This window comes from Chanos chanos, chromosome 1 (genome assembly GCF_902362185.1).
Source record: "Chanos chanos chromosome 1, fChaCha1.1, whole genome shotgun sequence".
NCBI lineage: Eukaryota > Metazoa > Chordata > Actinopteri > Gonorynchiformes > Chanidae > Chanos > Chanos chanos.
The window spans coordinates 45729543-45800357 of NC_044495.1; the positions used below are offsets into that span (position 1 = coordinate 45729543).

At 42.5% G+C, this 70815-nt stretch overlaps 5 protein-coding genes across 6 annotated transcripts; 3 read left to right on the forward strand and 2 right to left on the reverse strand.

The window, feature by feature from the left end:
* Positions 1-4211: 4211 nt before the first annotated feature.
* On the forward strand, positions 4212-19954 carry inpp5jb (inositol polyphosphate-5-phosphatase Jb). The gene is made up of 12 exons (XM_030794378.1): positions 4212-4720; positions 8296-8403; positions 8645-8753; positions 10667-10783; positions 12922-13097; positions 13708-13819; positions 14278-14387; positions 16165-16366; positions 17198-17335; positions 18566-18649; positions 19191-19295; positions 19583-19954. The coding sequence occupies exons 1-12, from the start codon at positions 4212-4214 to the stop codon at positions 19952-19954; spliced, it is 2142 nt and encodes a 713-aa protein (XP_030650238.1).
* An 8516-nt stretch (positions 19955-28470) lies between these two features.
* On the forward strand, positions 28471-35290 carry mat2ab (methionine adenosyltransferase 2Ab). Its single transcript, XM_030790445.1, has 9 exons — positions 28471-28679; positions 29456-29533; positions 29830-29952; positions 30356-30468; positions 30740-30883; positions 31330-31548; positions 31702-31884; positions 32058-32191; positions 32957-35290. Exons 1-9 carry the CDS (start codon positions 28586-28588, stop codon positions 33057-33059), a joined length of 1191 nt encoding a protein of 396 aa, XP_030646305.1. The 5' UTR covers positions 28471-28585; the 3' UTR covers positions 33060-35290.
* A 4223-nt stretch (positions 35291-39513) lies between these two features.
* On the reverse strand, positions 39514-41629 carry c1h2orf68 (chromosome 1 C2orf68 homolog). The gene is made up of 4 exons (XM_030785584.1): positions 41520-41629; positions 40891-41006; positions 40593-40759; positions 39514-40365 (listed from the first exon to the last, which is right to left on the reverse strand). The coding sequence occupies exons 1-4, from the start codon at positions 41627-41629 to the stop codon at positions 40243-40245; spliced, it is 516 nt and encodes a 171-aa protein (XP_030641444.1). The 3' UTR covers positions 39514-40242.
* A 400-nt stretch (positions 41630-42029) lies between these two features.
* On the forward strand, positions 42030-50946 carry usp39 (ubiquitin specific peptidase 39). 2 transcript variants are annotated; one of them, XM_030778682.1, is made up of 13 exons: positions 42030-42144; positions 42799-42877; positions 43005-43099; positions 43211-43347; positions 43687-43839; positions 45271-45496; positions 46223-46297; positions 46482-46549; positions 46679-46867; positions 48805-48947; positions 49821-49956; positions 50238-50324; positions 50631-50946. In XM_030778682.1, the coding sequence occupies exons 1-13, from the start codon at positions 42096-42098 to the stop codon at positions 50679-50681; spliced, it is 1488 nt and encodes a 495-aa protein (XP_030634542.1). In that variant the 5' UTR covers positions 42030-42095; the 3' UTR covers positions 50682-50946. The 2 variants fall into 2 exon arrangements, with proteins under 2 accessions (XP_030634542.1, XP_030634551.1); XM_030778691.1 differs by having other exon boundaries at positions 42805-42877.
* Positions 50947-51452: 506 nt separating this feature from the next.
* On the reverse strand, positions 51453-58264 carry sftpbb (surfactant protein Bb). Its single transcript, XM_030786048.1, has 10 exons — positions 58193-58264; positions 57642-57700; positions 56462-56533; positions 55642-55767; positions 55260-55388; positions 55041-55121; positions 54648-54831; positions 53995-54137; positions 52194-52274; positions 51453-51911 (listed from the first exon to the last, which is right to left on the reverse strand). The coding sequence occupies exons 1-10, from the start codon at positions 58251-58253 to the stop codon at positions 51882-51884; spliced, it is 966 nt and encodes a 321-aa protein (XP_030641908.1). The 5' UTR covers positions 58254-58264; the 3' UTR covers positions 51453-51881.
* Positions 58265-70815: the final 12551 nt, after the last annotated feature.

Genomic DNA, 70815 nt, shown 5'->3' on the forward strand with positions numbered 1-70815 from the left:
TAAACACCACAGTTCTTTTGTTTTGGATGAGGTTCTATGTTCTGAAAGTCATGCCACCCATACAGGGGTATCCTCAGGCATGTCAACCAGTGTTTACGCCTTACATTATTATTACATAATAACACAAGCAACATCAGCGCTGTCATTTGAAGCTGATCCCATTTTTGTCACTTGTGTGACCAGATTGGATTAACAGACTAGTTTTAGGGTCCTGAGGCCATGGGATTGTTTGGTAATCTGGATTTAATGTTACCCTGACCATCAAGTTAATGTCATAGAGCAGTCATCACATTCCACAGATTAACCCAACTCTGATTTACATGATAAAAAAATAATGTAAGTGTGATACCCATGTACCCATCTGTCTCTTTCTCTGTCTCTGTCTTTGTCCCTGTCTTTGTCTCTGTCTCTATCTGTCTGTCTCATTCTCTCTCCCTGTCTCTCTCTCCCGCTCCCTTGCTTTGACTGTGTCTCTCTCTGTTGGACAGGTTGCTGCTGCTGTGTAGTGTGGTGTTTGTGGTGGATTTATCCATTGTTATGACAGGCAGTGTCATGGCAGGGACACTTAAACATTCAATGGACTATTTACAGAGTTTTAATCACTTCACTCATACAAACTCTCTCCCTCTCTCACACACACACACACACACACACACACATGTGCCTGTGTTCCTGCACCCACACATGGACCTAGTAAGCAATACATGTCTGAAAGTGTCATGGTCAGATCATGATGTTTTTCTGCACTATAGCCTCTGTTCCCTCTGTACTGAAACTGAGCCTGTGATGTGACAAAGACGTAGCCAAAAAGAACGACTGGTCCTCAAAGTGACTCTGTCCATACACAGCCTTTTTCAAACTGTTTATTAGGATCAGTCCGGTCATGTCCGTTTCCACTATAAACTCAGTCTGGTTGTGTCCGTTTCTACTGTAAACTTCGGGTTGCGTGAGAGATTTTGTCTTGGTCAAATCCTTCTTCTCCTTCCCAAATAAGATTTGTCCAGTGGTTTCATATGCTTAAAACATGTTCCTCGGTACTCACAGCAAATAAGCTAATCTCATTATGATTAAATAGTAGAAACTCAGATTAAATTAAGCAAATGAATTACAGTCCCATTGTATACAAATTAATCCCACTATGCTCCCGCAGATTCCAATCCTGGCTCACAGCACAGACCAGTCAGATACACAGGTCGGTAAATAGAGATTATGTTCCAAGATCATGTTGCCTTGGATTCCTGAGGGGATTCTTTCTTTTTTGTGTGTGGTCATTCTTAACTGAACCTCATGCTCTTGTGGTTCCATAAGATATCTAAGGTGTCACAGATGCGTCCAGCTGTGTGTCTGACAACGGCCATCAGCTGTTACTGTCACAGATGAGACAAAGGCTCCTGGGGAGAGACAGACAACATGAGCTGTGCCAATGCCTGACAGACAGACAGACAGACAGACAGACAGACAGGGAGAGGTACCCAGGAGAGGAGAGAGCAGAGTGGACTCATCAGGATGGAATGTTATAAATTAGTTCTGGTAATAAGAGAATGATGGGCAGAGGTAATACAATTCAATGAGACAAGGAGAGAACTGTCCATATATTGGAGTGGTCCGGGCACACTCTGTGTTTTCTTTTTTGTATTTTGGATGCATGTTTTGAATGTAACTTAGGTGGTTATGAGGTTACTGAGAGAAAGAGCAGAGAGGGATATTCAAAATTTCAAAATGGGTGGCATTTTTAGAAAATTGATTGATGAGTTGTGTGATCGTTCTGAGATGAGGTGTGACTAAACATAAAGGGGAGGTGTGAACAGAAAGGAGATGGAAGAAGAGAGAGAAAGGAGAAGTGGGCCATAAAGAAAAGTGTATGAGAGGAAGTAGTGAAAAGAGTGATAAAGTAAGTTCTATCTCTGTCTCACATCCAGCCAATGGCTGCAGGATGGTGGTTATCACTCCATCTCTATGTTACAGTGATGGCTTCCATAGTTACAAGGATGGCTGCCATAGTTAGCTAAACAAGACTGTGTCATCTCTAGAAACAGTACACAGGTGATTAAAGTGCTACTGTTTCAAACATTTCTGCTTTGCTTCCCTCCAATAGCAGTGATGCAGATTTCGGCTCTACTGAAGAATTGACTGATTTTCTACCCCTGTGCTCCAGTGATCTTATGCTAGTTTATTGGTTGAATCGTTAATTCCCTGTCTTATAACTACACATATGAGGCAGACATGGCTTGTGGTTCGTGAAATTACAGTGCTTAACAGCATGAAATGCTGTGGTGAACCAGTGGCGTTTCTGCCCAGAGAGATAACTCATTAATTGGGCTGAATGGATGTAGCTGATTCTAACATACTGGGAGGATCTGTAGGACTGTCTCTGCTTGTCTCTCCATTTGCCCTGTAAAGGTGTGCATCCATCATCTCAAACTTTTGTGATACTATGGTTCACAGATCTGGAAACACAAGCGACGTGAAGATTTCATACATTTTAATGTACATTATGATTTTTTTGTCTGTGTCTCTGTAGTTCACTGATTTACAGCTATTGACTGAGTGCTGTGCTGTGTTGGTGTGTTGCTCTTAGCCGTTGTTAGGATTCTGCCTCAGCTCCAGGCCAGTGTTAGTGTGTGAGTATGCTGGCTAAATTTAGTCACACAGACATGGCCTACACAGGCTTCCTATGGGTATGGGCCTGTTTGCATTCTGTCTTATCTGGTCTTATATCCCTCTCTCATCACTGTCTCACTGTTTGGGTGTGCTGCTGTCTCTGGGAGACTGAGTCTATGAGACCATGCATGTTGCGTGGTTTTGTTCTCTCTGTGTCACTGGTTGTGATAAGAATATATGTGTCCTGAAGAGAGCTGACAGAATACCGTGACAAATGAAGACTTCTCCACTCTCTATCAGTGCGTAGGCACTAGTCTCTATTTATATCAAGCATAGTTTCTCTCTCACCCTGCGGAATGGTGTATTCAGTTGAGTTAACTCTCTTGTCTGTGTTTTGTTTCTGTCAGTGTCCTGCCCTCCCCCCATCACCTATCAATCACTCACAGGAATAGCAACCCCCCCTCAGGTTAAGTGTAGCCCTCATCCCACTGTGACTGAGGTTGGTAATGGATCTGCTTTGAGTGGCACTTCTGCCTCCGTGTCTAATCAAGAGCGTCTTCTTCCCTCTCCCCTGGCGGGCACTCACTCTTTATGTTCTGATGAGTCACTCACATAATCACCGTGTAAGTGTGTTGGTGAAATTGTTCAGTAAGTGAAATGATTCCACTCTTTAGAGGCCGTGTTCCGTTCAGGTGTCACTTCGGCAGCGCTGTTAAGAGGAGCTCACCTTTCCACACTGGAATGATCCTAGAGATGAACTCTACATGTTCTCTTAGCAAACAAGATACTCCACGCAGGAATAAAGTATATCATAAACATTTTTGTGGACACTTGATAAAGAAATGGATAATCGTTTGTTATTATGATTGACTGTTTCAAAAACACATTTCCAAAAGACTTTGCATCAGTGCTGTTGATTGTAACAGTGGCAAAAGACAGAAGCCATGCTAAATGTTTCTGGTCCCATTTCACCAATCTATGCTTCTGGGGAGGGAGAGATAGAAGAACAAAAATAGTCAAACCCAAGTGAAAAAAGAGGCAGAGAAAAAAATCTTCCCCAGGGGTTTTACTGGAGGTCCCAGTTTTTTCCTTCTTCAGACTGGTTTTCCAACAATAAAAACTCATCACAGTAAGCTGGTTAACAGAGGGGCTAAGGTAGTGTTGTCTCATAGTCCATGGCATAGGAGCCAACAGAGAAGTGCCCAAGAGACTGATCAGAGATCAGCCATGCTGACTGCTCTCTGCTCAATGTCTTATTTTGTCACTCTCAGATGAAAAGCTCTACAGTGAACGTCTCAGATGATTTGACGCTTTCATATGTTTCAAACAATGGAAGGAAAGGAAAGGAAAGGAAAGGAAGGAAATACTGCAGATACCCATTAATGCCCATTAGGATATGTTTGGGTTGTGTACAGTTCCTCCACCTCCATCTCTCTCATAACACATTAGGTTGGAGGAAGAGTTTTAATCTAGTGTCACGACAGTATGAGGATTGTTAAGTTCTGTTTACTGATGTTCCTCAACTGTTATATCAGTGCTGCCAAATGATCTAAGATACGATACTTATGCTAACATGCTAATGTTATTTTTATTAACAGCCAGCTGTTACGATGGACTCCAGAGAAGATAAGGGTGAAAGCCAGACTAAGCCAGAGGCCCTTGCGCCCTCTGTCCCTGACTCCACCTCTAGCTCCGCCCCAATTCCCAGTGTGCCCAGCTCCAGCCCCACACCAACTGCACCAGCTCGGCCCAGACGGCCTCAGAGGACCCCCAGGGTGGAGGGCTCTATTGATGTAGCTGACTCTAAACCTCTAGAGTCTCCTAAACTGAGCCAAGAGAAGCCCACTCCTACAGCACCTGACGGGCCTAGAAAACCTGCTCGACCTCCTGGTCCCCTGCGCCAGTCCAATGCCCCCAAACCCCACGGACCACCCACCTCAGCCGGACAGAGGATCGCACACCCCCCTGGGGCTCGGAGTCATATCTCCATGAGAGCTGCGTCTCTACCACAGGCTCCGTCCTACCAGCCCCCACCGGCCGAACCTACTCCACACCCCCAGAGGGCGCTGTCTGTAGCTGGCACAGCTGACACCCAACCTCAGGTTGTGGAAGATTTCAGGTAAGATGAAGGATGACAGGTAAACTAAAAGACAGAGTACTGCATTGGCATTGCATTGGTTGTTGGCATCATAGATGACATCAGTTAAATCTCTCAATTTCTCATTGTTTGTGAAGGCAAAAAAATTACCTGTGTGTTTCACATGGGGTAATTAGATAAGTTTTTGTTTGCTCTGTGGGTGATGTCTTCCTGTTACGCAAGTTACAATAAAATGACTATAGGGAGTACAGCTCCAGTTACACTTGATGTATAGCAAGGATTGATTGAATTTACACTTGTTGTTCTCTCAGGCTTCTGTAGCACCATTTGTTAGCACTATTCCAACCTGTGTATGCCTTTACTTTCCTTCAGCTTTTCTTTCACTTGTAACTGGTCTAATACTGACATTAGCAGTGGCACCAGACAGCTCTTTAATGGCTATATGCTCGGTTTGTACTCTGCTTGTTTAGGAAGTCACTTTGGATAAAAACTTCTGCCAAATGAATAAATGTAAATACAAATTTGACTGAAGGTGATTTTCTTTGAAATTAATGGAGTAGGTCCAGACTCAGGTGAATGAGTGAAGGTGTGAGTCTGAACAAAGGTACAGTTCTATTATATAATTATTCTCTTCTTTAATACTGTCCTTCCTCATGTTGCTGACTCCAATTAATTTTTGAAACCTTATTTTGAAGTTTTAATTTTACATGCATTTACACGAGCTCTGGTGAGGTTCTTTAGTTCCAGCTCTTGTGTATGTGCATTTTTCCACTGTTTCTCCCAGAGGTGATACTTGTCATGCCAGTAACCAAAGAGACTGATAATCTCTGTTGAAATCCTTCTCCTCTTTCCAGCACAATTCATCTCTCTCTCTCTCTCTCTCTCTCTCTCTAACTCTCTCATTCTCTCACCCCCTCTCTCTCTGCCTCTCTCTCTCTCTCATTCTGTCACCCCATCTCTCTCACTCTCTCTCTCTCTCTCTCTCTCTCTCACTCTCTTTCTCTCTCACTCTCACTCTCTCTCTCTCTCATTCTCTTATTCTGTCATCCCATCTCTCTCTCTCTCTCTCACTTACTCACTCTCTCACTCTCTTTCTCTCTCACTCTCACTCTCACTCTCTCATTCTCTCACCCCCATTTCTCTTTCTCATTTTCTTATTCTGTCACCCCATCTCTCTCTCTCTCTCTCCTTCATTCTCTCACCCTCCATCTCTCTCTCTCTCTCTCTCTCTCTCTCTCTCTCTCCCTCTGTCCCTCATCCTCTCACCCCACCCCTCTGTCTTAATGATTGAAGATGTAAGAGCTCTTACTAAGCCAATGGGTGAGATACATGCTACAGGATAGTTCATTAGTTCAATTTATAATTTACAATTTAGCATTTAGCAGACGCTTTTAGCCAAAGCGACTTACAATCAGTGCATCAGTCGGATTCCTAATACCTCATAAGCATACATTGCTAAAAAGACTGAGCGTCAATTTACTCCTTCGTATTGTGCCCTGGAATTCTTAGACTAACATAGATACAAGACAAGGTTTTTTTTTTGTTTTTTTTTTAAGGAAGGGGGTTTAGGCTTAGGGGCATAGGTGGGTTCTGAAGAGGTGCGTTTTCAGTTTCTTGCGGAAGATGGTGAGGGATTCCGCAGTCCTAACTGTATGAGGGAGGTCGTTCCACCACCGAGGGGCAATGGCGGAGAAGAGGCGTGGTCGGGAGGAGCGGCTGCCGGGTTCCCGAAGTGAGGGGACCGTCAGCTGACCAGAGGTCATAGAGCGGAGGGTTCTAGTAGTGGTATACAGAGTTATTAGGGACTGATCATTCACCACAAGTCCTCAGTGTTAAGTTACATATTCAATACTGTGCATGTGCGAGAGTGAGGCTCTCTGGAAAAAAAATGGTTGTCAGCATTGACTGTTGTTTTGGAACAAATAACAGAACAAGTAAAAAGTAAAAAAGCACATTCGTCTTTGTTGCGAGTGAATTTACACTCAGCAGGCACTCGTGTTATTCACACACATACTGAGCAAAGGAGTCCACTGCACTGACCACACAAACACAAAGGAGCCCACTGCACTGAACACACAAACACAAACACAAAGGAGCCCACTGCACTGACCACACAAACACAAAGGAGCCCACTGCACTGAACACACAAACACAAAGGAGTCAACTGCACTGACCACACAAACACAAAGGAGCCCACTGCACTGAACACACAAACACAAACACAAAGGAGCCCACTGCACTGAACACACAAACACAAAGGAGCCCACTGCACTGACCACACAAACACAAAGGAGCCCACTGCACTGACCACACAAACACAAAGGAGCCCACTGCACTGACCACACAAACACAAAGGAGCCCACTGCACTTACCACACAAACACAAAGGAGCCCACTGCACTGACCACACAAACACAAAGGAGCCCACTGCACTGACCACACAAACACAAAGGAGCCCACTGCACTGAACACACAAACACAAAGGAGCCCACTGCACTTACCACACAAACACAAAGGAGCCCACTGCACTGACCACACAAACACAAAGGAGCCCACTGCACTGACCACACAAACACAAAGGAGCCCACTGCACTGACCACACAAACACAAAGGAGCCCACTGCACTGAACACACAAACACAAAGGAGCCCACTGCACTGACCACACAAACACAAAGGAGCCCACTGCACTGACCCGACAAACACAAAGGAGCCCACTGCACTGAACACACAAACACAAAGGAGCCCACTGCACTGACCACACAAACACAAAGGAGCCCACTGCACTGACCACACAAACACAAAGGAGCCCACTGCACTGAACACACAAACACAAAGGAGTCCACTGCACTGACCACACAAACACAAACACAAAGGAGTCCACTGCACTTACCACACAAACACAAAGGAGCCCACTGCACTTACCACACAAACACAAACACAAAGGAGTCCACTGCACTGACCACACAAACACAAACACAAAGGAGTCCACTGCACTGACCACACAAACACAAAGGAGCCCACTGCACTTACCACACAAACACAAACACAAAGGAGCCCACTGCACTGACCACACAAACACAAACACAAAGGAGTCCACTGCACTGACCACACAAACACAAACACAAAGGAGCCCACTGCACTTACCACACAAACACAAAGGAGTCCACTGCACTGACCACACAAACACAAAGGAGTCAACTGCACTGACCACACAAACACAAAGGAGCCCACTGCACTGACCACACAAACACAAACACAAACACAAAGGAGTCCACTGCACTGACCACACAAACACAAAGGAGTCAACTGCACTGAACACACAAACACAAAGGAGTCAACTGAACACAAAGGAGTCCACTGCACTGACCACACAAACACAAACACAAAGGGGTCCACTGCACTGACCACATAAACAAACAAACATAAAAAAACAGAAAGGAGTCCACTCCACTGACCACACAAACACAAACACAAAGGAGTCCACTGCACTGAACACACAAACACAAACACCAGGACACTCACACATCAGCCTGAATCTGAAGACTGAAGGTTGGAGCTCATTATGGTTGTTGAATCATGTCTGATTTTTCTCAAAGGGTGCACGTTATCACGTGGAACGTGGGCTCGTCAGTTCCGCCCGATGACATCACGCCTTTGCTTGGACTGAACACTGGTGACGGGAACACAGACATGTATATTATTGGGTAAGAACCTTTAGGTCAGTTGTTCATAGGACTGATAATTAATAAACAAGCATAAAAGAAATCGAGGAAAACAGTGTTACAGGTTCTCTAACGCGAGTTGCTGTCATTGGTTGTTGGCAATGGAGATGTGACAGGTAATAATATAGGTTTATATTCCTGTGGTCAGTCTGGTATTTGGTGTTGTCCGTAATCTGTCTACTCTCTCTCTCTCTCTCTGTTTTTCTCTCTCTCTCCCACTCAGGCTTCAGGAGGTGAACTCAATGATCAATAAGCGGCTGAAAGATGTCCTTTTCACTGACCAGTGGAGTGAGGTCTGCATGGACACGCTCAGTCCCTTCGGATATGTTCTGGTCAGTAACAGACATACACTCTCACACACACACACACACACACACACACACGCAGTCACACACACACATATATACACACACAGAGATATTTGTCTTGTTTGTCTTTATGTCCTAGTGAAGACTTCCCATGGTTAAAAATATAACCACAACCCTCATATTTCAGCACCTGTTGTTTTAAAATAACAGCGGTGTGTTGTTCTATATAAAACTGCTCTTCTCAAGTCACGTCAGGCTAGTGTCCCCATGGGGTCCTCACTTGTCAGATATTTTCACGGACACATTTGGTTCGCCCTGTGCCACAAGAGGCTTAATTGCGCACAAACATGCGCGCGCATGCACACACACACACACAGGCTCACAGGATGCAGACACACACACACATACACACACACATGCTTGCCCTGAGGTCTTCTATTGTCACTTCTCCATCATGGACATAGAATAGTTTTTGGCAGCTTTCAGGCATAATCAGTTTCCATTTCTGCCAGTACAGACACACACACACACACACACACAAAATTCCGACTTACTCACATTTATATACAGACCGTGTGTTGTTTATGGGTCAAATCGTTATGCAACTTACTGATGCACTGAGCCATTGGCTTTCTCTCTCTTGCCCTCTCGCTCTCTCTCTCTCTCTCTCTCTCACGCAGTCTCCTCCCCCTCTCTCGCTCTCTCCCTCTCTCTCCCTCATTGGATGTACAATGGGCTCTCTTCTTCAGGGCATTTCAATCAGGGAGAGCAGTGAGTGTGTGTAAGTGTGTGTATGTGTGTGAGTTTGTGTGTGTTTCAGTTTGTGTGTGAGGCTGTGTGTGTGGTTGAGGGTGTCTGTGTGTCTATAGTGTGTGTGTGCTGAAGTATTGTGAGTGTGAGTGTGTGTTTTGTTTGTGTGTGCATTATGGTCAGTGCGTACCATAGGAATGTGTGTCTGTGTGTGCGTGAATGCATGCACACGCACACATGTCTGCAGGCATCCCCGCATGTGTGTGCACTCACACACCCGCACACTCACTCGCACACACACACGCACACACACACACATGGACACACATGCACACACACGTAGAGAAAAAGAAAGAGAGAGGGCCAGTATCATCATGCAAAACAGCAACAGTGATAACTGCCCCAGGGCAAGAATGCAAATGAAATCTCCCTCAAATGTCGGAAAGCAAACTGCATTTATTCATTCCTCCTCACTGTAAATGTGTGTGTGTGTGTGTGTGTGTGTGTGTGTGTGTGTGTGTGTGTGTGTGTGTGTGTGTGCAGGCTTCTGTGTGTGTAAGTGAGACAGAGCGAGAGAGAGAGAGAGAGAGATAGATTTGCATGTAGAAACAGATAAGAGCATTGTCTTCATTATATGCATTATCTTCTGTAAACGGAGCAGCAGTGTCCTGTTGACTGTGTGAAGTAATAACTATGGAAATGCTGATTATCAAGATGATGGAAAGTTACTCAAGATTAAAAACAGTCTCCAGGCCTATGCTCAGTGATATTAATCACTGTCAGTAGATTTTGTTTCTTTACAACATTTCTTGTCTTTACTGAACCACTCCACTGAATTTTTCGATACTGTACTAGGCTTCAAACCCCAAACCCCTGACCAACATGCACTGGGGTAATGCACCCACACTTACTGAACATGGGACTCAAAGCCACCACACTGCTGTCTGTCTCAGTGACATTGCTTTGCTATCTGTCTGAGGGCCACTGTTTTTCTGTCTGTCTGCCTGTCTGAGGGTCATTATTTTTCTGTCTGTCTGCCTGTCTGAGGGCCACTGTTTTTCTTTCTGTCTGTCTGCCTGTCTCAGGGCCACTGTTTTTCTGTCTCTCTGCCTGTCTGAGGGTCATTGTTTTTCTGCCTGTGCAGGTGATCTAAAGGCTGTTATTTTGCTGTCTTTCTTGCCGTGCAGGTGACATCTCAGCGGATGCAGGGCCTATTGCTGCTGGTCTTTGCAAAGTACTACCACCTGCCCTTCCTCAGAGGGGTCCAGACGGAGACCACGCGAACAGGACTGGGCGGCATGTGGGTATGTGTATACAGGACTCCAGTTTACACTCATTCTCAACCCACAAGTCCCACAACTGATCCAGGGTCAGTTTCATTTTCACTGCCACACCTCAGTAATTTTCCTATGTAATCAACAGCAGAGAGAGTTTTAATAGTGAGCATGAAGGAGAAGTGTTCTAACAGTCAGAGAAAACCTGTCTGTTAACAGAACAAAGAGCAGGTTTTTCAGGCACACTGGTGTTACTGTCAGAGAAAACGGATCTCACAGGTTATCCTGCCAACTCATGCTCTCATATTCCCCTCAAGGTTGCACCAGGCCGAGCCTTGGGCATGAGATTACGGTGCATTTTAGTGCTTTAGTCAAGCCCACTGATTCTAAACAATCCATGATATCACCGTAGGAAGTTTTATTGTTCATTATGACATCATAACCAGCCAGTCAGGTGCGTGTGGAATGGAAAGGCTGATCTAGTGGGAAACACAAGCAAAAGAGACACAAATGGGGTGATGTTAGTGTGGTGTTGGTGCTATGTGGTGTTAATGTTGTGTTGGTGCTGTGTGGTGTTAGTGTGGTGTTGGTGCTGTGCAGCTCCTGAAGTATTGATGAGGCACTGAGTTTGTTGTCTATTGTTGGATTTTCTTGTGATTTTACAAGTAAATGAACCGGAGCAAAAGCGCGCTTGGAGAAAAGCTTTATTTGGTGGTGGTGGAATCCGGCAGCAAGTCCGCTTGCGCCGCAGCTTAACTCAGAGAACTGTTACCGTGATCAGCCTTTTATACCATGAAGCAAACAGACAGTAGGTGTACAACGTTGCTTGATGCAAATCAGAATGTAGGTGTTAATGCTAAATTCCCCTTTTGTCTGTGATGGCTGCCATTCGCCCATTACCGGTTGTATTTTGCCTGTAATTGCTCATGGCTTCAACAGTAACACGGCGCCAAAGGTGTGAAGCTTTCTTTGTAGCTACGGTAATAAGACCATCAGGTTAAACAGTTCTCCTATCATGAACCATGTCTGTTCAGATGTCACTATAATCTTACACTATGTAACACACTATGTACAAATTCCAATCACATCTGACCAAAATGAACCTAATACACCACTGACCTGAATCAAGACACAGGCCATTAGACCAACAACACCATCAGTTAACCTCCCACAGTCAGTTACACTCACATAATCAGTTAACCTCACACAGTCAGTTAACCTCACACAGTCAGTTAACCTCACACAGCCTGTTAACTTCATACAGTCAGTTAACCTCCCACAGTCAGTTAACCTCACACAGCCAGTTAACCTCACACAGCCAGTTAACCTCACACAGTCAGTTAACCTCACACAGTCAGTTACACTCACACAGTCAGTTAACCTCACACAGTCAGTTAACCTCACACAGTCAGTTTACCTCACACAGCCAGTTACACTCACACAGTCAGTTAACCTCACACAGTCAGTTAACCTCACACAGTCAGTTACACTCACACAGTCAGTTAACCTCACACAGTCAGTTAACCTCACACAGCCAGTTACACTCACACAGTCAGTCAGCCTCATACAGCCACCCAAACCCATATGGTCAGTTAAACCCCCATACTCTCAAACTCATACAATTAGTTAAACTCCTAGAGTCATTTAAAAGCATACAGTTAGTTAAACCCATGTATTCAGTTAAACCCAGTCAGTTAAATCCAGTGAGTTAAGTCCAGTCAGTTAAACCCATACACAATTAAACTCAAATTCTCTGTTCTGTGTCAGTGTCTAAGGAAGTGCACTTAGTTAGCTACCTGTATTTCAGACTCTGTCTTCATCCCTCTAATTCATAGGGGGGGCGCTGTTGTCACCTTATGCACGGATGTCAAATTCGAAAGAGAAAATGTCAGAATCTGTTGAAATATTCATGATGTACTGTGTTTAATTGGTCTTAGTTATTGATACATATTGTATGCCCATCATCATCATCATCATCAACACTATATGTGATACGCTGTTTCTGACTCTTGTTCTCTCACACACACGTAGTGCAGTGACACTCTCTGTGAGAACCCTAGTTCCTTTGTCCATCTTTGAATGTTCATTCACTCTTGGCCATATTTCTGATTCTGCCTAGAATGTTTCATTGATTGAAAAGTCTCTCTCTCTCTCTCTCTCTCCCTCAGGGAAATAAAGGTGGAGTGAGCGTGCGAATGACGGTGTTTGGACATTCTATCTGTTTTCTGAACTGCCACCTGCCAGCTCACATGGAGAACTCGGAGCAGCGGATGGAGGACTTTGAGAGCATCCTGCAGCAGCAGCAGTTTGAGGGTCAAGCTGCCATGAGCGTCCTGGACCATGAGTGAGACACGCATATGCATGTGCACACACACACACACACACACACACTCACACACACACACACACACACACACACACACACACACATTCATTTCAGCAAATGCAATGAAAACAGTTCTTGAGAGAACAGAATGGTGTTAGTGCCACACAGATGGGAGAGTCTGAAAACAAATTTCACATTTATTTGCTTATCAGGTTTTTTCTCTAGTGAATATTGAGTTATTCATGTCTATTTTCTTATTTTCTTCATCAGCCTTACCTTAGCCACAGTTGAAACTCTGACACCTGCTGGTTTTCCATGATAACTTTTTCACATTATTTTCCCCTGTGGTTATCCATTTGTCCAGCAGGAGGTGTCAGTGCTCTCCCACTTGTCTCCTGTCTGGCATATTACCAGAAATGAGCCCTGGTTATTCTCTCCAAGAGAAACCACACACACACACACACACACACACACAAACACACACACACAGGTATAATATGCCTTATAGCCTTTCCTAGATATTTGTTTGGCCAAAGATCACTGAAACGAAGAGAGGATGCTGTATCATATTCTATTCTCAGAAAATTCTACATCCTGACCAGAAGTGGGTTTGTGATGTTTTACACAGCATGGTGTTCTGGTTCGGGGATCTTAACTTCCGTATTGAAGATTTGGACATGCATGTGGTGAAGGGAGCCATAGACGGGAACAAGCTGTCGATGCTATGGGACAAAGACCAGGTGAGAGATAAGGTCCAACCAGTGTTTCCACCAAATGCTCTCCCAGCCTCTAAAGGGCTGAAAGAACATGAAGTCTGAATACATATTTTGAGATAATGTCTTCTATCTTTCTGCTGGTTTGTTGCGTCTTTTCACATTCACACGTGACCAAGAAGGAATGCAGGAAGGACAGGGAAAATATGACATACAAAGTCTGGTGTAATTTCCCTCATTAAATCCATACATGCCCATCTTAAATGTAATATAAACAATGTCCTCAATGTGAACAACCCTGACATGCCAGGTTCCTCACACCTGTGTTTAGGGATTCTTTCAGTGTTTTAGTCTTCTGAACTGTATCAGCTGTCTCTCTGTCTGTTTCTCTGTGTTTTAGCGGAACGACTGTTGCCCATCTTAACAGCTGTCTCTCTCTGTATCTGTTTTAGTTTAACGACTGTCTCTCTCTCTCTCTTTTTTAGCTGAACATGGCTAAAGACAGTGAGACTGTTCTGGAAGGCTTTCAGGAAGGACCACTCAAGTTCCCTCCCACTTACAAGTTTGACGTGGGAACCAACACTTATGACACCAGGTATGTATAGGACATCCAAAGTCCCAACAGATTCTCACAGAGCAAGAACAAGCCTACTCAGAATGGCTCACATGTCCTTTGGGGTTTTGAGTGGTGTCTTCACTACCAAAGGATACCAAAGGAACAGTTCACCTCAGAAAGACTTTCCTCTTATTATTATTTACAGTTGGCCCTCCGTATCCGCGGGTTCTGCATCTGTGGATTCAACCAACCGTGGATCGAAAATATTCAGAAAAAAAAATCCGTAAAGTTCCAAAAAGCAAAACTTGAATTTGCCATGCAGTGAGCACTGCGCTGAATTCACGCAAATGCAGTGATGTGTGAGCACACCCTGCTCTAGCCTCCCACCGTTTCACAGATCCTCAGTCTCCCTCAAGCACTCGTTGTTTGAGCATTGTTCGCCTGGCTTCCCGTTCATTCGCTGAAGGAATTTATATTCTCTCTATTTATAATTATAATTCCTTTATGTACTTGTATTTTAAATATTCTGTGTTTTATTCTATGTATTTCCCTTTCAGGTCATTTACCGAAAGCAATCTGTAAGCATTGAAAGAAAGAAAATGTTACGTTGTTGCTGATGTGTATAGTTAGGCCTACGATGGTTCCATCTGTGCTGAACATGTACAGACTTTTTTTACTTGTCATTATGCCCTAAACAATACAGTATAACAACTATTTACATGGCATTTACATTGTATTAGGTATTATAAATAATCTAGAGATGATTTAATTTATATGGGAGGATGTGCATGGGTTATATGCAAATACTCGAGTATCCGCGGATTTTGGTATCCTGGGGGGGTCCTGGAACCAATCCCCCGCGGATACCGAAGGCTGACTGTATGCATATTATATATTATTATATGTATATTATTCATATAATATTAAATAGTATAGTACTTACACATAGTTTTCCAGTCTCATTTAACTATAACCAGATTATTAATTGCCTCTGGCAGTGAGGCAATGTGAATTTTGTGATAAAACAAATATCTGAAAAAAAAAAAAGTAATGTTGTCAGTTCCATTTGCTCTAGTCACATGTACCATACCAAACATCGCTCTTGTGAGTGAGGTCACTGCTTTATCTCTAGGGTAGAGTGTTTCTTTTTAAAGTCTCTTTCCAAATGCCCAATACTTTTAGCCCTCAAATGTCAGCTGAGGTTGTTGACTGGCCACCATGTCAGGACTCTCACGCTGTGACCATGAATCCAGATATGAATTTGGAAATCAGTCCTTTCTTTTCTTTTTTTTTTTTGGACATTGTCTCTGCTGTAGCGTGACCTGGAATAATGACAAGGCGTTCTGGTCTGTTATGTTTCATGACATTGTTTTAAGTCATTGTTTTATGAACAGCACCGTGGTGCTCAGTTAAGTGGCCCTAATGTTTAAAATGTTTAGATTCCATATTCTTCTCCATTTTCTTTACACACCAGCTAGACTAAACTCTTAAATACAACCTGAAACTCTACAACGTGAAAGTATCTAGAATGAAGGGGTTCATCTGGACAAAGTGTGGAGTAAGTCTGCCAACCAGACAGTTCATTTCTGTAGAGCTGTACTGGAGACTGAAAAACCTTATGGAACTTTGGCATGGACACAGGTTTGGTTTACAGACCAGAAGTTTTGAAACACTTTACTGAATATGTCCAGATGTCCTGAAAAAACTTTCTACTTTTCATTTATTACAAAAAACAATTTATGATTTAAATGCGTTAAAGATGTCTCTACTGTGTGAGTAACTTTCCTGGCTGTTGATTTGTGTGTTTGTCTGTCAGCGGGAAAAAGCGGAAGCCGGCTTGGACCGACCGTATCCTGTGGCGTCTGAAGGCGACAGCATCGGCCAGCGACAGTTCATCCAACCGCACTTCCATGTCCGGCCTGACCAGCGGCACCAGAGTCACTCAGCATTTTTACCGCAGTCATATGGAGTACACCGTCAGTGATCACAAACCTGTCTCCTCCATCTTCACCCTTCAGGTCAGTGCTACTGAGGGAGGAGCGTGCACTGGTATAGAGTTAAAGATCACACACTGGTATAGAGTTAATGATCACACACTGGTATAGAGTTAATGATCACACACTGGTATAGAGTTAATGATCACACACTGGTATAGAGTTAAAGATCACACAGTGGTATAGAGTTAATGATCACACACTGGTATAGAGTTAATGATCACACACTGGTTTAGAGTTAAAGATCACACACTGGTATAGAGTTAAAGATCACACACTGGTATAGAGTTAAAGATCACACACTGGTATAGAGTTAATGATCACACACTGGTATAGAGTTAAAGATCACACACTGGTATAGAGTTAATGATCACACACTGGTATAGAGTTAAAAATTACACACTGGTATAGAGTTAAAGATCACACACTGGTTTAGAGTTAAAGATCACACACTGGTATAGAGTTAATGATCACACACTGGTATAGAGTTAATGATCACACACTGGTATAGAGTTAATGATCACACAGTGGTATAGAGTTAAAAATTACACACTGGTATAGAGTTAAAGATCACACACTGGTTTAGAGTTAAAGATCACACACTGGTATAGAGTTAATGATCACACACTGGTATAGAGTTAATGATCACACACTGGTATAGAGTTAAAGATCACACACTGGTATAGAGTTAATGATCACACACTGGTATAGAGTTAATGATCACACACTGGTTTAGAGTTAATGATCACACACTGGTATAGAGTTAAAGATCACACACTGAAACACAGGCCTGTACTCAGAGTAAAAGATAAAGGATCTAAAAGATTTGTTAAAATGATTTTTTGCTTTCTGTAGTTTCCATATAAGGTGGATATTCCTCTGGTGACATTGATTGTTGAGGATGAATGGAGAGAGGTGTCTGACGCCATTGTGAAGTTTAAAGTGACGCCCAATTTCTCTCGGAGCTCCTGGGACTGGATCGGCCTGTACAAGGTACTTACAGACTAGCACCAATGATGCATAATGGGAGAAAGTTTAAGTATGGGTTATTTTTTCTCCACACTATCTCTGTTTACATCAAAACGTCTACTGGAGGATTTGTATTGCTAGGCATCACTTGCCAAGGACACAACAGAAACATATATTACCTGGACCTCAGTCTTAGCTGTTATTGTGTTGATCTTCAGTTCTCAGTGTGTTGGACTTTGTGGTTCAGGTACAGAAGTGGCTTCAAAAGTAACGCAACATCAGACATTATGTAGGTATTTGTCGTTAGAATGATTTAAACGCCAAAAACAGATTAGGCTATGGTAAGAAGGGCGTAATCTGGAGATTTCTCCTGAGGTGCCAGAGACCAGGGTCTGAGCCCTGGGCTGAGGAGACAAGCTCCTTTTCCTGAAAAGTCAATAATTCTACTGTATCCCTGACTACACACTTAATCTGGCATTCAAAGAAATACGATTTACTAAAATCCTGGCTTCTCAGCACCAAGGTTACACTAAATAAATGGGGTGAAAACCACTCACATGCACCAACCCTGCAGTCTGCTGGGTATCAACACCAGGGCCTGTTCAGATGATGAGACCACATCATCACCCTTTTATATTCTGTTCACTCATTGGTCTGTGTGAGTGAAGGTGGGTGGAGCTAGCACACTCCTCCCTCTGTGCTGCGCCGACCTGTACTGCACCTTTCACACCAAAGCCTGAAGGGCACTGTCACATGACACACCTGACCACAGAGGGGCAGTGAGTGTTAGAGTGACCCAGGCCAAGTCATCATCCTGAGGGAAAACTGCCAGTTGTCTTCCCTCACACCCCAGGCCACAGACTGCCCAGTGTGGCCCATGCTGGAAGCCTGATCACAGCATTACAGGCCTGTGTGTTTTAATCCGGTCACCTGTCAAAGGCCCACAGGACAGTTTGCTCTTAAAACAGGTGCCTCTCAGTCGAGTAGTCGTACCTGACACCTGGAGAAAAGTATTGACATCTTTAATTAACTCAGTGACATCTTTAATTTTGGTTTGTATTTAATGAATAACCAGAATCATTCAGTATTCATTTATGAGTTCCTCTCAGTCAGGGGAGAAGCCAATGAGCTTAAACCCTTTTCATTCAGAATTTATGATGTTAATTTTCTCCTTTTGTGTCATTTTATTGCCATGTATATATCTGTCTAATCAGACCCATGTCATAGAGTTTATGTGTGCGCGTGTTTTAATAGGTGGGATTTAAACATCACAAAGACTATGTTGGTTATGCATGGGCCAAACAGGAGGAGTCTGACTACCTGAGACAGGAACATAATGTAAGATCATACACACAAACACACGCACACACACTAACACACACACACACACACACACACACACACACACACACATACATGTATGCTCACACACACACACACACACATTAACATGCACACACACACACTAAAACGCACACATTAACACACACACACACATGCACACGCACACATTAACACACACACACACACTTGATGCAACATTTTCATGGGTTACATAGTACATAGTATCTGTATTATTGTGTTTGCACTTACATAGTTCCTACCACACACACACACACACACACACACACACACTCTACATCCACTCGCTGATTTAAATTTTTCAGTACATAGTGTTTCTAGGATATGGTCATCACTAATGTTCATTGATTACCTGCTCCGCTGTGTGCGTTGTTCATCACTGAAATGATTTTTTCTCCTCACCTATATAATCTGACACATAAAGTCTAAGTGGATATGCTAATTAGAGGCCTGACATATGGACATCTCTCACTGCCATTGTCAGAGAGTTTCATCAGATTCTTCTGTTCCTCCTTAGGTGACGTTTTCAGAAGAGGAGCTACCAAAGGAACCAGGGGACTACATCCTATGTTACTATAGCAACAACATGAGTTCTATTGTGGGTGTAACAGAGCCATTCCAGGTAATTAACAGTAATCTAACCCTATTACTGTCATACTGCCTGCCTCCTGAGGAGGGCTGTGGAAGTAAAAAAATAAAAAGACCATGAATCAGAGGTTCTGCCAATGAATAACTTTCATTGTATTGTAATGGCTCTTCCACAAGATAATTTCCCCGCTTCCTACTCTCTCCTGCTGCTTCTGAACGTTTCTGCATTCTCAGATCAGTGGTGCATTCTTTCTGAGGGTCAGTGCTTCGCTCTTTCATTTCGAAATTTTCATTAGTTCAAATGCGTCCCCTCCACTCCAGATCCAGCTGCCCAGTACCAGTTCGGCCGGTGCCAGTCCATCTGACAGCTCCGACTTCAGCTCAGAGGATGAGATCAAGCAGCCGGATTCCCGTGACTCCAGCCCAGCGCGAGGAAAACGACGTGGGAGCAGCAGCAGCAGGAGCAGCAGGAGCAGCACTCCCACTGAAGGCCAGCAGTCCAGAGACACCTCTGCTCGCTCTCGCGCCACCAAGAAGGCCGACAGTTCCACCCCCAAGTCACGCGACTCACCAGATGCCCCAGCTGATGGAGCAAGCTCAGGGACAGGGGCAGAAAAGCATGAGGAAGCCCCGGCTCAGGACACCGATCCTGGGCAGAAGTCACAGGGCAAGGCTGAGGATAGAGGCTTGTGATGGAGCTTATGAAGGGGCGATGTCTTTTTACGTTTGTTATCCTGTGAAGTAGTTTACTGTGTAAGGACATTGTTTTGTTTGGCAGGCCAGGGTAGTCCTCAGCTGCATGGCCTGTGTCTTCACGACCTTGAAGATTTGTCGTTACCTGTGCCTGTGTGTTAAACACTTCTACCTGCTCTATTATCTCACACACACACTCTCTAATGTTCTGTTCTGTCTCTTCTCTTTTCATTATCTTTCACTTTCTCTTCTTCTCTCATGTGGTCTAGCCGCCAGATGAAAGTCTCTTTGAGAGACTTTCGTCAAATCTCACTGCATAAGTCATTCTGGCACTACATGAAGCAAGTGTTTTGAATGACCAGTTTGCACAGGGCTGTACGGCTATAGAGATTCAAACTAGCTTAGCAGATTGGCTAGCTCGCGGAAAACAATGCAATCGTGTGTAGACCTCCACCAGAGCAGGTAAATCCTATTCACTCTTGCATAAGTCTGTCTTTGATTTCAATAAGGCATTGTTCTTACACTCAAGCCTGAGTCTGCTAATTTGGCCAAATACCAAGGCACTGGCTATTTCTGCTCAAGTTCTTCAAGACAGAAAGTTCTGGATGTACATCTAGGAAAGTTTTAAACACACAACATGTGAGAACACAATAGTATTTTGAAGTTATGACACCAAATCTTCTACCTTCTAACCTTCAAACCTATATTGTGTCTACTTGAAGGGACATGCTAATTTATGTCCCCTGGAGATCTCTGTACAGGTGGGATTTTGTTATTAAGTAAAGCACACTGCATAGGGAACGTCCAGTCGGGAAACCATGTCCAATCTGGGAACCATGTGCAATCTGGGAGTGACATGCCGTAAGCCTCTGTCATTTCTGATAGTGTCATATTCCTGTGAAGCTGTCTGTTGTTTGTCTGGTTGTTGCTGTGCTGTGGAATCATGTTGCTGTCAGTAGACCTCCAACATGCAGAAACCACGCCCATGTACTCTGCTCGTCAGATAAGACAAAGACCTTACGTCTGGGACAGTCTGGAAGGAGTCTTCAGATGTTTGACATCAGATCCAGTTTAGCTTTACGATGGATGAAACTTACCCAGAAGACAACCTTCTGCTCCACGTCGCGAGGGATGTCAGAGAGCAAGGGGGTTGAAGTTGTAGAGTTTCTGGGCGTGGCTGAGGTCACCCCATGGTTGTCATGTGATCAGTCATGTGATCAGTAGGCCGTGTGGTAGCTGTGTGATAGCTCTACTATAAGATGTGATAGATTCCACAGGGCACAAATGTTTTCTAGGACTTGTCATCTGTGAAATGTTGTGCATCCTCTTCTCTCTCTTTCTGTCTGTTGTTCTCTCTGAGTTATGTGGGTAGACTAGTGACAACAGTGCTGTCTCTGGTGGTAGTATGTTGGATTGCTGGTTTGTCACCCTCGGTGCTCCGTCTTAGACTTACCTCTGAAGCATTTAGCTTTAGGTCAGAGTTCAAAGTTCTTAGGTCAGAGTTCACAGTCTCATCGTGAAGTGACACAGTGTGAGGATCTTGACCTATGTGTGTATGTGTGTTTCTGTGTGTGTGTGTGTTGCATGGTTTGCTGAACATTGTCAGGGTTTTGTGCTGTATACTGTAGCTGTATCGTACTCATTTTAATACTGCAGGCAAGTCAGAAACGCTGAGAATTTGATGGAGTAGCTGGGAGGAATACGTGTCTTAAAAGGAATGTCAAGAGAATGAAAAAAGAAATTAAACAGATTTCTTATTATTGTTATAACTATTATTATTTCTCATTTCATATTTGTCAGAATCTTGCTGATTGACAGTGTGAGCAGAAAACAGGAGAAATATGGCATCATTTAAATAATTTCATATAAGTCTTCCCATTTGTTCTGTTTCAAAACAAAACTACACTTTTGTACCTTTCGGCTGCTCAGCTACAAAGGTGCAGATGCATCTAAACTACTTATTTGTCAGTGAGGGCTTTCAACACATACACATCCATATTTCACAAACAAATGGCCAGTCTTGTACACACAATAAAAAATACAGTATGATTTTTTCCTGTGCAGATGGCATGACTGGCTTTATACTTATATTAAATATAATGTGTTAACACAGAGGTCCCAGGCAGGCTGTACCATTTCAGGCCGTGGGGTTAATGCTAATGCTAAAGGCGCTATGTTACAAATGTCTTAATCCTTGCTCCTTTGTCAGTTTTACACAACTGTTAATGATTTGACATGATTAGAATGACATGACAACAACAGTGCCACTAAATGAATGCTGAGTTATGACTCATAGACTGCTCCTACCGTATCTGCCTTCTGATTACAATGATTCAGCAAAATGACATGGCAAAATGCTGCAGGAGTCGCAGTGTAAGGTCAGGATTTTGTGCACTGAGATCTGTGCCAACAGAGAGAGGATATGTGTCGCTGTCGGAAACGCTTTTTTCTTATGTCATAATGAGCATGTGAAACAAAGTGTCTCCATCCTCTCTGTTGTTATTTAATAAGATAATCTGTGAAGGATCTCTGGCGGGCTAGGGTTAATGACAGTCACCCAATCCTTAGCTAAGGTCCAGCACTTCTAAATCACTGTCTTTTCTCTGGAACTAGACTGTAAAATGACTGGATTCAGCCAAAATAAAGGACCACATGTGGACATGTTAGCCTTTACTGTAATCCTCTTATTTTTTCCAGTCAGATATGATGATACAAACATTTATGAAGATTGTGCTGGCCAGTCAAATACTGTAAAGAGAATGATTCTCTCTGTGTATTCAATGTGAAACATTTCAACTTATTTCAAAATCTTTTTGCCTGTATTTTGCTCCACAATATGCAGGTTCATGTTTAAGAAGAAACATACTTTAGAGAAGAATATATGTTTAAGAGAAGGAATATTGGTCTTAAAGAGAGCTGAGAGTACCTATAGATAATGTATGAGTATTATATTGTTAAATTGATGAGATGACAATCAGTGACATAACAGAGAAATTGGTGAATTTAGAATTCATTGATATATATACATATATATTTATTTTCCTATTTTATTAATGTATCTATGAAAAATCTGATTCTGCTGGCCAGTGTGGTGAAATCTCTAAGTTGACTTTTTTTTTAAATATTTTGTATTTCTTGTTGACCATTATCATACCTTATAATCTCTGTCAATTTTTGTTATTTATTTTGGCTTTTTTTTGCTTGGGGCTGTCAGTTAAATGCAGTAGAATACTTTTATACATGCCTGTTCAGACACTTTGTTCAGTGGTTTGTGCAGGTTTGTAATACAGTGATATCTTTGTGCTCAACGTGACTGATGTGAACCTCTGCTGTCTGACTGAAAATACAGTTGATCTTGTCTCACTGTCTTCCTTTCTCACTGTCTTCCTGTATCACTGTGTGCCCTCAAAAACTCACCTCCATCCCAAAAACACTGTATAGCATTCTGTGAAAACGAAACTCATGAAACAAAAGATTACAAGGAAAAACATTTGTGTCCCATGGGAGGCAGTCAATGCATAATCTGTCTCCCTCTTTGGAGAGAGTTTGACTCCTGAAAGAAACATAGTGGAAGTTTGATGTTCCCACTCACAGCCTTGCCTTTCACTTTACTCCTGGTTTCACTGGCATGGCACTTTAACCCTGAAGGGTTGATGTGTGGAGTTTGTTAAGTATATTTGCTGTTGTCAACAATAGTGTTCATGTGATGGTCCATGTTAGACTCTCCACTAATTACGTCAGTATTAGAGATGCTGTCAGGTGATTGTTTGGCTGAGGTTTATGGAGGTTGACACAGATGGTGCAGTGCTGTATCTCTTTAATGAAATGTGTGTAACACCTTACACAGGTGACCAGTGCCCTCTTACAAACGTAGAGATAGGCCATCCAGTAAAGCTGATGAACAGGGAGTAGGGTGTCCTGCCATGCCCAGTTCAGTTCTTTTTGGGTGGAATTTTTTCTGGTGCAGTTTTTTCGAAAGTGAGTGGATTATTTTAACTACAGTTTCTGTTTCTTTTCATTTCCAATCCAAAGCTGTCAAAACACTGGTCATCTTATGGTTTAAATTCATGCCACAGTCATTTCCCAGATAGATAGATAGATAGATAGATAGATAGATAGATAGATAGATAGATAGATAGATAGATAGATAGATAGATAGATAGATAGATAGAAATGATTAATGATGAAATGTGGTTGGAGACAATATTACATTTATCTACATTTTTTTTCAGGAATAAATGCCAGGAAAACATAGTGGCTAATTTGAGAGAGAGAAGATAGACACTAGATTTGGGCAAAGTTCTGTACACTGTCCCTGGTTCTGATCATGTAACTGCACCCTGTGAATTTCAGCTTCGCTTGTGCTGGTTGTTTGATAATTTTTCATTCACTTCATCTTGTTTTGCCATACAAACCAATCTATGCCTGCAGAACTATAGGACAGACCATGACAGATAGATGTAAAGTAAAGCTATTTCATATTTGAACTGGGCCCTGAAAACCTTAGCCAGCTCTCTCACTATTCACACAATACACCACAAACATCGTTTTAATATCCCCCAAAACAGACATTTTTAACACAGAGACTAGGTAAGCAGTATTTTAAAATCACACTAAGACAGTTTCCAGAGTAAATTCTATCTAATGTAATGTAGAGACTGATTTTTTGCTTTTTGCTTGAGTATTTTAAACATATATACATACATACATGTATGTGTGTGTGTGTGTGTGTGTGTATATATATATATATATATACACACACATATAGATAGATAGATAGATAGATAGATAGATAGATAGATAGATACCATCTGTAGATAGATATCCACAGTACATATATCATAAAAACAGATACTTGATAGGATGACTTCAGGCCACATTAAAAGTCCTTTGGATGTGTACAATATTTATATCACTTTCCTTCCATATTTTTCACAACATACAGTATTGATCTGTTAAGTCAAACAAAAGCACAAAGTCAAGGAATTGAGAAGGTCACAGCAGTAGAGCATCCATATCACTTACAACTTATACAACACTTGGCTGACCTGTGGGGAAACCTGTACATGTTGCGATTTTGGGCTAGAAGCTGTTTGTACAAAGCCAACTGCCAACTGTCTGATGTAATAGCAAGCAGTGTGTAAATATCCCATCTCCTGTGCCAACAAAGCTATATGAAACAACACGCACATATATATACACACACACACACACACAACATATTTAAAACAAGATAAGACCTGAGTTTGGGAGACATGTAATGATTTGTATGGAAATCGTGTGTTTCCCCTGTTGAGTGACACTCTTGCAGAATATCAGGGCAATAAAGCACAGTACTCTGAGTGTTATGTAAAAACAGGCTCTGCAGGTGTTTGATAAGAATGACAGACTCCCAAGTCACACCTTCTACCAGAGAACCACAACTTTGTTGTGTATGAATCTGTGTGTGAACATCTCTCTCTCCCTCTGCATATGTGTGTGTGTGTGTGTGTGATTCTGTCTGTGTCTGATGCAACGCTTGGCTCTGATTGAGGGGTGTGGTGTGGGGCAGTTCTATTGTGTGGCAGACTTATCCCTAGAGAACTGCTGTTTCACCCTGACTGGCAGGAGAAAACACAAGTAGCATACTAAGCGGATTTTTTTTTTTTTTTGGTTTTGTTTTCATTCATGACTTTTAAAAGCATTTCGACTATTACTTCAGTGCTATTTTCCACTTGTTTTTCCCCCAAAATACATCACTTTTTGGGTCCTAATTGTTCAGTATCTAATAATAATATAATGATATTAATAATGTCATTAATAATGAGAATATTAAGAAGAGGAATAGGATGAGGAAGAAGAAATGGTGTTTGGCTTTGATAGAGAATATCTCTTACAGTGATGTAGAGAGCATGGTTGATTTGCCACAGTGTTGACAAGTCAACCTTATTCAGTTGATTGGCCTGCATAGTGAAGTCTTTGGGCATAATTCGGAGGGAATTCTAATTATAGTTGGCAAACTGACTTTTCAGTGCTCTGTAAACTCTTCTAAAGGGGTAGGTCATGTGCAGTGTGATTTGTGTGTTGTAAACCATGAACCACAGTTCCCCAGTGTTAAATACAGGTGTTGCATCATCTTTTTTGATTTCCAAGCTTCACCTGGATCCAAGCATAATGACACACCAGACCACTACCACTGCTGACTACAACTGCGTGTATCTGAGTGTGTTAACAGAGGTCATGGGGCCAGTTGGTCACCCTGAACTTCGTGTGACTCCATTAATTTTTGTCTTCATGCAGGCCTAAATAGGACAGATGCTAAATGTTTCACATCATCCATGTCATATCCTATGTTTTGTAACTGAAGATGGTGAGATGCTACCTTTGACCTCTGAGGGTCCTTAGAGTATTTCTGGAGCTCTTAATGTGGTCTTGTATGTTCCAGTGCTCCAGCTGTGTTTATAGCCTTCTCAGAGTGTTTTAGCTGGGTTTCAGCAGGACAAGGCTGCTCATGGATTGCACATCAAGGCTGAAAGTGATGATCTTGATAATGTTGGACATCCTGAGCCATGTGACCCTGTGTATATTTGGGAATGGAGACAAGTGTAGGCTGTATTTTGTATAAGCCGTGAGAACATGTCATGAACATGATCAAACACGATTTATAAAGTTTGAAATTGCCTTTCAATTACCACAGCAGTCACAGGTAATCATTGGATAACATTGATGGCCAGCCCACAATACAAAGCACACACATTCAACAATTAAACATCCCTACAGGGGCAAGTCAAGTGGGAGTCATATTCAATATTTGGTTTAAGTTAGAAACTGAATTTGTCCTGCAATTAGGACAGAGCTGTCTTCGCAATTAGGACTACAGCCAGTGCAGAAGACAGATGGAGTCAAACTAGGAAGGAGACCACTGTTTTATTTTAGTCTGAAGTATCTTACATTGAGGACTTTTGGCTTTGGTTCATATTAGCTACATGAAAGGGCCTTGTGTTATTTGTTTACCATGTTTCTTTCTGTCTTTCCGCTGATAAAAGCCTTTTTATACTAGAATTTTATCTCTATGATTATAACAACTAGTTTAAGTACGAAAGGACAAAGCTCTTGGTTACGGGCCAAACAATTATGAAGGCCATGGCAGTCCCTTACGTAACCTGACCACGGCTTTCCTCTCTCGTGTGATTCTGATGTGTCTGGTCAAAAGTTCTGCTATGGGGAATTTGTGATCCTTGCCTCAGTGCTGATGTCACAAGGACACGCGGACATTGTAGTATGAGTTGGAAGGTTAACTAAGCAGATAGCAAGCTGTGAAACTTAATATGGACTGTGTCTTCAGGCAGGGGAAGGTTAAAAAAAGGCTGGAAGTGTTTCCTTGTGAATGTCCATAGCTTCCATGTCACATCGATAATCAAACATTTGACTTCTTTTGTTCCCTTACATCAATCAAAACTACTTGTGCACTGTTTTTCAGAGTTAAATACTCAGTAAAAGGGCAGAGGAGCCATATCATGTCCTTTTCTTTGTCATAGCAATTACTGAAAGCCATGTCCAGTAGAGAACCTAAGATAAATAAACAGCAGTTCACCTGATTCTAAACCACTTCAGGGCTTCAGATAAGAGAGAAAGTAGAGTACAGCCTCAGGGCTGTAAATGTTATCTCTCCTCTAACTGAATTCGTTTTCTCAAAAAGGTCCCCATTTTACCCGTCTTCAGGTAATTAGATGAGTCCAGATCCAGTCCTGCATTTTATAACTCAATTAAAAGCATGTGGAGTTGAATAGGCTTTCCTTTGGGGAAAATGAGAGATCGACCCCGCTTAGGCTTTGGAAGACAAATTTGTACCGTAGGTGCCTGAGATCTGAGGCAGACGTCATTATTTCAGATTTACCTACGATAAATAAGACCGTTCTGAAAACTGTTTATCCGATATAGTTGCGGCCTCCGAATACTGATCACCACAGAGCCGTTCGTTAAACAACATAACATTCCTGAATCACAAATCCGAAAATTATCTGAAAAACTGGGGAGATCAGTTAGATTCTGTGCTCCGTGCATGTGTCGTTGGGCGATCAAAGTCAAGTTTAAATGACGGTTTAATCTCTACATTTTCTATTCATTTTCAAATGTTTCCTGGTTTGGAATAAGACAGGGATATATCATTTTTTTCATTCAGAGATAACTAATTGAAGTCTAATATTTGGTCGGTCCCATATCATCAGTAAAAACACACCACCTCAAATCATTGTGACATCCAAGATTCGTGTCATTGTTTGGTGGCTAAAAACAAACTTCACATCTGCATGTTTGTGGGGAAGCAAATGGGAGGAGCAACGGGTTTCCAGAACCTCCCATACGCAAACACATGGACAGGAAACGGACTTAGTACACTGCCCTGTGGGGAGAGTAAAGCCCCGCCCCGTCTTATCAGGTTGGTCCGGTAACCGTCAGGGTACCATGACGCGTTTGACGTGTCGGTAGTGATCAATAAATACTGACCTGCTCTTGCCGGGGAACACGCTTCATCGGAAAGCAGTCTGAGACCTATCTACGGGTACAAGCACCATTTGGCTCCCACTCTCGGCTGTCTGCGCCGTAAAATTCTCAAGAATCTTCACGTATTTGTCTGACATATAAGAAATAAACATGATGAACGGAGAGATGAACGGTTACCACAACTCACTGATTGACGAAGACTGCTTCCTTTTTACCTCAGAATCCGTTGGTGAAGGACACCCAGGTAACTCATTTTACACAAAACACTTTCTTCTGTCCGACTAGTTAAACTACATTTGCAGTTATGCAACTAGCTAACGTGCCCAGCAGCGAGACAGAAGGATGAATTAATTCGACAAGTCCAGCTGTCCGCGGATTTTGCGGATTTAAAAGCTAACTAAAAGACATATTTCTTTATCTCAGTGAGGTCTCTTTATTGCAGTTAATCTTACAACCCCTTTACTCGTTTTTGATCATGACCGGTGAAAGCAGCGTGCACTCTGACAGCCGGCCACGCGTGTCAACATACAACCGAGTCACACCGAGGCCTAGCTAGTATTAGCAACGACACAGTCTGGTCCGATTCTCCGTTTTGCTTGATTGTTCTGTCATTTTTAATCTTAATTTAAATATGTTTTATCTGGGTAATTGACACAAGCATGAGTCATATTTTTTTAGTCGAGCTGAGGTTGCCGAGCAGACATGCTGAACAGGTACACGCATTCGGCTAACGTTACCTCATGTCTGCAGCGGTTGCATCAGGTAGCTGATGTTTTCCGCTATGAGTCGTGGACTTGTTTTGAGTTCACAGTTTCACATATTGCACACGATCAGGTTCACAGTCAGACTTCTGTCTTGTCGGGTTTTTATTACCCCTTATTCATGACTGTTTTAATCCATATTGTCGGTACTGTAATGGTTTTTCACACGATGCGTAACGTTGTATTTACATGAAGTCGTTCAGAGATCGAGGTTCATGATGACTTTCACATGTAAATGAAATCCGTTCTTTTTCCACAGATAAGATTTGTGACCAAATAAGTGATGCCGTGCTGGACGCTCATCTCAAGCAGGATCCGGATGCCAAAGTCGCCTGTGGTAAGAGCCCATTCTCTCTGTTTTATTTTACCCTTCGTGTCTCTTTTCACTGTCCATCTGCCGTGTCGGATAAAGTCGTCACACACCAAAATGTTCTCATTCAGCTCACGTTAGATTTCATACTGGATAGATACTCTGGTAGAGTTCTGTTGGTCTGTTGTTTTATGAAACAGCACAACTGCTTATAGTATAGTACAGCATTCTGTTGTATAGTGTGTTATGACAACACAATGATTATAGTGATGGTTTTTCAAACTGAATCACTGTATTACCCCTCTTCATCATCTCTCCCTTAGAAACGGTTGCTAAGACAGGGATGATCCTTCTGGCTGGAGAGGTAACATCACGTGCCACTGTGGACTATCAGAAGGTAGTGCGTGACACCATCAAACACATCGGCTATGATGACTCCACTAAAGGTAAGTTTGGCAGTTTTCTTCCATGTTTTGTTCTCGGAGTGTGGTATAAGGCTAAATGCAATGCTGGTCTCTTAGGGTTCAGGGCCTGAAATGTTCTGTGTTTCTCACTGCTGACTTCACACAGCTTAACATGTCAGCAAGTTAGTGGTCGTGCTCTCAGTGCTCTGCTTAGCAGTCTGATGACAAGACATGTTTTTTAACTTGTAAATGAAAACATTCTTTATTCAGATTTTTTTTTATTTAATGAATGTACATGGATGCTGATGTCTAAAACAAACCGATCTGCTGGGATTAATTTGAATCGCCCTCAAATGTTCTAACTTCCAAAAATGCAACGGCCCATTAGGAGAGCACAGTGCGATTTGGTTGAGCCCTTTATAACCCTCTGTGTTGTGTATCTCAGGCTTTGACTATAAGACCTGTAATGTGCTGGTGGCTCTGGAGCAGCAGTCTCCAGACATCGCCCAGGGTGTGCACCTGGACAGGAATGAGGAGGATGTAGGTGCTGGAGACCAGGTCAGTGGAACAGACCATCAGAGGAGATTAACAGGGCTTTACTCAACATTTATGCTATGTCATCTCTTAAATACTGAAAACATCTCATGACCATCCTGAAAGGAGAACAACTTTGAAGAAAAATATTTCCTGTTTATTTTTCTTTGGTGGCAGAGAACTCTGGTGTATGTGTTTTTGATGTGTTTCAAACCTGTTTTGGTCTACCTCCATGTCTGATGTTTATTTTATTTTGTCCACCTCTGCGTCTGATGGTTGTTTTTGTCTGTTTCAGGGTCTGATGTTCGGCTATGCCACCGATGAGACAGAGGAGTGTATGCCCCTCACCATTGTCCTCGCCCACAAACTCAATGCCAAGATGGCAGAGCTGCGTCGTAATGGTGTACTGCCCTGGCTCAGGCCTGACTCTAAGACCCAGGTGAGAGTCACTGCGCCAGGGTAGACTGGTTTACCACTGTGAGTCACCGCGCCAGGGTAGACTGGTTTACCACTGTGAGTCACAGCGCCAGGGTAGACTGGTTTACCACTGTGAGTCACAGCGCCAGGGTAGACTGGTTTTCCGATAGTGCAAGGGACCCATCCTGTGCCATCTTTTCTCCAGCTGTGTATCTGTATATGTGAATGACTTTGTGGCTTACAGGGCTTTGTAAATAATGACTGTGTGGTTTAAGGCCTTTGTAAATGACTACTCGCACGCAAAGAGTGTGTTCAGTCCACTGGGAATCTCAAAGCATACGCAGAGCAGCATCAAAACATTGACTTGACTCTAATTCACAGAGAATATTTATCTCCACAGCTGTTTTTATCGAAACATATTATTATCACCATTGAGATTTAATTAAAATGATCCCTCCCCTTGGGTAGGTGACAGTCCAGTACCGGCAGGACCGTGGAGCCATGCTGCCCATTCGGGTCCACACCATCGTCATCTCCGTACAGCATGATGAGGACATCTGCCTGGATGAGATGAGAGATGCCCTGAAGGAAAAGGTCATCAAGGCCGTGGTCCCCTCCGTCTACCTCGACGACGACACCATCTACCACCTCCAGCCGAGTGGACGCTTCGTGATCGGTGGACCCCAGGTGAGTGTGCTGGAAAACCATAGATCCTCATGAAAACCGGATCTGTGTGAAGCTGGATTAAGTTGGACTGAGACTGTATGAAATGGGGATGTGTTCTCTCTTGCCTTTGTTTTCTGGCTCACTTCTCTCTCTTTTTCTCGGGACGCCCCTCAGGGTGATGCAGGGTTGACAGGCCGTAAGATTATTGTCGACACCTACGGGGGCTGGGGGGCACATGGCGGTGGAGCGTTCTCCGGCAAAGATTACACCAAAGTTGACCGATCTGCCGCCTATTCCGCCCGCTGGGTCGCCAAGTCTCTGGTCAAAGCTGGACTCTGCAAGAGGGTTCTGGTCCAGGTGAGTGGATTCAGTGTCAGTCTAACACACACCTCTGGGAGACTGCTGCTGCTTTTCTCTCTGTGCAGTGGTATATACGCTAAAAGATGATGCTGTAGTAAGGGTTTTAAACGATGAAATGAAATTTAGGTTGAAGTATTGAAACCTAGGCTAAAGCGCTGAATGTGCTGCAGGTGTCATACGCCATTGGAGTAGCCCATCCCCTCTCCATCTCCATCTTTCACTATGGAACCTCCCAGAAGACTGAGAAAGAGCTGCTGGACATTGTCAGGAAGAACTTTGACCTTCGGCCCGGTGTCATCGTCAGGTAAAAAAAAAAAAAGAAAGAAAAAAAGAGACACTCTTCTGCCTCCTCTACAGTCAGTGTGGATTTACTCTGCACCCACTATCATTTCGCTCTCTCTCTCCTCCTCATCGTTGTGGTGAATTGTTTAAGCTTTATGTTTCTTTTCTTCTACTGAAAGGTTTCGTAGTAAGGGATGTCTCTTCTCTCTACTGCGGTCTCTGACTTTCTTTCTTTGACACAGTTCCATGCCCACATAAAGCAGTGCTCTCTTAGACTGAGTCAAAATAGGGTGTGTGTAGTATAGAATGTGTTCAGATGGGATGTTAGGAGTTTAACACTGGAAGATGTGGATGGACAGAGCATGGTAATCCACATACCCTCAGATTATCAGTAAATGGTGATGGGATTGAACAAAAGTGCCCATGTCAACTGTAAAATAACATTGTCCATATTACTCTGGGTAAAGAGTTTGATCTGTTCGCATGGCTGAGGGGGGACAAAAAGCAGTGTATTTGTGATGGAATTTGATTGGTGGTATTGTAATTGCTAGCTCTTATGAATGGCTAATGGGAGCCAAATGATGGAGGGCTGGGTGGGGCTAGCTAGTGAATGCTCTTTGTCCCAGGCAGCCCTTTCCTTTCTGCACGAAGATTGGTTTGGTAAGTGTCTGCTTCACCCGTTCTTTGGCTGATGTAACCTGTCTGACTCTCAGTGTGAGTGGGAGTGTGCATGGACGCACAGTCATTTCTGGAGAGGTGTGCTAAATTTCTGCCCTGTGTGTTCTAGGGAGCTGGACCTGAAGAAACCTATTTATCAGAAGACGGCTGCATACGGCCACTTTGGCCGCGACTCATTCCCGTGGGAGCTGCCCAAAAAGCTCAAATACTAAACCCTGTCAAGCTCTTTCCTTCCCCAGGCCTGTAGGTGTATACTACAGAGAAACCTTCATGGTCCACAGGGAGGAAAGGCATAGGAAACATTCTGAAACCTAAATTACCCCCCACACGCCTACCCTAACCCCCCCCCCCCCAGTCATTTACTGAAAACATCAACAACCTGACCTTACATTTTCATATATGTCTGCTAAAACTTCCCTTTTCTCACAACTAAACTGTCAGGAGGTCTACTCACAGCGTCCTAGTGCCCGTCAGGTAAGGGAAACAAACTTACCAAACGACTCCAGTGTCTCTGGTGCTATATTCATTGATTAGATGTAGGCTCAGGGCCAAATACTTTGAAGTGTCTGCCCATTAAATGTGATGGCGGCATATCTTATCCAGATGATTTTACAACCTGTTCAAAAGGCATCAGTGACAGTGGTCAGAGAATGAATAATGTAGGATTAGAATAGATTAACATGCTGCTCTTTGGAGGGCAGTGGCTTTGTCACTGATGTGTTTAACTAGCACAAAGAGATTTGAAAACCAACGGTAGAAAACCTGAACACAAATCAGCGGAGAGTTCAGCCCTGCCTGGAGGACTGAGAGGTGCTCTTCCAGACCTCCGTATTCCTAATTTATTCAGGCTTTTAGTCAGTAGAGTAGATCCAAGAGAAGCCCAGGCTTCTGAGGGCAGCTTTTTTCCTTGGGAGAAACAGTTCTGTTTTTTAAATGTTCTCATGATTACTTGAAGGTCTGTATTTTTTCAGCAGGCTCCTCAGTGGTTCCAAAGTGTCCTACAGAAAAGCTTTGGGTTGCAGCCACAGGGCAGCCGCTGGCCAGTGGAAGAGGGTATGCAGTGCTGCTGTATTGGGTATGCAGTATGGCTGTAATGGCTTGAGATTGCATTGATGGTGCTCATTCCCTCTCTTCCTTCTCTCTATCTCTCTCTTTCTCTCTATATCTCTCTTTCTGTTCCTTTGCATAGAGAGACTGCAAAGTTTGACTGGTGTTGTACAGAGAAACCAGCCTTGTTTACATGCAGTCTCTCCAGTCTCTTCTTGGGTTTCTTTTTTACCATTAAAAACATTGCTGCTGCTGTGAAAGTGCCTTTTCTCATTTCTCAGCTTCTCTGTCTCCTGCGTGTCTCTGGAATAATGCAGTCTTTTTAAGAGGCCAGTCTCTTCAGAAGCCCCCCAAAGTTATGGAAACAAAAGCACCTTCACTCTCTCAAACATTGGTACTTTCCATAAAAGTGTTATAGCATGGCTCACACCAGGCTGGCAAATGAGCTGTGCATTTTTAAACATTTGATGCTTGTCTCCAGTATGGTCTGCACCCTGTAGTCTAACGAGATGATTTTACCACAGAATTGCCTGTGCAGACTACGTGCGTTTGCTCATGTAACCGTGTCCTGATTGGTCAGTAATGAAATCGTCTGAGAGCTTCATCTGAATTCACCAATGGATGCATTGTTTTTAAAATCCATTTTCATAGGCCAAGTATGTTTTTTCTGTTTTTTTACATGCAGCTCAGTAGTTTTGAATCGTTTACCAGATTAACTTTCATGTGATCTGGAACTTTCTTAAATCATATTTATTTATTTATGAAAGTAAATGCACCAGCCAGAAGTATATGACCTAAAACCACTCAAATTCCCACTCTTGAGTTTTAAATAAATAAAGTACTATAAATGTTTGCTGACAATTCATATTGGTGTGTTCGTGGTAATGGTGACTGTAATTTTTTTTTTTATTCTGCATTCTTTAATTGCTCATCCATAATAATGTACCATTTGACGTATTTTGCTGTCAGACCTGATTCCCCTCCCCAGAAGCAGGTGCGAGAAGACCTAATCAACCCACAGTCACTTCTCTGATCATCTCTCCGGTGACTGAATGTGATAAATAACTGTTGTTTTTAAACACACTCATAACGGCCATAAGACAGGCATGTGAATTCGTCTTTAAAATAACACGTTTTAAGGCATGTCATAGTTTCTTTAACTTGGCGTTTGCAGACTGTAGTGCATGTTTCTGTGTTATGTTCGTATTTTCTTTGATTTGGTGTTGACGAATAGGGTTTTTGTTTCTTCCGAAAAAGTTATCCACTCTGGTAACATTGGTGATTGGTCTTGTAGTAATGTTTTGGTTGTTTTATGTATCAATTTAAGATTATTATTTGCAGTAGTGGGTTGGTGTTGCATTCGTGAAAATTACACCAATAAAACGTTCTAGTTAAACCTCTTATCATTGCTGTCTTTTCTTCCGTTCCGTTTTTGAATATCGTTGTATTTCCTCAACAAACTTTGTAGGAGACCGTGCACGTGTTAACGTAAAGACAGTCTGGACGTACTAGTGTAACAGGCACAATAACCTTTTAGTGTCCAAAGATCCCAGAACAAACTCTTATGCCCCAAAGAAGTTGTAATAGGTGCACTTAACTTTGTATCCTGATTTTCTGACTCTAAAACATCAAACCTTAAAATCTGCCCTGAGTTGGTTATGGAAACAGCCACGCTGAATGCCACGTGAGTCTTTGAGGGGTTCAAGTTCAGGCTTGAGCTGTGAGTGTGAGAAGGGATTCTGTGTCTCTGTGTGTGTGTGTGTGTGTGTTTGTTTGTTTGTTTTTTTAACGGGGCGTGGGGGACAGGTGTTGCTAGTAACTTAGGAGTTCAGCGCGAGTACCGATATGACGGCACATATTTCACGATTCATCCGCGTGCTTGTGCTAGTCTTACAGTTAATGCTCGCGGCAGTTAACCACCAGGGAAGCCTATATTTAACAAGTGCAAACGTGTGCTTTTATAATAAATCGGTTTTCCTAATTAAAGCGCGGTGGAGACGCCTCGCAAACAGGGTGCCAGTACAGTAGAGGGTTTCATATTTAAGTCATTCTCTTCAGTAGTAATGTTTTTCTGTACATTGTACCAGTGACGTACCCCAAGTAGCCTCAATTTCAAGGTTACCTCTGTAACTACCACCTATCCGGCCTTACTTTCAAATTTAAACACTATTAAAATTTGCGTTATTTGTCTTAAGTGTCATTTGCAACTAATGTCAGCAAGATTAAGTGAGCAGAGCTGTGAGTGCTTGTCCACGGGAAACTGTGTCCGCGTGGCAGTCTTTCTCTCGAACGAGAAGATGGCCTAACAGTACGCGTGGTTTTCGACAAATGAAAATCTGATTATGTAAAACATTTTATGACACTTATTTGTAATATATTTCATTTAAGTGTTTATATATTGATAGCTATAAAATGTGTAAATTTTAACTGAAATAACTTTTGAGATGGCCTTGTACGCTCTCTCTCTCACACACACGCGCGCGCGTGTACTTTTAATATTAAAATAAAATAGATCGAAAAAAATGAGATGAAATAACTGGTCCCTGAGGCATGGTGTTATGAGCTGCCGAAATTCGCCCTGTAGTAAGTGTGGGCTTTATGGGTGCGGACGTTTTGACATACAGAGATAAAGGCTGCGTGGTTCTTAAAACAAGAATCACGAATCAGAGTTCGCCCAACCTACTGGCCAGCTATCACACACACACACACACACACACACACACACACACATCTTGATCTCTGTTTGCGCCCGTCAGTTGCATGAAAAGTTTAATCTCGCGCGGACATCTTAGGTCTGTCTCGCATGGTTGCGCCCTCCTGTTTAATCAAATAACCTCAGTTATACGCCAAAGAATTCATAAGCCAAAGTTTGTTTGATCAGTTGGTTTTCAGCAACCGGGAATGGTGTTTTCAGAATGATTGCACACGTGTTCCTAATATTCCTGGTGTTTTTGCACCGATAAAGAACAACATATCACCAGACATTTAGCATTTTTCATACGGTTAAGACACGGTGTTTCTAGGAATCATATAATGCCTTTATTTTTGTACAGAACATGTCATTGGTCACATTTTTATTAAAACGTCAGTGTTTCAAAATTTGAAGTTTTCCCAACAAAGAACACAAGATTCGAAATTTTATAGTTAAAATAATAATAATATTAAAATCAGAGTGAAAACCTACTGAAAGCTTTGAAAGGTTTGCACAGTAGAACTCCTGTTGACCTTGATCTTTCAGTAGAGTTTGGGATGTTCACATAGTGGCCTAGTGTTGCATCATCCAGGTAGGTGTAGACTACTGGACACCACAAAAAACAGCAGCTACCAGACAGAGAACTGAACGCCTCAGTGAAAATTATGATTGCTGACAGTGTTATTAAGGTGCCCATATTTTATTAAACTGCATTCTACGATATATTTTCTACACCTAGAAATACGAGAGTAGAGAAAAAGTAAGAGCCTGTGCGAAATGTGTTATATCGACTGTTTAGACTGGATTTAGACCATAGGCTGCACGTGTTGTGGTTTTATTTCGTGTCCCTAAATGGTAGCAGTGGGTACCACTGAACCTCAAGCAGAGACATACCCCTGGAATGCCAAGGGATAGGTCAAGTGTATGGTTCGGTACTCCACCTCTGGAAACAAGATCTGATACTCAAGATCACTGTTTCATACATACCACTCACACACACATATATGTGTGTGTGAGTGTGTATGTGCTTTAAGAGACTATTTACAGGCGTTTGACTACTGCGACTATTAAAAGGGAGAGTTGAGCCATAACTTTATAGGTCCTCACAGCGTAATGCAAGTTAAACGTCACCTCTCTCCATATTACAGAATCATTTACAAAGTGTCCGCTCTAGCAGCTAGTCACACACAGTGCTATTCCCCTCATGGCTCAAGGGTTTAAAGCAATATGCTTTTCACAGTCACTCAGCCACACTTCACTGGAGTACCATGTTACTGGCAGGTGCTCAAATTAAAACTTGACAAAAGCTAAGACAGTGGAAAAAAACCCCATTCAAACAGTTTGGTTCCAAGTCACAGATAAAGCCCCAGGGGTGGTTGCATAAAAGGATTAGGCACATGCAAGTGTGTGTGAGTGAGAGAGGGAGAGAGTGAAGGATCAGGGGATCTGTTGGATGTTTGTGTGGCCAACTGGAACATAGCTTGACCAGTGAGATGAGACAGGGAGGAGCTTTACACTATGGGAATGAGTGCATCTGTCCTCTCCCACATGCAGGGTCACATGGGGTCCCTGAGAGAGAGAGAGAGAGAGAGAGAGAGAGAGAGAGAGTTAAAAAAGTGTCCCTGTTACCGCTTGACGACTTCCAAGAACCTTTAGGAAATGTCAAACTCTGAGAGCAGTCTTATGTAACATGCACTTTGCAGCCAGTTTCAGACAAACTTATGTCTTATGCCCTGATTGATTACACAAGACAAAGGTACAGCTCATGGATAGGGTTAATGCTAAGGCAATTTGTGAGTGTGGTTCACATTTTCTGACACACAGTCTCAGAATTAACCCAAATTATCTTTCCAATGTCATTTTGCTTTCCTGTACATGTTCCTGCTGAGGTTTTTCTCTTTTAATGTCAATGATTTCGGCTATTAAGAGCAAAGCAGATCAGCTCAGTTATTCAATAGATGAAGACACTTTGGCTTATGTACCTGTACGGCTGGTAAATGCTACCCCCTGAAGCACAAAATCACACACTGCACCGTTTTCCCATAATGAGGACAAAACTGCAACCTACATATCATCAGATTTGGACACTTTCCACAGTTCATTCTTATTTTCACACTTAAGACAAATAAAGTAACTGTGATATATATTTATAACATTATTTTAAAACAGACTGTACAAATGACATTTAGCATTTTTGAAAAACACTTTGATTTTGAAAAACAGCATTTGTGAGGATAGGACAATGGTTTGAGGTTTATAATTTCAATACAAGGAAGTCTAACACATTACATATGAAAAAGTCTCCAAGGCGTTGGTGATGCTGTGCAAACACAGTTTGTATGAGAATGGTTTTAAGTGGACTGCCTCTGTGGTCTGTATCACACAGACCACTGGAGTAACTGGTCTCACACAGCAGGGCCCAGAACAGGGCAGGGGATGGAGAGAACAGACCAAGCCAAAAGATCTTTGTTATTTTATTGTTGGACATACATGTGGAAAATTAACGTAACATTTAGGGCAGTATGATTACAGAAGTATGAGGAAATCTGGAGAAGAGAACCCTTACAAAAAAGAAAGTCTCTTTGAGCACACAGAAAATACAACAACGTACAAAACAAAACCAAAAACAAAATACTGTAAAAATGTTGTTGATGGAGGACGTGAAGTTTATAAAACGGGCTTATTGTCTCTATTTTCATTCTGCTGGAGCTAACTTTAACAACACCAATCCAGGCTACAAATGAACTTCTACTTGAACATTTGCCCATCTAAGTTTTTTTTTATTATTATTTATGACAAATATTACTTTAAGATATCAATGCATTTTCCCTTATGCCCCACTGTATATGGGGGAATTTACATTTTAACATAGTTATCAAACATATTATAATGGCCTCTGGAAAAACACACAAAGCAGTCTTGAAATGGCTACACAACCCTGTCAGTCCAGTCAGGAAAAGAATCAAACATATGAATTAAAACAGCTGGTACAATTCAGCCTGCTCTCATTTCAGCCTGAAATGGCAACGTGTCATTCTTTAAAACACAAGCCTTTTCCTGTGTCTCCTTCAGGATTTGTACTGTAACCACGGCAACATCTTACCCCTCGATGTTGCACCAGAACTGTTTCCCCTCAAACCTGTTCACAAATTTCTTTTGACCAGAGCTGTTTACACTCAAATGGAATTATGTAAATGTCTGACTGTTGCCGAGCTATCCCATTATCCTTATTCAGCACTGCACTAAAATGGATCTGACTCTTGGCAGGATTTTTTTCCCAACTGTTTAGTTACCCTGAATGTGCCTTTATCTTCTGTAAGCACTTGTTGACGAACATGTTGGGGAAACAGAATCAGAGGATGTGCTCTGGACAAGCCTGGGCCCAGGGCAGGAGAGTGGCCATCACGTGAAACAAAGTCTCTGTTTTTTGCTTTCATTTCAGCCCAAAATTGTATGGAGACAAACTATCTCAAAGCCACCTCAGTCTCAATATTCTAACCATACACAGTCTGTGTTGTCTCATTATAGTCTCACTACTGTCTCAGTGCAGTCTATGAACTGTCTCAGTGTCTTGTCAATTTCTGGATGCAGTACTTCTTCTGTCACAGTTTCCACCCCACTTCCTGTGTGGTCTTCCTCCAGATCTGTCGCCGTTCTCAGCGCTTGTCTCCACGCTTGTCTATCTCTTGCTGTACTCGTGCCTTCAGTGCAGCTCTCATAGGCGAATCTAGAACATTCTCCTCTGCCACCCGCTCCACCACACTCTCAGCCTTGTCCTCCTGAAAAGAAAGCAAGCTGCATTTACATAAAACTGAACCGTATGATCAATGAAAACTGACAGCAGAAAACCAATGAAATTAGAGCAACCTGGTCAATAAAGAGAGGTGCGAAACACACACACACACACACACACAAACACAAACATACACAAGACAAAATTCCACAAGTCCTCCTAACCAGGGCTTTATAAGTGATGTGTGTGTGGAGCGACTGTTGCAGCTCTGACCTTGTAAACCATAAAGGAGGTGATGTGTCCACTGTCTGCCTGGTAGTCAAGCCAGAACAGCTCCGTGCCTGGACTCTCCTGCTCCGTACCTGGACTCTCCTGCTCGGTGCTTGAGCTGCTTTCGTTCCACTCCTCTGTCTCCACGGCAGCGCTTTGCTCCAAGCCATCTGGACACCCAACACACAACACTGGCATGACTACAGCACCAAGATATCTATACTCTGTTATATATAGCACTAAGATAGCATTTAACTAACACGGTGGTAGGAAGCCATGCTTGTACTGAGGGCAGACTTACTGCGGTGGCGGGGGTGGTAAACCTGCAGGTCTGGTCTCCGTGGACGGCGGGGGGTGACTGTGTGTCGGCGTCTCTGCTGCTCCTTAGCTTGTTTTACTTCCTTATCATAATCATCCCTTCAACAGAGAACATGTCATATTTATTCTCCAGTTTCATGCAGTCGGTGTGTACCAGCACAATGCTGACTGAACTTTTGAAAACTTGAACCATCATCTCATGTTAAAAAGAATAAGAAGAAGAGGAAGAAGAAGAAAAGTGATGAGTATTGAGCACTGAACAATGGTGGACCCTAGTGGACCCTTCATATACTTTTCACAATAAACTAAGATTCTTACCTCAACAACGAGTGAAACAGTGATTAATTGAACTAACTACAATTCAAATTTAACGCGTTTGAGTTGGCTTTGTAAACAAAAGTTAACTTCTATACATACAAGTTACGCATGCGCAGGAGAGGACCATAGCGGGGACCGTAGAGTTGACGTACAAGCTACGGTGAAGATTCACCACTAACAGTGACTGTTAATCCCCTACGTATGTAATTAGTTTATATTTACAATCTTGCTATCAGTAAAAGACACAGCGCTAAGAAGTATACATCTGAAGTTTAAGCACATTTTAAGGGCTACCTGGCAATCTGGTTTCTTCGAATGTGGTGTAGGAAACCGTGGTTCATGTCCAAACGACCCCCAGGTTTATATTTGAGGGTTTCCCCTTCCCCATCCCGCAACACTTCCATGTTTTACGGAATGCCAATGAATTATCTAATTAATACACTCCTTGCATTTCTGTGATACACACTCTAAGGTGGACTGCATCTTTCGCTGTCTGACTTAGCCAAACAAACCCTTTTCCATAAATTGCTGGCCTAAAGAATCGTACTCTGAGTTCACTGGTGTATTTAACAGTAAATTCTTCATAATTTCTTACGTTTGGAGTCAATGGCTTTGAGAATGATTTTACTGAGACAAAATAATGAGCTCTACTAAATAAAGTGAAGATATACTAAATTAAATGGGGCTGGAAAATGTTATCTAGTACACACATATCCTTGTTTCTTTCCGTAGTTATTTCCCGAGTTTGTAACCTGTCGGCCAGCATCTATGTTTTGCACGAGCGTAACCGGGAACTTCAATGAGAAACGCTTTCTACATCTGAGACAACAAATTACTATATCGTAGTGCAACCGTAATAGAGTTAACAGGATGGCAGGTGTGAAACGGGAGAGAGATATTGATGAAGATGAGGAGGAAGGTATGATATTAGAGAGATGACCGTTGTCTGATTATACTGCATGCAAAAGTTAGCTTGATAGGCTAAGTAGTAACATTCTCCATTATGATCTAGAACAATCGAGGTAGCATACGGCTAAGAAACAAGAAAAAAAGTATTTTTTATCTAAGTTACAGCTCTGAAAATGATCTTTCCCCTGTTTTGACTGCACAGTGCATTTTAATAGTTAAACAGATAATGAGAGGATCCTCTATAGGAGCACAGTGCTTAGCTGAGGTGGCCGGTCAAGCTGTGGCACAAGTTAAGGTTAAGGTAATGTTTACTGCTAGCTAATTTACTAGGGCCATTCAAGCTAAAGATGAACGAGAACTATTTGCCATTTGCAGTCCCTAGATTTTTAGTTTTGCACTGCTTAATTAGAAGTAGGCGAAGTTCTTAGTCTTAACCATAGGACACCAAATGAAAGCAGCAAGAAGGAGCTGAAGGGAAAGTTACACTGCAGTTCTGAAAATGCGACAGATTTAGATAAATTGTCTCCGAGAAGACAGGTACCGAATAGAACGGATGTGATGCATTATGGGTTCTTTTCTGAGCCAGCTAGCACTTTATGGCTGTGTGGAAAATCATTTTGGTGACGTTTATTCAGAGCTGGTACATCTTTTGACTTGTCCGCAGCGCCAGTGAAATTTAGTCGGCCTCAGGACGTGGAGGATCATAGGAGCCGCCACTGTCCATACCTCGATACGATCAACAGGTATGTGTTTTCACTAGGTCCTCTTCCTAAATAACATAACACATTCAGTGTGCTCACAGATTCCCTCAGAGGATTATGAAGCTGTCCAGAAACATTGTGACTTTTGTCTTTGCTTTTTGTTTTGTAGGAGTGTTTTGGACTTTGACTTTGAGAAGCTGTGCTCCATCTCTCTCTCACACATTAATGTCTATGCCTGTCTCATCTGTGGGAAATACTTCCAAGGTAAACACTCTGAGCAAACTTTCTTAATAAAACTGCTATGATACATTAGGGAATCAGCTCTGGATGGATTCTGCACTGTACAGTAATTTATTGTGTCTGTGTGTGTTTCAGGTAGAGGCCAGAAATCCCATGCCTACACACACAGTGTTCAGTTCTCACACCATGTCTTCCTCAATCTCCACACACTGAAGTTCTACTGTCTGCCTGACAATTATGAGATCATCGACTCCTCTCTTGAGGACATCACGGTCAGTACAGCCAATCACATCATCAGACTCACGGTCAGTACAGCCAGTCACGTCATCAGACACACCATCAGCAGAACTAGTGACATGTCATCAGACTCAGATTTACTCAGAGTAAACTGATCAGAAAGAGGAGGCAACTCAAAGCTAGGCTGTTGCTACTCAATCACTTGACAACTACAGAAAGGCCATGCTAACAGACTGGTAGAGTTTCTTTTTTAAAGTTTGGGATGTTAACAACATGTTAAAAGGGATCTTAAATGTAAGCAATGAAGCTTGTTTGTGCTAGGTACAGGTGACTCTGTGTTAAGTATGGGTTCTCAACTTTTTTCTTTATTTCAGTATGTACTGAAGCCAACATTCACCAAGCAGCACATTGCTAATCTGGACAAACAGGGAAAACTGTACAGAGCCTACGATGGCACAACCTACCTGCCTGGCATTGTGGGTCTTAACAATATCAAGGCCAATGACTATGCCAATGTGGTTCTGCAGGTAAGACTCATTCAGACTGAGCCATGAAAGGCCTTGCAGTGTGCTAAGACATGGCTAGGTGTCTGATGGTCCTGAACAGGCTGTGTTACCATGACGATTCTGTTTCATAGTGTACTCCCCTGGCCCTGTGTCTCAAACCAAAACCATTCAGCCTTCAGAGTATCCTAAACTGACAATTAAAATGCAGTTTATTTACAACAGCAGATGTTCACACACAGTACTCAGACATCTTGGTTCATATTAGGCGCTTTTGCACCGGAGGAACTTTTCCATAGTTCTTAGAACTGTTGGAGAAAGTACCCCCTTTTTCGCGTGTTCGCACCGCAGGAACTTAGAACGATTATAGTTCTTAGAACGCCGTTTTGAGGGGCCTTTTTAGCTCCTACTTCAGGGTAGGTACTTTCGCAGCGCAATGGGAACCTTGTTACGTAGGTGTACAGCCATTGGTCCAGACGCAGGCATAGATGATTGCAACCACCATTTTTAAAGATCCGTGCAAAATATAAAGTCTTAGAGCGTATTACATTTAGTTTTTGATATTCATGTCTAAAATGTCTTAAACTGTCTGGAATTGTAGGAGGGGAAACATGGTTTTATGTTTTATTTTACCGGTATTTTATATCCCCAACAATGACCATTTCTTCAACGTCCAATGTATATTTGTGCATTGAAGAGGTAGCGTACATTCCGCTTCGGTAGGTGCTAACCTAAAATAAGAATGTCTTTATCCAGCTAACGATTTGAGGGCTGCGGCGGGGAAAAGGGGAAAAAAACACGATGCTGCGAGTAAGCGTCAGGAACAAGCGCTATGCTAGCACCCAAAAAGTACTATGCCCATCGAGTCATTCACTGCTAATGCGGTGGTAAATGCATAAATGCAGGGAGACATTTTTTCCCCATTGGACTGGGTCTATCGCCGTACAGTTTTATTTTCGTTAATGAGAAGGCAGTTATATGTTATCTAATGTGCACTCAATATTTCTGTCATTCAAATTCAATAAAACTGGTTAATTGTGTATACTCTAGTTTGTCGATTTCTTTTGCTGCAGTAATGGCATTTTTTCCTTTTGGAGGTATTTAAAAGGTCTTAAAAGTCATTACATTTGTACTTAAAAATGTGCAGCTATCCATGGTTAGTCATAAACAACAGCTCTTAGCTGCTGTACCGTCGGCCGGCTTACGTCAGTTCAGCGTTCCTACCGGCGGTGCGAATGCAAACACAAAAAAGCCCTAGAACGTATGTAGGTCTAGGGGAAGCTCCCTAGGGGGTAGTTCCTATCAAATTAGACCCTAGAACTGTTCGGTCCGAAAGCGCCAATTATTGGAGTCGGTGACATCTGTCCTTATGGTGGTCTCATGATCAAACTGTATGTCAGTCATGCTGTTTTGTTTTATGAGAAGAAAAAGCTCTCATGGTCTTCTCCTGTCCAGGCTTTGTCTAACGTTCCTCCTCTGCGGAACTACTTCCTGGAGGAGGAGAACTACCGCGACATTCGCCGTCCACCGGGTGACATCATGTTCCTGCTGGTGCAGCGCTTCGGAGAACTCATGAGAAAACTGTGGAACCCGCGGAACTTCAAAGCCCATGTGTCTCCACATGAGATGCTGCAGGCCGTGGTCCTCTGCAGCAGGAAGACCTTCCAGATCACCAAACAGGGTAAAGAACCAGACCAAACAGGGTAAAGAACCAGACCAGACAGGGTAAAGAAGAGGGCCAGAGAGGGGAGAGAACCAGGCTAAAGACACACCATGGCCTGCCTGGGAATTTGGGCTTGAGTTTGGCTTTTTTGAGTTTTGGCTTTTCGTTCATCATAGACTCTTTTTTTGGTATAGGTAAATTTTTCTTCCACAGCACAAGTTTTATGAACAGTAACTACTCAGACAGATCCGACTACAATGAGTGGCCTTTTAGGCTGGATTCTGTGGATGAAGCAGATGTAATATTTGTAATTTGTGCTCTGAGGAGGTGTGTTGTAGAAAAGACTTCAGGTGGAATGGTGTGTGCTTTGTTTTCAGTTTAGATTACACACAGTGTGTATTAGTGTCTGTGAATTTGATGTGGTAAAGCTTAGATTAATGTAGCCTTCAGTTTGTATTTTAGGGACTAGGTAAATATTTTAGGGAAATGCAGGCGTGGAAAAAGTAAAAGTACTCTTGCTGAAAAAAAGTACTCTAAGGTGAGTTAATGTATCCCTCCTGAAAAATACTTAAGTAAGAGTAAAATAGTCACTCATTGACAGTTTACAAAAATGGTTGTCAGTTTAACTCAGAGTACTTTTTGTAGCCAGTGTACTTCTACTTTCACTTTTCCCACTCCTGGGAAAATGTGAGTAGGTTGAAGCAGGCCTGCAGGCAAAGTGTCATAATGCTTTTTGTCCTGTAGGGGATGCTGTGGACTTCTTGTGTTGGTTCCTAAATGCCTTGCACGGAGCCCTCGGTGGAACTAAAAAGAAACCATGTAAGCTTGCTCTATTCTTTGTGTGTGTGTGTTTGAATCCTTGTTGTGTCCCTTTTATCTGTCTATGAGTAGTTTAGTGAGCAATTCAGTTTGCAGAGATAAAACCCTTGTAGGTCATCAGTATGTATGTATTGTGTATTATGTCTGTTGTAATAAACCAAACCTGTCATCATTCTCCGAACAGCGATTATAACAGAGGCGTTCCAGGGCTCCATGCGTATTTTCTCCAAGAAACTGCCCCATCCAGACCTGGTGAGGGACTGTGTTCGTGGCTCAACGCTCTAACACTCCCACACACATGACCCTTTGTTCTGATTTACTATGGATTCATGTCACTGTGTCATTAAAACTCCTCTGAACTTCCTTTGTCTCCTTCCTTAGCCTGCAGAGGAGAAGGAGGCCCTGCTTCTAAAGGAGGAGTACCAGGAGGTGATGTCAGAGTCTACCTTCCTGTACCTGACCCTTGACCTCCCCACCGCTCCCCTCTATAAGGATGAGAAGGAGCAGCTGATTATTCCACAGGTCCCTCTCTTTAACATCCTGGCCAAGTTTAACGGCATCACTGAGAAGGTACAGACTGCCCTCCCTCCACCCATCACTGTCCAGCTCCAGCTATCACAACCATGGCAGCTCACCTTCCACTCGGGAGAATGGTTTCCACAGTGTGTTTTGAAAGCGGCTGTGCAGGCAGATCAGTACACTCACCAGGCTATGGTATCATAGGGTTTCAGTCTGTTACTGTCTGTGTCGTTACACTGGGAAGCTGCGGTGGACTGTGAAGCCCAAGATTTAATTGTGACAAATCTTCGGCTTCATGTTCATTCAGTGGTTTCTATGCTCAGTGATCAGACAGGGAGCTGCTTCAGACCCACAGTACTAGTTACTGTACGGTATCTGCAGACGGCAGGCTGGAGAAGAGACTGAGAGACCGGGGAGCCTGTCCTGTAAGAGTATGAGTACGATTGACCGTGGACATAAGTGGGGAGCCTGTCCTATAAGAGTATGAGTACGATTGACTGTGGACATAAGTGGGGAGCCTGTCCTATAACAGTATGAGTACGATTGACTGTGGACATAAGTGGGGAGCCTGTCCTATAAGAGTATGAGTACGATTGACTGTGGACATAAGTGGGGAGCCTGTCCTATAAGAGTATGAGTACGATTGACTGTGGACATAAGTGGGGAGCCTGTCCTATAAGAGTATGAGTACGATTGACTGTGGACATAAGTGGGGAGCCTGTCCTATAAGAGTATGAGTACGATTGACTGTGGACATAAGTGGGGAGCCTGTCCTATAAGAGTATGAGTACGATTGACTGTGGACATAAGTGGGGAGCCTGTCCTATAAGAGTATGAGTACGATTGACTGTGGACATAAGTGGGGAGCCTGTCCTATAAGAGTATGAGTACGATTGACTGTGGACATAAGTGGGGAGCCTGTCCTATAAGAGTATGAGTACGATTGACTGTGGACATAAGTGGGGAGCCTGTCCTATAAGAGTATGAGTACGATTGACTGTGGACATAAGTGGGGAGCATGTCCTATAAGACTATGAGTACGATTGACTGTGGACATAAGTGGGGAGCCTGTCCTATAAGAGTATTAGGACAATTGACTGTGGACATAAGTGGGGAGCCTGTCCTATAAGAGTATGAGTACGATTGACTGTGGACATAAGTGGGGAGCCTGTCCTATAAGAGTATGAGTACGATTGACCGTGGACATAAGTGGGGAGCCTGTCCTATAAGAGTATTAGGACGATTGACTGTGGACATAAGTGGGGAGCCTGTCCTATAAGAGTATTAGGACGATTGACTGTGGACATAAGTGGGGAGCCTTTCCTGTAAGAGTATGAGTACGATTGACTGTGGACATAAGTGGGGAGCCTGTCCTATAAGAGTATTAGGACGATTGACTGTGGACATAAGTGGGGAGCCTGTCCTATAAGAGTATGAGTACGATTGACCGTGGACATAAGTGGGGAGCCTGTCCTATAAGAGTATGAGTACGATTGACCGTGGACATAAGTGGGGAGCCTGTCCTATAAGAGTATGAGTACGATTGACCGTGGACATAAGTGGGGAGCCTGTCCTATAAGAGTATTAGGACGATTGACTGTGGACATAAGTGGGGAGCCTGTCCTATAAGAGTATTAGGACGATTGACTGTGGACATAAGTGGGGAGCCTTTCCTGTAAGAGTATGAGTACGATTGACTGTGGACATAAGTGGGGAGCCTGTCCTATAAGAGTATTAGGACGATTGACTGTGGACATAAGTATGGTGGACTGTGGACATTAGTCATGGTTCCCACGGGTCCTTGAAATCCTTGAAAGTTTATGAATTTGAGGGGGGAAAAAAACCAAGGCCTTGAAAGTTTTTTGAAAATAGACATGGGTCATTGAAAGTGCTAGGAAGTGCTTATATATTTTGTGCAAGAATAGAATTTGAAGTTCTTTTCTAATTTTTTTGTGCATTTGTTTTTTGTTTGTGTAACTTTTCTCCAGGAGTACAAAACCTACAAGGAGAACTTCCTTAAAAGGTTTCAGCTGACCAAACTGCCACCCTATCTCATTTTCTGCATCAAAAGATTCACCAAGAACAACTTCTTTGTGGAGAAAAACCCCACCATTGTCAACTTCCCTATTACGTGAGTGTCTCTGTTCCTCGTTCTGCACTGAAAAACCTGAAACGACAGGTAAAACGGAGGCTAACATGTACAGGGACACATCACATGCTTATCCGGGAATTTCACTGGCACAGTTTACCACCCCCAGGCTTCTTCATATATGTTGTGTTTGTTTTTTTTCTTCTCTTTTGTCTGTCTGGTGATAGCGGATAGCGGGATTATTATAGTTAATGAAAACCAAGACTAAAACTAAAACTAGCAGTGTAAAAACAATTTTGTTAACTGAAATAAAAATAAAAAATGACAGTTTTCAAAAACACGAAAACTAAATAAAAACCACAATGAACAATGCAACATGAACTAAAACAAAATAGAAGTGCAGGTAAAATCAGCTTCATTTTCATTTCGTTTTCTTTATTCCTTTTTCAGCTGTGTGTTGGAACCCATTGACAGGGTTCCCCAAGGCTTCCCACAGTAACCACTGCTCTGACTTTAATTCCACACAATCAGAATCAGCTCATTCAATAAAAACCAGTCTGTAAGTCCAGCTGGTGCAGCGTTGCTGTGTTCAGTGTGGGGACATGTGTTCAGTGTGGGAATACGTGTTCAGTGTGAGGATGGGTCACAGCAGTACAGTGCAGGGAAGGCAGGATGAGGCAGCTGAGCTGCAGAGTGGGACTGATGTGAGTTGGTCTGGGTTTGTTGGAGTCTTCTGCTGAGTCCTGTGTGAGAGAGAGGCAGAGTGAGGCAGAGGCATCAGTGAGATTGAATGCCTGAGACTTAGAGACAAGGAGCTCCACGGCTGTTAGTCACACAGGTTATCTCATGGTGTGTTGATTGATAAGGTGTTTGCATGTCCCTGTTTGTGCTGACCGTGTCTCTCCTCTCACACAGGAATGTGGACCTGCGGGATTACCTGACGGAGGAGGCCCAGGCCTCCGGGATAGACACCACCTATGACCTGGTGGCCAACGTGGTGCATGATGGGAAACCTTCGGAGGGGGCGTACAGGATTCATGTTCTGCATCATGTGAGTTTGTTACATGCCTGATATAGTCGTCATAGAGTGACAAACCAGCAATATCACAGCACCATGTTCCTCTGAAACGCCTTAGAGCCAAGGGTTGGCAGGTTTAAAGTAATGGCAGAAAAGGTGTAATGTTTGAAAAATAAATCGAAAATAGATTTTATTTAGTTTCATAATGATGGAACATCCTTTCAAACAAACATATCTTCTTCCTGGTCACATGAATATTTTACTGTGTTTTTGTGTGTGCATTTGTGTATATTTGTGTGTTTGTGTGTAATCAGGGCACAGGGAAATGGTATGAGCTGCAGGACCTTCAGGTGATTGACATCCTGCCACAGATGATCACCCTGTCTGAGGCCTATATCCAGGTCAGCCCTGTTTAAGACCCTGTTTAAATCAGATGATCACCCTGTCTGGGGCCTATGTTCAGGCCAGCCCTGTTTAAGACCCTGTTTAAATCAGATGATCACCCTGTCTGGGGCCTATGTTCAGGCCAGCCCTGTTTAAGACCCTGTTTAAATCAGATGATCACCCTGTCTGGGGCCTATGTTCAGGCCAGCCCTGTTTCTCTGCCTCACCCCACACATTAGCTTCTCATTGAAATGCTTCACCCTATACATAAGCCCTTCGCTGTGCGAGCTGCTCACAGTCTGTGTGTTTCATGTGTGTTACAGATCTGGAAAAGACGAGAGAGTGAAGAGTCAAACAGCCACACAGGAGCATGACTGAGGCCTATTCTGTGTCACAAATGGGAATTCGCCATCTTCAGCCGTTTAGAAGCCCCCAAAACCCCTTAAGCCTACTGTTATGAGTGTGACAGCAGCAGGCAGAGTACGGGGACCTCACACCTTCACACACGACACCATGGCCTTTGGTCGTCTGACCAACACATCCATCTGTAGCCTGGTCTTTCTCTCTCTCTCTGCTGTGTACAGCTGATTTTCTCACACTCACCTGTGGGGATGAATCAAAAGACTTTGTTTTACCCATGTCTTAGCTGAATTTTTTTTGTGTGTAAGAAGAGACTTGTCTGCCTTAGTTAGAGAACCTGTAATATGTCTTTGTGTTTTTTTTCTATTAAAACTGGGGAAAAAAAAACACAGTGAGAAACTGGTATTGTTATTGTTTCCAAGACTCAACTATCTTGAACATTACTTTAAGATAAAATCTCTAAAGTCAGTCATCTCTTTGTGATACTGGGAATAATAAATGTTAAGTTGGTTGCTACAATGTTGTTAATGACATTGTTAAAGAAGCCCAATGTGAAACCTTGTCCCAGTCAGGTGTCTGCAGGAAGTCAGGTGTCAACAGGGACTTGAGTGTATGCAGGAAGGTCATTTTTATATATGATACTTTTATAACTACTTTGAACTACTGCTAAAGATAAATGACAGAGCCCAAACACGAGAGAAAATTAAAAAGGATTTTAATGAACACAGGAGGCATGGGACATTTTCTGACTCTGTGTTACAGTTGTATCACAGCTCAGTCACGTGTTCTGTTCATCCCAGTAAACATGTATTAGTAGCCCTGAGCAACTTATCACTAATGAGGAATACAGGGAAGAGGAACTTCAAAATTATGCATTTGTCATTAGAATTTACAGCGCAGACCTGAAATATGAGATATTCTTCAAGCAGGAATTATAACAAAGCTATACAAATGAAAATTGTTTGCCAAGCACCTGTACCATTTTGATGTCTCTTTGAAGTGATCTGGTCCATATTTAACAATAACAGAAAGCAAAGACTTAAAATGATTTTACACACATGAGACATTATAATCATTCTCCAGCAGGAAGTGGTCAGTGCATCGAAATCAGTAGCCTGCTGTTCTTAGATCAGTGACCTGGTGTCCACTGATATAACTGAGTGCATCACAGATTAACAGGTAGAAACATTCAGCTGGTAGATCCAGGACGTCTTTCAGTTGTACACCTGACAGAGAAGGTCCTCCTATACACAGAAAAGCACATAACCGAGAGATCAAGTTTGTAATCAGGAGATCTGCTACAAGCTCATTTTTCAGCTGGAATCAGCTGTGTAGTTCTGTGATATAAGATCATGTTGGTTTGTGTCAGTAAAAGCAAATCTTAACTTCCAAACATTTTAAATCCAGCTGATCTTTGGGAAAAGAATATTCTAGAGAGAAAATTGTACTGGAGCTTTAGGATTCCACAGTCGATTGGACACAGGGTCTCTGTTTGTTTCTTTGTTGTTTTTTGTTTGTTTAATTACCTCACATGCATTAATGGCATCTTTCTGCTTTCCAAGAATCCCCAACAGCCTGGGACCATAGTAACGAGTGAAGACTTCACACTGGGGAAGAGCAGAGTGAACACAGATATTACACACCAGTTGACTGATTCAATCCTCTACATAATGTACAGCTTTGACTGTTGTGTAAGAAGGGGACATGGTTTACTGGAGTCTGACCCTAAAACAAACCAAGAGTATTTTGGGATCATTCATTTTTTCATTGCTTAAACTCATAACTGTATGGAAACACAAGCATGATCAAATTCTTCAGAAACATAATGTTATGACTGTAATGTTATGACACTCTGAGCAGCTGGCTTTGGTGAGCAGTGTAACTTGGTTGAAGGGGAGGCCCATATGTCCATTCATACATAAATGACATGAAAATCAGTCACTTATGTTCAGCAACAGCCATGTCCACAGCACAGTGAGACAGCTGGGTCTTGTCTGTGGGCAGTCAGACGTGTAAGACGCTGTGTCCTGTACTGGTTATAATGGTCTTGTCTGTGGGCAGTCAGACGTGTAAGACGCTGTGTCCTGTACTGGTCATAATGGTCTTGTCTGTGGGCAGTCAGACGTGTAAGACACTGTGTCCTGTACTGGTCATAATGGTCTTGTCTGTGGGCAGTCAGACGTGTAAGACACTGTGTCCTGTACTGGTTATAATGGTCTTGTCTGTGGGCAGTCAGACGTGTAAGACGCTGTGTCCTGTACTGGTTATAATGGTCTTGCCTGTGGGCAGTCAGACGTGTAAGACGCTGTGTCCTGTACTGGTTATAATGGTCTTGTCTGTGGGCAGTCAGACGTGTAAGACGCTGTGTCCTGTACTGGTTATAATGGTCTTGTCTGTGGGCAGTCAGACGTGTAAGACGCTGTGTCCTGTACTGGTTATAATGGTCTTGTCTGTGGGCAGTCAGACGTGTAAGACACTGTGTCCTGTACTGGTTATAATGGTCTTGTCTGTGGGCATTCAGACATGTAAGACACTGTGTCCTGTACTGGTTATAATGGTCTTGCCTGTGGGCAGTCAGACGTGTAAGACGCTGTGTCCTGTACTGGTTATAATGGTCTTGTCTGTGGGCAGTCAGACATGTAAGACGCTGTGTCCTGTACTGGTTATAATGGTCTTGTCTGTGGGCAGTCAGACATGTAAGACGCTGTGTCCTGTACTGGTTATAATGGTCTTGTCTGTGGGCAGTCAGACGTGTAAGACGCTGTGTCCTGTACTGGTTATAATGGTCTTGTCTGTGGGCATTCAGACATGTAAGACACTGTGTCCTGTACTGGTTATAATGGTCTTGCCTTTGGGCAGTCAGACGTGTAAGACGCTGTGTCCTGTACTGGTTATAATGGTCTTGTCTGTGGGCAGTCAGACGTGTAAGACGCTGTGTCCTGTACTGGTTATAATGGTCTTGTCTGTGGGCAGTCAGACGTGTAAGACGCTGTGTCCTGTACTGGTTATAATGGTCTTGTCTGTGGGCAGTCAGACGTGTAAGACGCTGTGTCCTGTACTGGTTATAATGGTCTTGTCTGTGGGCAGTCAGACGTGTAAGACGCTGTGTCCTGTACTGGTTATAATGGTCTTGCCTGTGGGCAGTCAGACGTGTAAGACGCTGTGTCCTGTACTGGTTATAATGGTCTTGTCTGTGGGCAGTCAGACGTGTAAGACGCTGTGTCCTGTACTGGTTATAATGGTCTTGTCTGTGGGCAGTCAGACATGTAAGACGCTGTGTCCTGTACTGGTTATAATGGTGTTACGGGCTGGTCTGTAAAACAGTACCTCAGGAATGGCATTTGGGTGCAGCGTGCATAACTTCTTGAGGAAAGAAGAGTTCTGGAGCTCAGTTGCGTTCTGGCCGAGGTGGAACTGGGTCAGAACTGCCAGGATTTTACAGGAATCACAGGCTGAGGGTTGACGGATCTCTGTTGGGGAGACGTCTCTGATGGAGCATGAGTAGGTCGGTGAGAGACTGTGTGTGAGTGTGTGTGTCAGTGCAGTGAGTGAGCTGCTGAGATTTTGTGTGTGTGAGTGTGTGTGTGAGTGTGTGTGTGAGCATGTGTGCAGTTAAATTAGTGGTTCACTGAGACACTGTATGTGATTGTGATTCCTTTAAGGGGATTCAATAGAAGTTGTTTGAAGTAACTGGTGCCTGACAGTGTTTTTCTCTTTTGGAAACATAAAAAAGTGACTGAGTACTCCATTAACCCCTTTGATGAATAATATTTTGATAACACTGGAAATCACTGGAATCACCCTAATGAATATGAGTGAGACACATCTCTGCACAATACAGGTATGAAAATGTAATAAAGGAGAAGAAAATGCTTATTATGTTTGTGTGCTTAGTGCAATGACCTGTGTATACGGACAAAGTAGAAATGAGCAGGTGTACCTGACTGTGTACCTGTGATGGGCATTTCCTGACTGTTTACCTGTGATGGGCGTTTCCTCAACCAGACAGAGGTGTAGCACAGCGCATATGGTGTGTGGGGTGGCAGATGACAGCAAGAAATCAACAATCTGTTTGCCATATTTCTCCATGAAGTTGTTACACTGGTCCAAGAAATGTTTGGGCAAGAGACTACAGATCTTTTCCAGGAGCCGCACCACAGTTTCCTTTGGGAGTCAGAGATTTTTGGAATTAGGAGATAAAAGATTTATCAGTTAACACATGATTGTAACTGCACCTTGTAGCTATGAGTCCAAAGATCACAAACGTGGATGAAATTCAGTCTGCACGTAAATCAAGATCTGGAGTGACTTATTTAGCTCCATAGACACTGGCTACATATTTTAAAGTACAATAAAAATGAAAAGTGTTATACTTCAGTTCTCTCCTTTGGCAACAGGCTCTCCAGTTCCTTGATGATAAAAAGGCAAAAGGTACACTGAGGGGTGATCTGCGCCTGAACGAGAAAGAGAGAGAGACAGACAGAGAAATAAAGGAGGAAGAGAGAGATTCTTTACACTTCAAATGTATCTTAAGTGTAGCACTGCCAAGATTTTGAAATGCTGGATAAGAACACACCCACACACACGTTTACCTGAAGACTAGTGCCTCTTATAGTCTCAGCCCGAATGACACCTGTCTCAGCCAACTGAATGGTCTCTCTGCTCTTTGAGTGGACAGAGCACAGTCCAATCACCACGCAGATATCACCCTCCCTGTGCCGCTGTGAACAGACAGTCACACCAACTTATCTGTCATGTATCAAATAAAAACCTATTTTACAAGTTAATAAATATTTCAGCAATTCAGTTTTTATACAGATTTATGAATTTTCTATATACAAAACCGAATAATAAAGTGAGATTGTTCAACAAGCACTGTGTGTGTGTGTCAGAGAGAGAGAGAGCGAGAGAGAAGACAGGGTCCATGTTTAATCATATGTTTGTAAATGCATGTATGGACGGCTCAGAGCTTACTGTAAAATCTGTGAAATGTTTTACGACCAGTGGCAGATACTTGTCGATCTCATCGATACACTGACTCTCAGCTTCCCCCCCGGGCAAACGCAGACACAGCTCCCTCAGTGTTCCCTTAATCAGGTCCTACAGGGAGGGAGACGCACTTAACCACTGTGTGTGTGTGTGTGTTAAACAAATGTGAAAACGTTAAAATAATTAGCACTAGCAATTTCATGACAGAATCAATTTATATGATACAAATATATGTGCTAAATATATGGTATATTTGTAACTCTCTCTGATTAATGCAGATTATGGCTACATTCACAGAGAGAGAGAGAGAGAGAGAGAGAGAGAGAGGGACAGTGGAGATGCAAAACTGTGTTCAAGGAAATATTTAAATGAGAAAGAGAAGGGTGGATGGAGTGAGACTGCAAGTATGTAGACGAAAATAACACACTTCCCCAAATGCACCTCAAATAATGAACCCAGAAAGTCTTTCACTTCTGTATTTCTGTTCACTTTTTCATGTTTAAACAAGAAGTTTGTTGCCAAAGTAAAGTCTACAATGTGACCTAAACCAGTATTGGTTGAAAGTTCTGAACAGTATTTCACACACTCACCCTTCGTTTTACGTTAATTGTTTTGAACAATGTTTTTCACATACACCCTTTGTTTTAAATTAAGTGGGTGTTTGATGTTTCATGTGTTAGTCAGCACTCTGTAAAAGCCCAGTGGTTTGGAGCCGCTCTTTCACACCCTACACTCTGTAAAAATATGCATTAGTGGATTTTTGTGCACATAACGCTCACATGAGTGTGTATGTGTCTACACTCACCTGTGTGTCTTCATGAGAGATCATGTCACTAAACAGCTCGATGATCTTGGTACACTCCTCACACATGTTTGTCTGAAGGGAGACAAAATGTCTCATATTCAGGCTGAACAAAGCTTACCACTTTGCTAAAGGTTTTTTTTCTTGCTTGTTTCATGAAATCTATGCCAAAATGCACAGAAATAGAAGTCAAATAATTATTTTTACAAAACTACAAATAGGTGAATTTCAAATGGCACCAAATCCTCAAGCTGACTGATGTGAGGAGACCCTGTCTGTCTGGCTGTGGACAGGACACTGTCTGTCATACACAGTGCATTTTGTCTTATTGACACCATATAGGCTTTTTAACACTTACCAAACAGAACTGTCAAGAGCAATCACAACACTGTATTTCAGTTAGAAGGGAGGACAGCATAAAGGTGTATTTAAGGCATGTTTGCTCAGTGGCGTGCTAACACTGACAAGAGTCTACTGATAGGCAGTGCTAGTTTCAGACAGAATGTTCATTCTCTGCTGTTACTGGTGGTGTCAACTCTCTCAGCAGACACTGCTGTTGGAATAGAAGACTCACTGAACATTCAAATGATCCTGAAACCAAATATCAAACCTCAGTCTTCCATTGCTCTGTTGTCATTTAAAACACTCTTCCTTCATGTTTCACAATCACATTTCTGAATCACTGGAGTAAGTCTTAAAATAACATAATGAATGAAAAATGAGAGTGACTACTCAGAACAACAACCGTGGACAAATCTAAAGAAATCCACAACTGAATCCAGCACCTGAAACAATGTGTTGGTAGAATTTCTTGCTTTTTCTAGACTACATAACTTCAAAGCACCTGATTTTTTCAAAACCTTTTTAATCTTTCCTCTTTCCCCAGAGTGAAAGAAGAAGTGAGCGTATTTGAGGGGGTTTTAAGTACTGTGATATTCACCCCTCTATATACAGACTTCCTCTGTGAAACAGAGGTAAGACAGAACGTGACACCCCATTGGGATATGAGAAGCAGAGGCTGTACTGTGTTACTCTGCAGTGAGTCCCATGAATACCTGTTGCTTGGTGACTTGTGAGTCAGTTGTTATCAGTAAAGATATCAAGTTAATTAATATAACTTGAAACTTGAATGCAAGTTACCATTTTTCTGTTGATTATTGAATTGAATGAAAAGATAACTCACCTTTTGCTGGACAGACAGACCAGAAATGAACTGAAAAGGATGGATGAACCTGGTCTGCCCTGTGGTTAAGACACACACATTCATAACTGTTCATAACACAGTACTGTACATGCACCACTGCACAGAGAAACGTTTACACAGTAACACCCCAGATTTTACATGTTGGATGCTTTCACGTTGCTGTGCAGATTGTATTATGAATTAGAGTTGATTAAATCCATCAGCCTACTCATAATTTCCAATTCGTTTTAATAGTTATTAAAATGACAAAGAAAGAAAAAAATATATATATACATATTATACAGGCTGATTGGCGATTATGAGGAAGACAGCCTACTGGCTGAGCATAATGGCCATAAACAGATCAACTGCGACGCTGTCCCATGCGCTGAAATCTCAGTTACTAAGTCCTTGCAAAAATATTTGTGTTCAGGTAATTAAAGGTTTAGTTATTACATGGCTCCCTATTCACACCTGACAAATTCTCCAGGACGTGTGAAAGGTAAGCATACGACTAAGGTACATTCAAAGTCAGTCATGAATGGTCTTACCCAACGGTAGAACGCAGACCAGGACGCATAACGCAAAGGTTAGAGACGACATCCTCGCCATGGAGATGCTGATGGAGGAATAACATGTGTCTAGCGCGCGCGCCGCGCTCGACTTATCTCTCGGAATGACAGCATCCTTAACTTTCAGGAAGTGCTACATGCAGAGCGAACCTATCAGAATGCAGATAGCTTTACACTGAAATTCTGGTGGACATGTTATGTGTGCGATATAAAGAGCGTACTCTCTGATCTCGAAATAATAAACTTTTATAACAGAAAAGCAGCACGCTGAAGAGTGAACAAATGACCTTACGTTTACAGTGAACACAATGGACATGAATATTTAGATGTTGGAATAATGGGGCAGTTAAATCGTTGACGTTATATCAAGAGATGTGATTAACTCGTTTGATTACAGTGTTTTGTAGGGTTGCAAAAAACAAACCTTTATGTATTTCAAAAACTGAGTCAGCCTTACGAGCACGACAACTTCTGATTCAGCGTTATTTACACCCAGTAGGCGATTCGTAGCGGGATGGGGGCGGGGGGCTGGGGGGAGTGCCATCCCCCTTATTAGCAAAATGATCAAAATGCATCCCCCTTGTTAACTTGCAATGCCCGTATATACTTCATGGAGTGGTGTCAGAGACCACTGAGCCATCTCCCCCCTGTTAGAAATAACAAATCGCCTACTGCTTATAGCGACAAGACAAGGCAAAACTGGCAGTTCATCAGCGGCTTGTCCAGAGAGAGAATCGTTCGAAATCTCTGTTCTGAATCCAGTTTACACCACATCACCGAGACACGTCATTCTAACCAATGTCACATACAGGAATTTCAACTTATTCAGTCTTACAGTGCGTCACAACGGCATATCATGATATCACACAGACAATCCGTACACGTGGTTCATCTACAGCCGTTCTGCGTAGAGTAATGTCATTTTGTCATGTTTGTCGTTTTGTTTCTCACGTGATATCCTTATTGTTTATGTGATTCCAACTTTGCACGCTGGGTGGTGCAACATAGTTGACTGAGGTTTGCATGTAAATGACCGCACTGGCAGTAAAGCAGATACAGATTACTTCAGTTTACTGGTTTTCAATCCATTCCTCATGGCCATCCTGTTCCTCACATTTTCGTTTCAGCCCCGCACTGCCACATCTGACCTCACTTACCAACTAATCACTGAGCCCTTAATTAGCTCAGTCAGAACAAAAGTTGCGGGCGCCGCACATTTGGCAGCTACTTTTTTCTTCTTTTTTTTATCAAGCGCTAAAAGAAAGCTATACGGACTGAGGGTTGAAAGTAGCTGTCCCTCAATGATCTATTTGATTTGCAAAAGCCAGTAGCCTACACAAACCACTAGTATTGCAGTTTTTATTCACACAGTACGTGTCATAGACGTCTATATGGACAAGACTAAGTTTTTAATGTATGGTTGATACAAATATCACACTAAGCTACGAAAACTAATATAAACCCTGGAATTATAATATCAACCGGTGGTCCACATTTTCTCTGGTATCCCACACGTTTTACAGAACTGCAACTGCAGTTTATTCGGAGCACCCATCTAATAACCGCTAAATGGCACATAAACGGATGAAGGTGTGTATATATTCAACACAACGAAACAGTTATCCTGGGAAAAACAGCTTTGACAATGTAAAGTCATGCTCTTACTGCTGCGCTGGGTAGAGAAAGTTGCCCCTTAATAAGATTTCGACCATCTCTGTTACAATCGGCAAAGGGACCCCAAACGCAGGGCACGGACTCAGAGACAGAATGAATGAGAAACGGTTCATTGTTCGCTCTCAGGGAGTGAAGGTGGATGGAGGTGTGAATCTCGGAAGGCGAAGACAAAGGGAAGCTGGTAGAGCAGGGGTGAAGACAGGGTTGTGAGCATGACTGGAAAAATGATCGGCAGGCTGGGACACGAGCAGAAAAGCAAGCAAGAGAGTGATCCTGGGGCGCGGGGAGACAAGGATTAGTTACAGCAATAAATAAAAACACGAGTTCAGAATATACAATTCTAAGCGGCCTATGGAACGTGCTCCACCTCACCGGCTGAAACAACGAACTAGCGGTGAGTGGATGAGGAACCGGGGTTGATAGACTGCCGCGTTGATGAGTAGATGGATTGCACGTGTGCAGGCTGATCAGCAACCCGGGAGAGTTAGAGGAGCGCCACGCCCACAACACAGACACACAAAGGCTGTGTCCGAAATGGCATACTAGCGTACTGCATACTACATACTAGCCTAGTATACACTGCGTACTGCACACTACTCCACACGCTAGTATGCAGTATGATACAATTATAAGACGTTTCGTGTAGTGCACTACACTACATTGCCATTGTCGCTGTCCGCCATGTTTTTTGAAAATTTTCGGAAGGTTAGAGGTTACCGCGTTGCATCATGGGATGCACTTGGGCTGTGTCCGAAATGGCATACTACATACTACTCGCATACTAATTATGACGTAAAAATAGTAAGTAGTATGCAGTACGTGAAAAATAAAAATTTTGCAGTACACTACAGTTACCCGGATGATGTACTACTCTGGCGAAAGTTTCTAGTATACATCCCGAGCTCACTTCGCTGACTACTGCATCCCATGATGCAACGCGGTAACCTCTAACTTTCCGAAAATTTTCAAAAAACATGGCGGACGGCAACAATGGCAATGTAGTGTAGTGCACTACACGAAACGTCTCGTAATTGTACCATACTGCATACTAGCGTGTGGAGTAGTGTGCAGTACGCAGTGTTTACTAGGCTAGTATGTAGTACGCTAGTATGCCATTTCGGACACAGCCTTGGTGATCCGATCACACGTAGACAGCTCTGAAGTACAGGTGTAAACCCCGCCCAAGACGCATCGAGATCCGATCGCTCAGACCACATTCGGAGGTGGTCTGGGCCGCATATGACCACATTTTTTAGTAGTGTTAATGCGAATGTGATCTCGGCCACATTGAACGACCGCCTACCCAACTGATGTCCTCTGCATAAGCAGAAGTACATACTCATGTGCATTGCTGCCTCCCGCCGCTTAAAATGGGTTCTCTGCAAACTCATTCATTTATTTTCTAAGCCATTTGTTTGGACTGTGGAGCTCCCGGAGGAAACTCACGCAGACACGAGAACATACAAACAGAAGGACCCTGGCCGCCCGGTCGGGAATCGAATCAAGGACTTCTTTGCTGTGAGGCGATAGGGCTACCCACTGTGCTTCCATTCCGCCCATCTGCGTAAACTAGGACAGAGTATTAGGGCCACGTTGAGGGAAAAAAAATTGAGATTTCGGGAATAAAGTAGTAATTTAAAGAGAATAAAGTAATCAAATTTCAAGAAAAGGTCGTAATATTACGAGATGGAAGTCGTTATTTTACGGGGAAATCATATTACGAGAATAAAATTGTAAAAGTTCGAGAACAAAATAAAAAAAAAATAAAAAAAATAAAGGCCTATTATCAACCAACAAAACGGGCTAGAGGACAATCAATGGCAGCCTGAACCTGCTTCTGGCGACTGCTGTTTGTCTGAGGCGCTGTGTCGTTCAACATACATAGTTTGGTTAAAAGCACTATACTCACACCGCTTGTGTCACATAGGGCACAAAACTTGCAGAGCCCCTACATGTAAATATATGACAGACTATTGCCTGAGACTAGCTGTGATCATATCTGGGCAGTTTGGAGGAACATAAGCATTAGCGATATTTTCTAAATTATTGCTACTGTGCATTACAAAAGGTGAGAAGCTCAAGTTTTACTGCAACAATGTAACTATGCAATACATGCGGTGGAAATCTTTGGTAAGGCACAGCTGTCTCTACTGTAACCTCTTACCTGCTGCCCAAAAACATATTGCTTTACATAGTCAGATACAGCAGTTCTAACAGCCTGTGTTGATCCCATGTATCCAGTGTATTATTTTTCCTCCATATATGACTTGTTTTGTTACTAAAAGCTGCATATGAAACACTGTCAGGACACAGGCAGGGACTCAAATGCAGATCCAGACAGTTTTCTCCATAAACGGTGGTTTATTACCAAAACACAGAGGGGCGAAAGGTCAAAATCCAAAATCAGGCAGAGTGCGTTACCAGGGTTCAATAAGGAGCAGGCAGACAATCCAAAGGGCAGCCAGAGACCAGATCCAAGAACAGGCAAAAAGTCAGAACACAGGTATAGGCAATCAGGCAGGCAGAAAATCCAAAGGGCAATAATCAGGGTCAAAAAGGTCAGACAGGAGTGGTTTAAAAAAAAAAACACACAAAACAAACAGAGCACTGGCAAGAACGAAACACAGGAAATGGTGAGACGAGAGAAAACACTAGAGAAAACCTGGCACACTTAAATAGGCAGACGGCAATAAGGAAACATGGAGCAGGTGTGTAAGGTAATGGGTATTAACTGAGGGGTGGAGTCAGGAGCACATGACAAAAATAAACAAACTGCACATGGTAAAGAAAACCAAAACAAAGTGTCAACACTGGCAGACAGGGGGAGACAAAACACAAAGTTCATGAGGAAGTGCTGACACATACACGTAGCCTAAAATTGCGACTTGATTCTTGTACTTTTATGACTTTTTTGTCGTAAAATGACGACTTCTTTCTCATAATATTATGACTTTTTTCTTGTACAATGACTACTTTATTCTCGTAATATTACGACTTCATTATCAAAATCTCAATTTTTTCCTCAGTGCTACGCCGTCGTAGCAAACGGAAATGATGTAGGCCTACATATTTATTTGCATGTAGAGAGAGGAAGTGAGATCCGGGGGGTATTTCAAGAAGCGGGTTTAACAAACTCCGAGTTTAATTCTGAACTCTGAGTTGATGAGCCCTGAGATGGGAAACTCTGAGTTTTCGGTTCCAGAAAAGCTGATCTGAGTTGGTTCGATCAACTCTGAGTATGATAAGCGCATGCATGACAATTCTAAAAAGCCATCATCAATGGAGCTCCGATACTACGATTCACCATGGCAACCGGCGAAAACAAGTCGTTTTACTTCACCCCACGGCAGTTAGAAATTCTGATACGTATTTATGGCGAGTATGAGCACAACCTGGGCGGCACGGTGACGCAGCGGGTAGAGCTGTCGCCTCACAACAAAAAGCTGTTTGGTTCGGTTCCTACCTGCATCGGCAAAGGCGAGATAATCGGCGTGGGAGAGAATTGCTGCCCTAGTCATTGCGTAGGTTTGAATGCGTAGGTTTAACATGTAAGCACACTTTCTTTTAATATTACAGGTGGAAGTGGTGGAATGTAATTGAATAAAATTCTATTTTCTTTTAGGAGCAATCCTATGGGCACAAAGCGCACTTGGTAGCCGCTGAAAATGAAATATAAAAACATATTTCAAACAGGTAAGACACATTTTGCTTAGGCCTATAGGCTCATGATTGTACCTCATTTTGGTTTTAATCATATTTGACATTAAACCAAGTACATGTCATTCAGTGGCTATTTCAACTTGGAGTCGCTTTAACCCCCAACAGAATGCTGTTTTAAGACACACAAATGTCCTCTCACCTAATATCCTGCTTAGCAGATTAACATTTGGGCTGTAAATACTCCCAGAGATTTTGCCAATTATAGTAGTTTAAAGTATACTGAAACAGAAAGCTCTTCATCACAGGATGATGATAAAGACATGTCTGCTGCCACAGAGGGATTCAGAAAGGCCTGCTGTGGTTTACATTAATATTATGTATGGTAGCTACTGCTATTTCTCTCCCTATTAAAATGTTTTTACATTCTTTTGCGGAATTTTGAGTTTAAAATGCACATTGAAGGGATGACACATTCTTATCCTTTTTAACAGAGCATGACTGGGCATCACCAGGAGGAGAGTCCATCAACCTCCACAGCACAGACTGACACAGTGAGATGTTCAATAAATGCCAGGTTAATTCTGCATGTAGATCTGTAGAATTTAGTGTCATCCTTATGTTTTCTCAGTTATGAATTAAGGAGGAAAATGGCTAAAACTGACTGAGAAATGATGCACTTGCAGTGGCAGATTAAATGGCCTATCTTGAAATTCAATCACTGGAACAGCAGTTAGAGGTGGGTGCATGGTCAAAGGTGAATTGTTAATTGTTGGAACAATCTAAATATAGTAATTGTTGCATTTGTAGGAAATAAAGAAGACCAAATAAAATGTGACTGATTTTTCTTTATTTGACTGCTGGGGGTGGTGGTATCTTAATCTGTGAAATGTTTTTGGCAAATTCTCTCGGACGGCTCCTCCATCCAGGACATCTGCAGGGTAGATGGGACTGTCTTCCTCAGGATCGTTCATTTGTGCGGCAGGGTGCTGCTCTCCTCTAATTGTGGCAGTATTATTATGGAGAACAACACATGGCAAAATAATGTCACACGCCGTCTCTGGGGTTACCCTGAGACACTGGAGCCGGGCTTTGAGCATGCCTATTGTCATCTCAACCCAGGCTCTAGTCCTGCAGTGGGCCACACTGGAACGTTGTTGGGGGCCCAGCTCAGGATCAGGGTAAGGGCTCAACAGAGAGGGCTGGCATGGGTGCTCTCTGTCACCAAGCAGGTGGCCATCAAACTCTCCTGTAATTATACAGTGGATACATTTTAAGGGTGTTAAAAGAGGGAGACAAGGAATGGTATTTGTGCAAAGGTTTACTTACCATGTGCAAATCTGTTGCTCAGGGTACACTAATGATACATTCGTATATCATGCACAGAGCTGGGCCACTGGCTTCAACATTTGTGATCAAATGCACTGCATCACATATGATCTTGACAGTGCAGAGAATGAGATATATTAGTTGCAGTATATTGTGATGTATAGTCTTTGTTATTGTAAGACAATAGTCAGTGTACCTGCACATTAATGCTGTGGAAAGACTTCCTATTCACATAGTCAACTTCATTAACTGAAGGAGCAGTGATAGGGATCTGTGTGCCATCGATGCAGCCCATGACACTGGGAAACGCTGCAACATGAAAACTAACGATTGATCCCAGTCTGAGGTCGCAGCAGAATGTCATGAACACGATATAATTTAAAATATCGTTACCTTTAACTGAATGATTTTACATCAGTCGCCTGCAATCCTGTGTAATTCCTCTTTGATGGTCCTTAGAGGTCTGACACTAGGAAAATGTGCAGTAGCCGTTTAAGTACAAGGGACACTTTTCACGGCTCTACAAACAGTTGCTTTCCCGATATACTCGGCGTCGCCAGTGTGATAAAGGAAACTCCCGTCGGCAAAAAAAAAAAAAAAAAAAAAAAAGAAGAGCAAAGAATTTGCTCCGATCTGAGAGCAAGAAGTCCAGGGTGTATAATATTAGAGATGTAGGCCGGAGTTGTTCGGATAAATGATAGATTGTGATGAAAAACGGTAACGCTCGATTACGTAGTCATCAGGCAATGATAATACATCTAATCGGGGTCTCAAAAACCTCTCCCGACATAAGGCTATACGAATTAATTTGGTTTCAACACCGATCGGGCTAGCGACGAAAGGAGACGCCATGTTTGTCAGCTGCTTCAGGTTCAGTCGGAGGGAGGATTTAGGGAGAAACTCAGGGTTTGTTGAAGAAAACGTGCCAGCGAGCAGATTAGGTTCACAGAGTCAGTTACTGCGGTAACTGAGCCAGAGTTTGAGTTACCTCGCTTTCTGAAACGGAAAACCTAGAGTTTCCCTCATCTCAGGGTTAACAAACTCAGAGTTTTCACTAAACCCGCTTCTTGAAATACCCCCCCGATCTCAAGTGGTCACTCGTGGGCATGCATTCTAAAGCAAGGTATAAACGGACGTACTTTAGAGCTGTTCACTTGTGATCGGTTCACCAAAACCGGATCTAATGCATGGTCTAAACAGAGCCACAGAGAGAGGGAGACAGACAGGGGAGCACAGGAGACACAGGGGAGAGGGAAACTCTAGAAACATAAGGAAGAAAGTAGAGACAGGACCGCGACCGTGACAGTCTCAGCCTTTATAAACAAAGTAACGAAAGACATAATGCACCGCATACTGATGTACCAAGACACCAAGACCAAGACACCTCCGTCACAATATTAGTTCACGTTAAACTGGTGTGTTTTGGGAAATGCAATTTTGCAAACTTTTTATTTTTAGTTTGATTTCAGAGAATGCGTTAGGCCTGCTCTGTCTGGTTCTACTGGACTCCGAGTAAAAAAGAAAGAATTCTTGTAACCCATGCAGGAAATAGCCGTTGCTCTGAAATAACTTGTCCGTGAAATGTATAAGCTGCTCGTATTTTATCTACAGTGCCACTGTGGAATGGGGAAGAATAGAGAGGGCCAGCGTTTCCTCGTGCTTGGGATATCAGTGCCTCGTCTGGGCCCATAAATACACCTACATTTTTAAGGTTAAAAAATTCGAAGGCAACTGGAAGAAGACGCCCTATTACGGGCACTCGTTTATTATTGTCTCCGTCATTTTAATTGGATTCTCTTTTAGTTTCATTTTCTCATTAATTTTACTGGAAATGTTGTAGGCTACGTTTAAAATTTTTTTGATGCTTAAGAAACGATGTCATGGTCAAAAACAGTAGCATGTCACAGAGCGTTGATCATATTATTCATATGTAGCCTATTGTAATGTGCTACTTATTAGCCTATATATCATTACATTGTGCTCTTAATTCGTGATTTTTGTTAAGTGCTGAAGCAAATTACACTGATAATAACATGGCTACAAAGAAGAAATTAATATGGGCAATAAAGAAAATGGTCTCATCACAGCGGAGGTGGTGTAGTCATGGTTACCACCACACAGTCCAAACCTCACTGTTCATTAAGATTCAGTGGTATCGCAGTCAGACAAAACATGTCATTAAACCTATGTTTGGTGCAGGTGTGATGTCTGCGTCCAGGAAAAATATAATCTAAACCCAGATCCAAAGTGATTATTGCTGTGTGAAAATGTGAGCTGGTGCAGTTTATTTATCTGTTTATTTATCTCATGGTTATTACAATATGTTCAGCATGAGTCACAGTGTTCTGTGAAAGTTTGTTTCTCTTTTGTTCTCCGTGCTGAGACAATAGAAGTGAAAACTTTGTGTCTACTTTTTTCATGGGGTATGACTTTACTATGACAGAAATTAGGAACCAGCTCTGAAAAAAATGCCAGAGTAGGGATCGTTTTCATGTGCATTTCAGTCATTCAGCCCTGCAATGAGGAAGTTACACTAAGGAGCCGGCAGGCAGCACGCAGAGTAGGCATATAGCCTACTGTCGCTATAACTCGTATTTCATTACAAACCAATTTCGCGGGACGTTTAAAAACATTTCTGTTATTTTCCCATTTGTAAGAACACGTTTTAGGTTCTTCATCTAAATAATTCATTTATTTATATTTATAGATTGACTCGGTAGTTTTGCTGAGAGTGGTGAACATATGTATTTTGGATTTGGATTTGGATTTGGGTGGTGTGATTCTGCGTGTCCCGATACACTTAACATTTTGAGAGTTCGCTTCTTAAGAATTCAGGGGGAAAAAACAGCAGACAATGCTTTGAAAAAAGAATGACTGCTGACAGTAAGGTTGTAAAGTTGCTAGATTTCTATGGAACATTTACAGATCCACAAGTGCGTAATCTAATCCTCCTGACATCAACTTGCCTTACTTTTGGACTATGTGTAGGGCCTATAGGCCTATGTTTTAACACAGGTTTATATATTTTTTATTACTAATTTTGTCCTCAGTATAATAATTTAAATAATTTCCGATTGTTGTTTGTGCTAATAGCCTATGTCAAGCAGACCACACACATATTTCCTCAGCTTTCTAACAATTAATAGCGCCGTTTTCACAGTTTATGAGGATTTAATGCCGGATAGCTATGGCTGCAGCCTGGCCTCTACATTGGATGATACGTTTCGGACAAAAGGCAATGTCTGTGTACAGCGATATTCAGAGAATGAACTATATAGAAAGAGCACAATATAACTGAGTGCCCGGGGACGTCTGAAATTTCAGCCCGGCATGTTGGGTAACTGCGACTGCAAGTAGGACTGAGAACACTCGGTCTTGTGGCTCTCCATTGGCTTCGGATATAATTTCGTCTGCATTTCACGTGCGGCAGGTTATCAATATAAAATATGTCGAATTAGATCGTTTTGTTTAGCAAGGGAATTGTCCGTTCTGACGAAACGTTGACATAAGCTGTGTAATAGGTCAGCGTGTTAACTGGCAAATGTAGCCTACTTACTTAGCCTGTAAATAACAACGTTGTAAAAGAGGGCTTTAGTCAATGATCATTCAAATTACAGCCTTTTATCATATGTCACCTGTGACAACGTTATCGCACCTGCTGTTAATTTTGTACCTTAGAAAACTGTAAATGTAGTCAGTGCAGGTTCCATTTAACTCTCAGCTGCATTGAAATAAATTTGTTTGCATCCTACGCAGACGGCACACATTCATTTTTGAGATGTTCTTGGGATACCTCCAAGCCCATCCAGATGGCGTCTATGAGATCGTTTGCTTATTTGCGGAACGAAGGAGCAAATGGTGATGACCCCTCAGCCGTGGATGTTTTTCCTGGGAATCGAACCAGCGACTTTTCAGTCACAAGCCCACTTCCCTTAGGCGACAACGACGACGACGATGACGGTGATGATGATGATGATAGCGACGACGACGACCTGGTCTATCACAGAATTCGGTTTTGTTTAATTGGTGGTCATTACACAGGGTCGCTTCGGTTCAGTGACATTGCCAATGTTAAGTCTATTAAGTATATATTGGGACACATACTGATACCCGTGAATGGGAGTTATTGACAAGAATTAATCTGTATTTGGCAAACCAGCCCATCATTTAAGATATTTGATCCAGTTAGTACTGCGGTTCAGTGTGAAAGGGCCCCTAACAGGACTATAAGGTGAAGTATGCGGGCAGCAAGGACAATGAGTGTCATTAAAAGGAGGATTAAAATTGCAAGTAGCCTACTTTTCTATTACTGAGGCTTATGGCTCTCTGATCATTCGTGCCTAGTTACTATTTGGTTTCTTTTTTTTAATTTTTTTTACATTTTTAATTTTTTCACACACACACACACACACACACACACACACACACACACACACACACACACACATATATATATATATATATATATATACCGGTTGAGTGATTGGGCCTTTGAGATGTCCTATAGCGCTCAGATACGATCAGCTACTGAGACTGGAAATGATATGACAGAGTCGCGTTAGACAACATTCTCAAAGCGACATTCGTTTTGTTTTCCACTGAATGTTTGTCCTGCATTGCTTACACTGTTGATGATAAAGCATTTGCAATGAGGTAGTACCAGAACAGCGGCGCCGGTACGAGTTTCAAGGTGGGGGGGGGCAAGAAGAGGGGGCAAATCCACACCTGGAGGGTGGTCCGGGGCATCGTCCCCCGGGGAAAATTTTCTTTATTTTTTTTATTTAGCCTAAATGCAGTGGCGTTACCAGGATATCATAGCGTATGCACTGTAATTTCGCGATTTCTAATTTGATGCAATCAAAACTGTCAAAACGCAGACACCGGAGCTGAAGAGCTAGAGCCCTATGAAAGCTCTTGCCAACCAAATTATCATTCTGGAAAGGTAAAGAATTAAACGTGACTTTAGATCCTCCCCTGTACCAGAAGAAAACAGAAGGAAATAGATGTCTTTTCAAAAGCCAGAAGTGGCAGAGGCTTGATGGAGGCAACTAGTTGTGTTGATAACGGGCGAGAGACAGAGAGCGAGAGAGAGAGAGAGAGGCGGAAGAGAGGGGGTTCTGTGTGTGTGTTTGTGTGTGTGTGTGTGTGTGAGAGAGAGAGATTTCATGTCATTTGTTCTGTAAATGTTTTATAAGCCTAAGAATGAATCTAAGTACACTGTTCCTTCATAACGCATCCACGAATTCATTGTCAGTTTGACTCCTCCCCAAATTGTAGAGAAAGAGCATCAACACTAAAACAGCCCCGCACAGTGAGCAGCCCAACATAGTGATTCAAATTGTCTTGAATTCAAAAGGGATTCAAAAGGGCTTGTTCACGCTAGCATTTTGCGGGGTTGCATCTCACACTGCTAATCAAACACTTTCATTTGCACCATCACAGTGTATCGAAACTTTCAGAAAACGTTGAAAGCAGCAGAGAGAAACCCCATAATATAAGAAAGGATGCTGTGGGATGTTGATTCATATGTTACGTGAGCAGCGACGCTACACCCATTGTTCAATTTGACATCACTGTGAAGGAAACATTAATTGCCGAGAAGTCGTTTTAAGGAAGAGAGTATTTCAACAAAAAAGTATACGGGCGATGAAAGGCTCCACGGTTTTGCCATTCTTCTCTTCAAACCAGTTCTTAGAACCGAGATTACAAAATACAGATGCTTTCAAGAGCATAGACAGAATGTTTTCCTTAAGCTTTCGTAAACTTTTGTGACCTACCTGTAGGCTATTGTTACGGACCAACTCATGGATGAAATTGTGTGCACTTTGTTAATTTACATTTTTGCGTGGACATTTGCCTTGCACACATACAAGCAAAAATAAATATTTTTCTTTCCAAAGCACAGTTTATGGCAATAACTTGGTATTGTTTTCAAACATTTT

Excerpts from the sequence above, each read along its gene's own strand:
- inpp5jb (XM_030794378.1), top strand. The coding sequence starts at position 4,212 with ATGGACTCCAGAGAAGATAAGGGTGAAAGCCAGACTAAGCCAGAGGCC. Across the intron at positions 8,404-8,644 it reads ACAGACATGTATATTATTGG|GCTTCAGGAGGTGAACTCAA; the intron begins GTAAGAACCTTT and ends TCTCCCACTCAG. Across the intron at positions 10,784-12,921 it reads CAGGACTGGGCGGCATGTGG|GGAAATAAAGGTGGAGTGAG; the intron begins GTATGTGTATAC and ends TCTCTCCCTCAG.
- mat2ab (XM_030790445.1), top strand. The coding sequence starts at position 28,586 with ATGATGAACGGAGAGATGAACGGTTACCACAACTCACTGATTGACGAA. Across the intron at positions 29,953-30,355 it reads CTATGATGACTCCACTAAAG|GCTTTGACTATAAGACCTGT; the intron begins GTAAGTTTGGCA and ends TGTGTATCTCAG. Across the intron at positions 31,549-31,701 it reads TCGTGATCGGTGGACCCCAG|GGTGATGCAGGGTTGACAGG; the intron begins GTGAGTGTGCTG and ends GACGCCCCTCAG.
- c1h2orf68 (XM_030785584.1), bottom strand. The coding sequence starts at position 41,629 with ATGGAAGTGTTGCGGGATGGGGAAGGGGAAACCCTCAAATATAAACCT. Across the intron at positions 40,760-40,890 it reads TTACCACCCCCGCCACCGCA|ATGGCTTGGAGCAAAGCGCT; the intron begins GTAAGTCTGCCC and ends TTGGGTGTCCAG. Across the intron at positions 40,366-40,592 it reads CCTCCTTTATGGTTTACAAG|GAGGACAAGGCTGAGAGTGT; the intron begins GTCAGAGCTGCA and ends CTTTCTTTTCAG.
- usp39 (XM_030778682.1), top strand. The coding sequence starts at position 42,096 with ATGGCAGGTGTGAAACGGGAGAGAGATATTGATGAAGATGAGGAGGAA. Across the intron at positions 45,497-46,222 it reads CTTCCAGATCACCAAACAGG|GGGATGCTGTGGACTTCTTG; the intron begins GTAAAGAACCAG and ends TTTGTCCTGTAG. Across the intron at positions 48,948-49,820 it reads ATTGTCAACTTCCCTATTAC|GAATGTGGACCTGCGGGATT; the intron begins GTGAGTGTCTCT and ends CCTCTCACACAG.
- sftpbb (XM_030786048.1), bottom strand. The coding sequence starts at position 58,253 with ATGGCGAGGATGTCGTCTCTAACCTTTGCGTTATGCGTCCTGGTCTGC. Across the intron at positions 57,701-58,192 it reads GGTCTGCGTTCTACCGTTGG|GGCAGACCAGGTTCATCCAT; the intron begins GTAAGACCATTC and ends TCTTAACCACAG. Across the intron at positions 54,138-54,647 it reads TGAGGAAACGCCCATCACAG|AGATCCGTCAACCCTCAGCC; the intron begins GTAAACAGTCAG and ends TCTCCCCAACAG.